This window comes from Podarcis muralis, chromosome 12 (genome assembly GCF_964188315.1).
Source record: "Podarcis muralis chromosome 12, rPodMur119.hap1.1, whole genome shotgun sequence".
Lineage (NCBI taxonomy): Eukaryota > Metazoa > Chordata > Lepidosauria > Squamata > Lacertidae > Podarcis > Podarcis muralis.
The window spans coordinates 4,287,630-4,357,446 of NC_135666.1; the positions used below are offsets into that span (position 1 = coordinate 4,287,630).

At 47.1% G+C, this 69,817-nt stretch overlaps 2 protein-coding genes and 2 non-coding genes across 7 annotated transcripts in view; all 4 read right to left on the minus strand.

Moving 5' to 3' along the window:
- SRI (sorcin) overlaps positions 1-8,632 on the minus strand; it is a 28,499-nt gene extending 19,867 nt beyond the window's left edge. The window contains exon 1 of one of the 2 annotated variants that reach the window (XM_028750050.2): positions 8,477-8,632. In XM_028750050.2, coding sequence (XP_028605883.1) covers positions 8,477-8,527 — 51 coding nt within the window. In that variant the 5' untranslated portion in view covers positions 8,528-8,632. The remainder of the gene's footprint in view (positions 1-8,476) is intronic. The other variant, XM_028750051.2, reaches the window with a different exon arrangement.
- A 19,655-nt stretch (positions 8,633-28,287) lies between these two features.
- LOC114607255 (twisted gastrulation protein homolog 1) lies at positions 28,288-45,362 on the minus strand. Of its 3 annotated transcripts, none has more exons than XM_077936646.1 (6): positions 45,213-45,362; positions 44,131-44,210; positions 40,767-40,927; positions 36,364-36,463; positions 32,832-33,098; positions 28,288-31,022 (listed from the first exon to the last, which is right to left on the minus strand). In XM_077936646.1, the coding sequence occupies exons 3-6, from the start codon at positions 40,884-40,886 to the stop codon at positions 30,841-30,843; spliced, it is 669 nt and encodes a 222-aa protein (XP_077792772.1). In that variant the 5' UTR covers positions 40,887-40,927; positions 44,131-44,210; positions 45,213-45,362; the 3' UTR covers positions 28,288-30,840. The 3 variants fall into 3 exon arrangements, with proteins under 3 accessions (XP_077792772.1, XP_028606113.2, XP_028606115.2); XM_028750280.2 differs by lacking the exon at positions 44,131-44,210 and adding an exon at positions 41,456-41,558 and having other exon boundaries at positions 45,213-45,301; XM_028750282.2 differs by lacking the exon at positions 44,131-44,210 and having other exon boundaries at positions 45,213-45,339.
- Positions 45,363-59,865: 14,503 nt separating this feature from the next.
- On the minus strand, positions 59,866-59,960 carry TRNAI-UAU (transfer RNA isoleucine (anticodon UAU)). Its single transcript has 2 exons — positions 59,923-59,960; positions 59,866-59,901 (listed from the first exon to the last, which is right to left on the minus strand). It is a non-coding gene; the product is annotated as a tRNA-Ile (tRNA).
- Positions 59,961-66,797: 6,837 nt separating this feature from the next.
- Positions 66,798-66,892, minus strand: TRNAI-UAU (transfer RNA isoleucine (anticodon UAU)). Its single transcript has 2 exons — positions 66,855-66,892; positions 66,798-66,833 (listed from the first exon to the last, which is right to left on the minus strand). It is a non-coding gene; the product is annotated as a tRNA-Ile (tRNA).
- Positions 66,893-69,817: the final 2,925 nt, after the last annotated feature.

The window sequence follows — 69,817 nt, forward strand, 5'->3', positions numbered from 1 at the left end:
AGCCAAAACGTACACGTACCAAGGCGTTTGTGAACCAAGGTACGACCGTACATAGAAAGGCAAGCTTTAGTTCAATGTGTTTTCAATGGAACGCAATCTGAACCCAGTCGGAGTCCAACAGCCCAAAGCCATTCACACTCCCTGCTTTCCAATATGAATTTTCTTCTATGGTCAAGTGCCCATAAAAAATATCAGGAGTAGTTAGAAATTAGCCAGGCACATTTTGAAACTGGCGTGGGTCCAACTGCAGCCAGTCCGGGTGCCAGGCTAATGACTGACATCTCCACCTGGCTGGTCCCTCCAGCTTTCTTAAGCAGGTCAGCAGAGGAGCTAATTTATTGCATTTATCTCCCACCTTTATATCCAAGGAGTCCATGGTTCACCTCATCTAATCCGTACAACGACCCTGTGAGGTAGGTGAGGAGGCTGCGACTGACTCCAAGGTCACCCAGGGAACTTCAGGACCAAGTGGGGATTTGAACCCTGATCGCCCAGGTCCTTGTCAGACACTCTAACCACTACACCACACTTCCCTCCTAGAGTCCTTCTGCAATGGGGCAGCTCTACCAATTAAGTCGGTAAATCAATATGGGGAAAGCAAAATGTCACTTAACAGCAGGATGTGACATATTTGTCTCAAAGCTCAAACTTTCATTTTGAATCATTTTATTCGATGCTTTATTGCGCTTTTAAAGTGCTGTGAGATTTTTTTCTATCCAATAAAATACATTGGCATAGAAATGAAATTAATAATAATAATAACAATACAGTGGTACCTCCGCTTATGAACGCTTCTGATTACGAACTCCGCTAACCCAGTATATTTCCGAGCACACTTCAAAGTGTCGGTGCTGACCTTTAAAGCCCTAAATGGCCTTGATCCAGTATTTCTAAGGAGCGTCTCCACCCCCATCGTTCTGCCTGGACGCTGAGGTCCAGCTCCAAGGGCCTTCTGGCTGTCCCCTCCCAGCGAGAAGTGAGGTTACAGGGGACCAGGCAGAGGGCCTTCTTGGTGGTGGCTCCTGCCCCGTGGAACGCCCTCCCAGCAGATGTCAAAGAGAAAAACAACTACAGTGGTACCTCTGGTTACGTACTTAATTTGTTCCAGAGGTCTGTTCTTAATCTGAAACTGTTCTTAACCTGAAGCACCACTTTAGCTAATGGGGCCTCCCACTGCTGCCGTGTTGCCGGAGCACGATTTCTGTTCTCATCCTGAAGCAAAATTCTTAACCCAAGGCACTATTTCTGGGTTAGCAGAGTCTGTAACCTGAGCTACCACTGTACCAGACTTTTAGAAGACATCTGAAGGCAGCCCTGTTTAGGGAAGCGTTTAATTTTTAATAGGTAATTTTATTTTAATATTCTTTTGGAAGCTGCCCAGAGTGGCTGGGGAAACCCAGCCAGATGGGTGGGGTATAAATAATAAATTATTATTATTATTATAACCTGGAAGCCGCTGCTCCTGGTTGTGAACTTTGCCCCAGGATGCGAACGGAAATCGTGCACCAGAGGCGCGTGCGAGATCCATTAGCGAAAGCGTGCCTCAGGATAAGAACAGTTTCAGCTTAAGAACGGACCTCCGGAACAAATTAAGTTCGTAACCAGAGGTACCACTGTAAAGAACATCGCAAGAAAAATAAAAGGTGCCTTGACATTCTGTTGTGGCGACCATAACCTAGGTTTAAAGTGCCATTTGACAATGAGTTTATACTTCTGAATTAATAACACTGCAGAAGCGATTCTCTTTCTCTGAACAATGTCGGACTCTCCCTTTTGAAATGTCACTGAGCTTCTGCCGCACTTTCCCGTCAGTCTCTCCCGCCTCGCCCCATGCCCACCCAGGAAACAAAATGTTTGCACATGGCCAGTCAGAGGCCCACAAATTTCTAGAAGTAAGAAACACTGGAGTCGCTGGGCAGAGCCGTGTGATGTGGAAATGCCCTTGTTTGCGGAGAGCAAACATCCATTGAGCGCTGGGTATAAGCACAAACACCTCCTTTAGTTTACAAAGGGCGTGGAAAAATCTCTGAAATGGGCGCAGCAGAAGATTTTTCTCCTATACAGGTTGGGATTGGTGGCTGGATCCCATGACCTGGGGATCAGGCGCAGAGTCCTGTGGCTTGGTACGTATTCTGACTCAACATCTCCAGGATATCTGAAAACGCTTGACCTTCGACAGATCTCCGCATGAGGATTACAGCCGTACCTTGGTTCTCAAACATAATCCGTGCCAGAAGTCCGTTCGACTCCCGAAAACGTTCGGAAACCAAAGCACGCCTTCCGATTGGCTGCAGGCACTTCCTGCAGTCAAGTCGGACATTCGGCTTCCAAAGAACGTTCACAAACCAGAACACTTAATTCCGGGTTTGTGGCGTTTGGGTGCCATAACGTACACCCACCAAGGTGTTCGAGAACCAAGGTAAGACTGTACAGTCATACCTAATGTTGCGTCTGCTTCAGGTTGCGTTTTTTCGGGTTGCGGACCGCCGAAACCCAGAAGTACCAGAATGGATTACTTCCGGGTTTCAGCAGTCACGCATGCGCAGAAGAGCTAAATTGTGCTTTGCGCATGCGCCGAAGCGCCGAATCACAACCCGCACGTGAGCAGATGCAGGTTGCGAACGCTGCGGGTTGCGAATGTGCATCCCGCACGGATCACATTCGCAACCCGAGTGTCCACTGTACAGTGGTGCCTTGCAAGACGAAATTAATCGTTCCGCAAGTTTTTTCGTCTTGCGAGTTTTTCGTCTTGCGAAGCACGGTTTCCCATAGGAATGCACTGAAAATCAATCAATGTGTTCCTATGGAAACCGCCTTCAGACCAGGTCCAGGGACAGTCTGTCCCCCGACCTCTTCTGAAAGCTGGGGGGGGGGGGGGACAAGTGCTTTTCTTCCCACCCCCAGCATTTTAAAAAACCCCGGGACAGTGGAGGACAGCGGAGGAAAACCCTTCTCCCCGCTGCGCTTCCCCGCTGTCCCGGAGATTTCCCTATGGGCTTTCGTCTTGCGAAGGAAGCCCATAGGGAAAATCGTCTTGCGAAGCGCCTCCAAAACGGAAAACCTTTTCGTCTAGCGGGTTTTCCGTCTTGCGAGGCGTTCGTCTTGCGGGGCACCACTGTACATAGAAAGGCAAGCTTTAGTTCAATATGTTTGACACAGGGTTGTCGATTAGTTTTAATATACCATATTTTTCCGTGTATAACATACCCCTTTGTATAAGACTATTTGGGGGGGGGGCTAAAACTTGAGAAAATGGGGAGGAGAGTGCCCTTGTATAAGACGACCCCAATTGTTTTACATTATTTTACCGTTAAAAAAAACCTAGTCTTACACACAGAAAAGTACGGTACTTTAAAAAAAATTCTGGATTTGTCACTGGGGGGGGGGAATCTTTCAATCAGCCGAAATCTATTTCAGACTCCTCTCTATCTCTCTCATCGAGTTATTTTTCTTGCTAATGGTTCCTGATCTAATTTCACTCTAATGTAACCCAAGGCCCATTATCACTCCACATTTATTTTTTAATATTGAAGATGCTGGGAAGTATTATACTCAACCACAGTTACGGTGTTTTCTTCTTGTTGTTGATCTGTGTGTCTTATCAAATGTTTAAAGCTGTATTTTAAAAAAATGAAACATGTATAATCTGGATTAAAATAAATACGAATACCTGAACGTGAAGCCTGAAGGGAACGATGACAAATGTACAATATTTACAGGTGTTTGTGTGAGGGGCTTCATTTTAAATATCCAGCCTTTTAGAGAGGCCAATGATTCTACCGACCAAGCTTGGTGGTTTTCTTCTAGAAGGCAGACGAGCTTTAGCAATGCAGAGTTCAAGCGTCACCCAAGGGAGACGAGAGGCAAATGGAAGCATCCATTTCTGCTCAAGAGCATCGTGGAAAACAAACACATCACGCCCAGTAATTATTCCGGCGGCAGAGTCTCAGATGAGCTTTTCCCGCTCTTAGCTTGGGGCTTTTTAGAGCCAAGCTGCAGAAGAGGCCATTTATCTTCCCTTTCCCCGCCCTCCCCCCAAAAAAGGAAGCGTGGCCTAGTGGTTTGAGTGTTTGACTTGAGCTCAGGGAGACGTGGATTAAGGTCCCCATGCGGCCACGAAAAGCTCGCTGGCGAACGTCACAGGTGAGCCACTGTCTCTCACTCGTCCAGCAGCGTGTTTTGAAACCTGATCAGCGAGAAGCGGGTTCGAGTTCCACTGTACGCGGAAGATGGGGGGAAACAACCTTGATGCTTTGTGACAATCGCAGCGCAACCAGCTGGCTGCAGGCAGGCAATGTTCCCTGCCCTTTGGAGCCTTTGCGGCCGCCGCAACATCAAAAGCCCATCCTCAGAGGTTGTGTGAACCGCCCTGCCCTGGGTCAAGGTCCAAAGCGCTAAGGGCGAGCCGTTATTTGGGCACCTGCAAAAGAACATCCCGCACCCGTTTCCCCCCGGGAGCAAAAATACGCACAATGAAGATAATACATTAACGAGCTGACACTGATTGCCTTTCAAAATCTTCTCCCTTAGACGGCTGCCTCATTTTATCAACAGTAGGACTAGACCGGGGTAGGCAACCTTAGGCCTGGGGGCTGGATGTGGCCCATTCGCCTTCTCATTCTGGCCCACGGACGCTCCAGGAATCAGTGTGTTTTTACATGAGTAGAATGTATGCTTTTATTTAAAATGCATCTCTGGGTTATTTGTGGGGCATAGGAATTCGTTCATATTTTTTTCCTCCAAAATATAGTCCGGCCCCCCACAAGGTCTGAGGGACGGTGGACCGGCCCACAGCTGAAAAAGATTGCTGACCCCTGGGCTAGACACAGAGCAATCCTACGGAGACTTGCTTTTGAGTAGATCACGGCGACACAGCGGGGCTTACTTGAGAGTTCACAGGACTTATCCTGATGACGATTTAATTAAAGAAGCGACTTTAGATGGAACCCTGAGTCCATAGGAGCTAAGTCCTAGGGGCCCAGGGGTCTTTGACCCCCCCAATAAAATATTTAAGGGGGTTAAAGGTAAAGGGACACCTGACCATTAGGTCCAGTCGTGGCCGACTCTGGGGTTGCGGCGCTCATCTCGCTTTACTGGCCGAGGGAGCCGGCGTACAGCTTCCGGGTCATGTGGCCAGCATGACTAAGCCGCTTCTGGCGAACCAGAGCAGCACACGGAAACGCCATTTACCTTCCCACCAGAGCGGTACCTATTTATCTCCTTGCACTTTGATGTGCTTTCGAACTGCTAGGTTGGTAGGAGCAGGGACTGAGCAATGGGAACTCACCCCGTCACGGGGATTCGAACCGCCGACCTTCTGATCGGCAAGTCCTAGGCTCTGTGGTTTAACCCACAAAAGTTGATGGGCATTGCCATTCAAATGATGGATGTGCACTGAATCACATGATTTATTATGCAGGGCAGGGCTTCCCCCCATCGCATATTTTATTCAAGGTTGGGTCCATTGACTGTGTCACTATTCACACTGATGGAGTAGTTTTCCTGCCAACATTTCAGCTTCATAGGACGGGCCCCAAATGCCTAACTTTATACAATTCCATTTGGTCTCCCTCACCCTACAGGATTTGACCTACATTGGCTCCCAGGACGTTTCCGAGCACAATTCAAAGTGTTGGTGCTGCCCTTTCAAGCTCTAAACGGCCTCAGTCCTGTATACCTGAAGGAGCATCTCCATCCCCATCGTTCTACCTGGACACTGAGGTCCAGCGCTGAGGGTCTTCTGGCAGTTCCCTTCCTGCGAGAAGCAAAGCTACAGGGAACCAGGCAGAGGGCCTTCTCGGTAGTGGCACCCACCCTGTGGAACGCCCTCCCACCAGATGTCAAAGAGAAAAACAGCTACAATCATACCTCGCGTTGAAGTAGCTTCAAGTTAAGTATTTTCGGGTTGCGCTCTACGGTGACCCAGAAGTAACGGAGTGCGTTACTTCTGGGTTTCGCCACTCACACATGTGCAGGCGCTCAAAATGACGTCATGCGCATGCGCAGAAGCAGCGAAACGCGACCCGTGCACGTGCAGATGCGTGTTGCGTTTACTTCAGGATGTGAATGGGGCTCTGGAACAGATCCCTTTGTATCTTCAGGATGTGAACAGGGCTTTGGAACAGATCCCCTTGTATCCAGAGGTACCACTGTACCAGACTTTTAGAAGACATCTGTCAGGGGTTCAGGGAGAGAGGCACAGATGAGGGAGGAGACTGAGAACGAGGGGGAAGAATCCAGGAACGAGGAGGAGGAGGATGACAATGACTTGAGGGCTTCCATGAGTCTTTCAAGTGAATCGGAGGATTCCCAAAAGGGGGCGCCCCTGGTCAGGCCAAGGGGAGCCACAGGGGGGACTCGTCAGGAGCAGGGGAGCAGCGGGGGAACCCCGAGTCGGAGTTGGAGATCGGGGCCGGCTTCCCCGCTGGAACGGAGTGAAGAGGGTGGAGTTCCCAGTGTGACAGGCGAAGCAGAGCAGGAAGCAGAGAGGGGAAGGAGATCAGGGCAAGACGTCCTGCCGGAAGGGGCGGAGAGTAGTACAGAGAGTAGTGTAACTGTCAAGAGGAAGGTCAGAGGTAGCGAACGTGCACCAAGTTCAAATGTGGAGGCGCGCGGAAATGCGGAGAGCCCGGAGGAGGAGCCTGGTCCCAAAGCACGGAGGAGGGGGGAGCAGGCGTCTGGGGACTCAGCGTCAGGGGAATCCAGGAGGGAAGGAACCCAGGGGGGCAGGAAGACCCTGCGGAAAAGGAAGGAGAGGAAGAGGTGGACTAGCACAAGCCTCTTAAACTGGTGTGGAGGCGGGACTGATTCAGAGGGGACTTCAGCGGTCTAAGCGTAACAGACGTGGGGCTGCGCGCCTCGGCTGTGGAGCAAGCAATGTACTTCAATAAAGACTTTTGTATATAAAGTGGACTTGGCGTTGGTCTCTTGTGAGCTGGGACCTGAGGCGGCCCTGACAACATCTGAAGGCAGCCCTGTTTAGGGAAGCTTTTAGAGTTTAACAGACCACTGTATTTAAATACTCTTGTTGGAAGCTGCCCAGAGTGGCTGGGGAAACCCAGCCAGATGGGTGGGGTATAAATAATAAATTCTGTTCTATTCTATTCTATTCAACTGCCCACCCCCTGAACGACAAGGCCCCAAACGTTGCAAACTTATCTCATAGGGGAGATGTAGGAACCCACTAAGAAGGGAATCCAAGATGGATGGGAGTTTCTTAAACTGAAGGCTCAAATTGCAGACGATTCCAGGAAGAAAGAAAAGTGGGAGGCATCTAAGGAAACCGGTGTGGCTGAGAGTTAAGAAATGGAAGAAGGGGAAAATCACAGAGATTATACACGAATAACTAACGGCTGCAGGGTGAAGGTCAGGCTGGCGAAAGCTCAGAATGAGCTCAGGCTTATTATTATGATAATAATAAAAGATTTCTTCAGCTATGTCTGAAGTAAGAGGAAGAACAAGCCAGCGGTTCTGCGTGGAGAACACGGAGAGATGATATTGGGCGACAGAGAAAAGGCGGAACTACTCAACACCGGCTTTGCCTCTCTTCAGCCAAAAGGAAAGTGACGCCCAACCTGGTGATAACGGAATAAATGGTGTAAGGAGGGAGCTGCAGCCCGAGATCGGAAAAGAGGTAGTAAGGGAACACCTAGCTATTTAAAATTAATTCAAATTTCAAGGGCCTGATGAACTGCACCCAAGGGTGCTAAAGGAGCTTGTGGACGGTCTAGGAATCAGCATGTTTTTATATGAGTAGAATGTGTGCTTTTATTTAAAATGCATCTCTGGGTTATTTGTGGGGCCTGCTGGTGTTTTTACATGAGTAGAAGGTGTGCTTTTATTTAAAATGCATCTCTGGGTTATTTGTGGGGCATAGGAATCCGTTCATCCCCCGCCCCAAAAAAATATATAGTCCGGGCTCCCACAAGGTCTGAGGGACTGTGGACCGGCCCCCTGCTGAAAAGCTTTGCTGACCCCTGCTTTAGCATTTAAAGAAGCCTTTTAAAAAAAAACAACCACCCACAAAATAAAGCGGTGTATCCATTTTTTTAGGAAATAAACAAGCAAAGGCGCCTGGAGGGAACGCAGCGCGATGGTGGCATGTATTAAAACATTACGCAACGTTGAAACATTTTAACCAGGAGGGGGGAGAGCCCTGCCAGGTCGACCACCCACCAGCCAACGATCCTTCCCCCCCCCCTTGGCGCCCCCATCCTCGCTTCCCACCCCCATTTACGGACCAGTCCCCCTCCCCCATTTAGCCCCCTCCCCTAACGCCTTGCGGGGGAGGGGAGGGGGAGAAGAGCGGGGGAGGGGAAAGGGGGAAAGCGAAAGTGTGAAGAGGGAGAATGTGGGGAGGGGAGGCGCCCCCCCCCCGATGCTCTTTGCAGGCCTGCGGGCCGCGTGCACCGCGCTCCGAGGGCCGCCCTTGCTCCCCACCCCACCCTGGTCCATCCATTCCTGCATCCTCGCTCACCTGGCCCTGGTAGTAGCCACCTCCGGCGCCGGGATGCCCAGGGTACGCCATGGCCGATGCGCTCCTCGCTGCTGCTGCAAGACCAACCCGACCTCGCCGGCTCCGCGCCTCCTCCTCCTCTCCGGGGAGGTCCGGATCAAACCATTGGCGAGGGGGGAGGCGGGGGGAGGGGTCTGGAAAAGGGGGTCTCTGGGCGCCCCTCTGCAAGCGCTAGAGGGGTGAAAGGGTCTCCAAAGGGTCTCCAAAGGACTCTGGTCCCCCTCGCCCAGGCTCCGCAAAGTGGGGGGGGGGGGGGAATGCTGGGAATGACTCTTGGAGGTGTCCCCCCCTCCAGAAGTGGTACGAGCCGGACTTCCTCTTTCCCGGGAAGGAGAAGGAAAATGGAAACTTTCTCTGCGCAAAGGGGAAAGTGTTTTGCAAAAGCGCGCAGGGCGCTTTTGGCTCGCAGGGCGTTTCGGGTGTTGGGGGGGGAATTGAGGGTTTTATTGGGGGGGTGGAAGAGGAGAAGGTTGCGTGCAAAATGCATGCATAAATATAAATATATAATAAACACACAAGAGGTAGCCGCTTTCATATATATAGCTGACTGTGCCCCCAAATACCCCAGTAATAAGATCATTAAGTTTGCAGATGATACAATAGTGGTTGGTTTAATCACGGCTGGAGAGGGGGAGGCGGCCTATAGGAAGGAAGTTGAGCAGTTGGGGGAGTGGTGCAGGGAAAACAACTTACTCCTTAACATAAAGAAAACAAAAGAGATCATTGTGGACTTTAGGAAATGTAAATTGAATATTCAGCCACTTATTGTTGAGGGGAAGTGCGTGGAACAGGTCTCGGTGTTTCGATTTCTGGGAATGGAGTTGAGAGATGACCTAACCTGGGGAGAAAACAGCAAAGACCTGATGAAGAGAGCACAGCAGAGGTTATATTTTCTGAGACTCCTCCGGAAAAACAATCTCTCAAAGGACCTGTTGATGGCATTTTACCATTGTACTGTGGAGAGCGTATTAACTTATGGTCTGTGTGTGTGGCTTGGGAGCTGCGCGGTCAGGGAAAAAACAATGCTGTCCAGGGTTGTAAAGACTGCGGAGAGAATAATTGGGTGCACTCTTCCCACCTTAAATCAAATCTACGTACGCTTCCAGGTGCCATAAGAAAGCTGCAGAGATAGTGCAGGATAGGGCGCACCCCGGAAATGATCTCTTTCAGTTTCTGCCTTCTGGAAGAAGGTACAGGGTTATAAAGACTAGGACTAGCCGCCTGAGAAACAGTTTCTAAGCAAATGCAATTCTGGTTCTAAACGCAGCATAAGGGGTCTCTATATAGTATAAAAGATAAAGGTACCCCTGCCCGTACGGGCCAGTCTTGACAGACTCTAGGGTTGTGCGCCCATCTCACTCAAGAGGCCGGGGGCCAGCGCTGTCCGGAGACACTTCCGGGTCACGTGGCCAGCGTGACAAGCTGCATCTGGCGAGCCAGCGCAGCACACGGAAACGCCGTTTACCTTCCCGCCAGTAAGCGGTCCCTATTTATCTACTTGCACCCGGGGGTGCTTTCGAACTGCTAGGTTGGCAGGCGCTGGGACCGAGCAGCGGGAGTGCACCCCGCCGTGGGGATTCGAACCGCCGACCTTTCGATCAGCAAGCCCTAGGCGCTGAGGCTTTTACCCACAGCGCCACCCGCATCCCCCCCTCTATATAGTATAGTGTATTTTAAAAATGCAGAAGACCCAGTGGATCAGTTCATTCGCTAGTCAGTTCATGCATAAGTTCATGCTTTACCAGTTGCACTGGCTCCCGGTGGAGTATCAGGTCAGGTTCAAGGTGCTGGTTTTGACCTTTAAAGCTCTTTGGGGCTTAAGGCCCTTGTATTTACAGGACCGCCTCTCCTGGTCTGCCCCGCAGAGGACATGAAGACCAATGAATAACCCTAGTTTAGAGGTCCCGGGCCCTAAGGAAGTCAGACTATCCTCCACCAGGGCCAGGGCCTTCTCAGTGATGGCCCCGACCTGGTGGAATGCTCTGCCCCATGAGACCAGGGCCCTGCAGGATTTAACGTCCTTCCGCTGGGCCTGTAAGACAGAGCTATTCCGCCTGGCTTTCAATTTGAACTTAGCCTGATCTTTTATTCCCCTTCCTTCCCTCCCCCTCCCCTTTTTATGAAGATTACCCGCTCTGGGATCCCACAGCTAATTCTCCCCTGGTCTCCTCGCTGGCCCAAATAGGACTGATTTAGCCAGCTAGCCCTGGTGATCATCTAATGTTTATTGGATGGTTTCCCCCCTAAATTTATTTTTGAATTCTGAATTTATTGTTATTCTCGTTTTATACTGTATTTTATGCTGTTTTTTGTTGTATCAATTAGTGTTTTAAATTTGTTGTTGGCTGTCCTGAGCCCAGTTTTCTGAACCGGGAAGGGAGGGGTATAAATAAAAAAATATTATTATATTATTATATTGTGTAGCATCTGGGGAAATTAGTAAATTTCTGGGTTGGGTCCTGATTTTGTTTCCTTAATTGGCTCACTAACCAACCTGCTTGCACTACAGCAGGAGTTGCTTAGTAACAGAGAAGCGTTGCTTGATTGCGTTACAGAGTTTATGATACAGTTAGCAACAAGGCGACAATAAAACAATCTTAAAAGCGGCTGCACGCCTTTTTCTCCTGGAGAGCTGTTGTGTACTGAACCCACAACCTTCAAAACGACAAATTATATTTGACAGGTTTAAGCTAAGCAAACCACACCTCTGCTTTGCAAACCGGTTGGACGTTCACAAACAGCAGGTACCAGTAATCCTGTATCTGTTTATTCAGAAGTAAGCCCCGCTATGCTCCAACGGTTTGGAGGAGGGTGTTGTGTAGGAATGGGCAGTTTGTGACCCTGCAGGTGTTAGAATCATAGAACTGTAGAGATGGAAGACACCCAGTTATGTACTGAGTTGAATAGGATCCAAATGCAGCAGTCTGATTGGTCCCAGAACAATAGGATTCAGAATGCAGCAGTCTGATTGGTCCCAGAACAATAGGATCCAAAATGCAGCAGTCTGATTGGTCCCAGAACAATAGGATCCAAATGCAGCAGTCTGATTGGTCCCAGAACAATAGGATCCAGAATGCAGCAGTCTGATTGGTCCCAGAACAATAGGATCCAGAATGCAGCAGTCTGATTGGTCCCAGAACAATAGGATTCAGAATGCAGCAGTCTGATTGGTCCCAGAACAATAGGATTCAGAACACAGCACTCTGATTGGTCCTAGAACAATAGGATTCAGAACGCAGCAGTCTGATTGGTCCTAGAACAATAGGATCCAGAATGCAGCAGTCTGATTGGTCAGCAGGAGCCACCCAATCCAACTCCAGGTGGAAGTGAATCCGCAACCTGATTGGCCTACAGGAGAATCCCGGAATTAGCCAATCCCGTGGGACCCATTGTGTAAATAATGTTTATAAAGCAGACATTTCTCGGGAACTTCCATTCCTCACTACTATGAGCTGAATAAAGAGCATGAAATCCACCGAGTATATTTCACACCCTGAAGGTCATTTAGTCCCAACCTCCTGCAATCTTCTTTTTCTTCAGCGATCCCTCATAGCCGACTAATATTGTCTTCCATAAACACGGTTTTAACAATGAGTCCGTAAGTGACTGTGGAGGCCAATTCTGGATCCACACATCCTTCCACAGTGGGGACAAAATGGTTTTTGGCCTTCTAGAGGGACGGTGGACATGATTTTCACCGCTCAACAGCTTCAAGAAAAATGCAGAGAGCAAAACCAACCCTTGTACAGTGGTACCTCGGGTTACATACGCTTCAGGTTACATACGCTTCAGGTTACAGACTCCGCTAACCCAGAAATAGTTATTTGCTTCAGAACTTTGCTTCAGGATGAAAACAGAAATCGTGCTCCGGCGGCGCGGCAGCAGCAGGAGGCCCCATTAGCTAAAGTGGTGCTTCAGGTTAAGAACAGTTTCAGGTTAAGTACGGACCTCCGGAACGAATTAAGTTCTTAACCCAAGGTACCAGTGTATATGGCATTTATTGACCTGACTAAGGCTTTTGACACTGTAAATCGGGTCAGCAAACTTACCACGCCTCGGGCCGGTGTCTCCAGTGCTAATCGCGCAGCGGGCTGGAGTGCAGGGGAGCGCGTGCCTATTATTATTATTATTATTATTATTATTATTATTATTATTATTATTATTTATTACAACCATCCAACAGTTTGACTTCACCTCCAAAGGCACACTCTTCCACTATCTCCCGAGAGAGATGGAAGCCAACCATATATGTCTTAGGGGTAGGCGATTGCATTCATATCCTCCAGCAGTTCCTGGGAACAGGGTGAGGCCTCACACCTTGCCCTTCATCCTGCCCGCCCCTCAGTGGCGTAGCGTGGGGGGTGCAGGGGGGGCCGGCCGCACCGGGCGCAACATCTGGGGTTAGGGCAAATCCATGGGCTAGGGGGCGCAAATCCACGGGTTAGGGGGCGCAAATTACTTGCCTTGCCCCAGGTGCTGACAACCCACGCTACGCCACTGCAGCCCCTTGTGGGTCTTGCCGTCCCTTTTTCTCAGATAAAGCTCCCATTACACGCTCCCTTCACTGCAGATGGTGACAACAGTCACGAAATTAAAAGACGCCTGCTTCTTGGGAGAAAAGCAATGACAAACCTAGACAGCATCTTAAAAAGCAGAGACATCACCTTGCCAACGAAGGTCCCTATAGTTAAACATAAAGAAGGCTGGTTGCCGAAGAATGGATGCTTTTGAATTCTGGTGCTGGAGGAGACTCTTGAGAGTCCCGTGGACTGCAAGAAGATCAAACCTCTCCATTCTGAAGGAAATCAGCCCTGAGTGCTCCCTGGAAGGACAGATCCTGAAGCTGAGGCTCCAATCCTTTGGCCACCTCATGAGAAGAGAAGACTCCCTGGAGAAGACCCTGATGCTGGGAAAGATGGAGGGTGCAAGGAGAAGGCAGAGGACGAGGTGGTTGGACAGTGTTCTCGAAGCTACCAGCATGAGTTTGACCAAACTGCGGGAGGCAGTGGAAGACAGGAGGGCCTGGCATGCTCTGGTCCAGGGGGTCACGAAGAGGCGGACACGACTAAACAAAAACACACACTCCCTGCCAAACCCATTTCCTGGGAACTACGATTTCCCAGGAACTTCAGCTGTTCCTTATTTGGATCATCATCTCCCAACCTGCCTCCACCCGCCAAGGCCCTGATCCTGCATCCATGCAGGAGGGAAACTCAGGAGAGCAGAGGAGTCCCAGCAAATCCTTCACACTGCCATTTAGGACATGAAAAGAAACATGCAGTCACTTACTGTGTTATCCTTTGGTGGGAACTGCATACCTGAGCCTCTGTATAGGGAAGGAGTTTCAACTGCTCACACCTATAGAAAGAATTTAGAGGGAGGAAAAATAAAATTTATAGTGCAATAGCTTGACTTTGAATATTTAAGAGAGTTCCTACGTCTCCCCTAAGTATCATTTATTTCTGTTTTAAAAATAGCATCTCACCTGTGCACTGTGTCAGCCTGCTTCCTAGTGACTGAATGGACAGGTGTATATACCATAAATAATCACCTTGGTGAAATAAAAACCAAGCTGTAGAGTCAATTGTAAACATTTGTTTTTCCCCAGGTAAGACCAGAAAGCTTCTAATGTTATATATTAGTCATACTTTCCCCCCCTTTGGAACTGGGTGCAAGCAATCACACTTGAGTTTTCATATTATAATCGCAGCTTGTCCATTTCACCAGTAAGTTGGCTCTGGCTGGCTTCAGGAGCTGCTTGCTGCTGTGGCGCCCGCCATTTTGCCTCGCCAGAAGTCCCCATATGACGTGTCTTGTGCCGTTGAACCAATCACGCAACATTCATTCCCTACTAATAAAGCTACAACACTTAAAATATAAACCTGGGGACATTATATGAAATCCGGGGACATTCCGGGGACGGATTTTGTCCGGGGACAGGTTTGTAAATCTGGGGACGGTCCCCGGGAAACAGGAAGTCTGGTAACCATAAACAAGACCCCCCCTCTCAACCTCACTGTTGGGGTCCAAAGGAAAGCAGAGCGAGATGTTTGGCACCAGCTTGGCTGCAGGAGTTTGGTAGGTTTGTGTAGGGTTTACTCCCTAACCTGTTCTTCTCCCAATTATGTCCCGCAAGGCTGTGTAGGTTCAGGATCAGAGTTTTCCTTCTCCTAGGTGGGCTCCTTTCCCAGGTGAACGGGCCCTACCTGCCTCTCACCTCTCTCTGCAAGATGTGCAGAAACTGCTTTCTGGACCATTGGTCTCGTCCGCTCGATCCTAAATGGTGGATATGAGCAGCATATCAACTTTAATAATATATAACTATGTATATGCATGATCAGGGACACGGGTGGCGCTGTGGGTGAAACTCAGAGCCTAGGGCTTGCCGATCAGAATGTCGGCGATTCAAATCCCTGTGACGGGGTGAGCTCCCATTGCTTGGTCCCTGCTCCTGCCAGCCTAGCAGTTCGAAAGCACGTCAAAGTGCAAGTAGATAAATAGGTACCTCTCCGGCGGGAAGGTAAACAGCATTTCCGTGCGCTGATCTGGTTCACCAGAAGTGGCTTAGTCATGCTGGCCACATGACCCGGAAGCTGTACGCCGGCTCCCTCAGCCAATAAAGCGAGATGAGTGCCACAACCCCAGTTGTCCACGACTGGACCTAATGGTCAGGGGTCCCTTTACTTTTATATGCATGATCAGAGTAGTAAAGTTTCTGAGCAATGGTGGCTAGAAACTGCAGGGGAGAGGGCTCTTGAGCTCAGATCTGTGCTTCACACGGGTACCAGCTTAGCCATGATGAGGGCAGGGTGCTGATCCACCATGTTCCTGTTAGTTTGCATTCCTTGGTGCAGAAAGTAAAGGTAAAGGACCCCTGGACGGTTAAGTCCAGTCAAAGCCGACAATGGGGTTGTAGTGCTCATCTCGCTTTCAGGCCGAGGGAGCCGGCATTTGTCCACAGACAGCTTTCCGGGTCATGTGGCCAGCAAGACTAAATCGCTTCTGTCTCAAAAGAACACTGTGACGGAAACCAGAGCGCATGGAAAAGCCATTTACCTCCGCGCCACAGTGGTACCAATTTATCTACTTGCACTGGTGTGATTTCGAACTGCTAGGTTGGCAGGAGCTGGGACCGAGCAACGGGAGCTCACTCCGTTGTGGGGATTCGAACCGCCAACCTTCTGATCAGCAAGCCCAAGAAGCTTGATCTGATGTGTAGAGATTTTTCCTATTCTACTTAACTCAAGAGGGTTATGGAAGCTTCTCTGTGTGAAAAAAACAAGCAGATGATTCATGATGTTTGTGTTATTCCTTCAGAGAGTACAGCTGGCGTAAACTGGTTCTGTTATCTCTTCTGTCAAGGTCATGCAGACTATAATAATAAGGCCAGAAGACGCCTGGGTTTCACTCTTTTCTCTCTCTCTTTCTTTCTGGCGTGATGTTCTGTACATAGTATGCTTAGTGTTAAGGTTTTAGACTTACAATAAGTTATTTTAAGTTTAAGTTAAGTCTGCTGCAACTGGATTTCTGACGGACAGGGCCAATCCTGAATGTATTGGATTTGTGATCACTCTGCTCATTTGTCTTCAGTAGCAGTAAAGCTCTGCTGGATGAAATATTCATTGCCTCTGGTCTATTTGTTGGGAATCCTGCAACACGTTTAAGTTTTTACTCTGCTAACGATACATTGGAATCTGCTCTGGATCAATACTGAGTGGAATTCCACGACAGGCACAGAAACTCACACCCACCCTCTCTATATCTGCCCGCCAGCCTGCAATTAAACAACACATTTTTGTGATTTATTTTCAAGCGAAAGCTTCTTGTTAGCAACCCTTTTGGGTGGGAGGACGGCATTACAGGATTTCCACCTTACTCTGCTCTACTCAAGAGTTCATCTGGAGTGTAGCCTTCGGTTCTGGGGAATGCACTTTGCGACGCCAAGGAGTTCGGAAAAGAGAAAGGGAGATAGCCAGCAATACTGAGCCCAAGATACTGAGCCCTGCTGCAACTGGATTTCTTATGGACAGGGCCAATCCTGAATATATTGGATTTGTGACCATTATGCTCATCTGCCTTCAGTAGCAGTAAAGCTCTGCTGGATGAAATAATATTGCCTCTGGTCTATTTTGGGGGGAATCCTGCAATGTGTTTAAGTTTTTACTCTGCTAACTATACATGACAGCAGTCACAAAATTAACATGACAGCATCTTAAAAAGCAGAGACATCACCTTGCCAACAAAGGTCCGTATATTTAAAGCTATGGTTTTCCCAGTAGTGATGTATGGAAGTGAGAGCTGGACCATCAAGAAGGCTGATCGCCGAAGAATGGATGCTTTGAATTCTGGGGCTGGAGGAGACGCATGAGAGTCCCATGGACTGCAAGAAGATCAAACCTCTCCATTCTGAAGGAAATCAGCCCTGAGTGCTCACTGGAGGGACAGATCCTGAAGCTGAGGCTCCAAGACTTTGGCCACCTCATGAGAAGAGAAGACTCCCTGGAAAAGACCCTGATGTTGGGAAAGATGGAGGGCACAAGGAGAAGGGGACGACAGAGGACGAGATGGTTGGACGGTATTCTCAAGACTACCAGCATGAGTTTGACCAAACTGCGGGAGGCAGTGGAAGACAGGAGGGCCTGGCGTGCTCTGGTCCAGGGGGTCACGAAGAGTCGGACATGACTAAACAACTAAACAACAGCAACAACAACAACTATACATTGTGTTCTGCTCTGAGGAATATTAAGTAGAATTCCATGGCAGTTCCATGTTCCTGGTGCCATTCCTGCTCATTCTATGTTATCTGGAAGAAGGCAAACCATCCACGCCACCTCCCTAGTTGAGAGCACTTTTACCAAAACAGTGAACTTTAATTTTAGGCATGTGGACAGTCTGTTTGTCCACTAGATGGCAATAGGGGGTTGTTTTCTGTAAGCCTCCCTCTTGCAGCGGTTCTCAACCTGCTGCTCCCCAGATGTTGTTGGACTACAACTCCCATCATCCCTGAGCTCTGGCCTTGCTAGCTGGGGGTGATGGGAGTTGTAGTTTATCAACATCTGGGGACCCACAGCTTGAGAAAGGCTGCTCTATAGCTAGGTATGAGGAATATACTTTACTAAGAAACAATACCGAGTTTACGTATAAGCTAAACAAGCTATAGCTTAGAGCCCCACTCTCTTGGGAGCCCCCCCAAAAAATAAAGGGGAAAAAACCCCTAGATGTACGTTTCCAAAATATAAGATAAAAAACAAATAAAATAAAACCTACATACAGCAACAGTGTTTTGTTATGTGTTTGTTATGCGCAAATGGTTTGAGATACCTCTGAGGTCCATAAATTAGCATATAGCATATATTCAACAGAAAAAACAGTGACAATTTGATGTTGACAAAAGACAGCTGGACATATAAAGGGCCCCATTACCTTCAGTAGCTTAGGGCCTCATCAAACCTAAATCCAGCCTTGCTAAGAAATATATTTGGTTATTTTCCTGTGAATAAACAGTGTAGCAATTCAATGAATAAGTGAAACAGCATTAGGGTGCACTGAATTCTGGTGCTGGAGGAGACTCTTGAGAGTTCCATGGACTGCAAGAAGATCAAACCTCTCCATTCTGAAGGAAATCAGCCCTGAGTGCTCACTGGAAGGACAGATCCTTTGGACACCTCAGGACACTTTGGACACCTCATGAGAAGAGAAGACTCCCTGGAAAAGAGCCTGATGTTGGGAAAGATGGAGGGCACAAGGAGAAGGGGACGACAGAGGACGAGATGGTGGGACAGTGTTCTCGAAGCTACCAGCATGAGTTTGACTAAACTGCGGGAGGCAGTGGAAGACAGGAGTGCCTGGCGTGCTCTGGTCCAGGGAGTCACGAAGAGGCGGACACGACTAAACGACTAAACAACAATCTATGGCTATCTCCCCTCTATCTATGGCTCTATCACCTTTCTGTTTCCAGCGAAACCGGACTTTGAGAAGTGTTGCATATAGCACTGGGGTGTGGTTCATACATTGAAAGGCTGTTCTCATTTGTTAAATCTGCATAGATTTGCACATAAAAAAAGACAGGGCCAAAGAAGAAAAACACAGGGTGGTAGTGAGATAAGATTTATTCAGAGCAGACCCGCTGAAATCAATGAGCGTGGCTAAGTTGGGAGCCATCAAACTCAATGGGTCTACTCCAGAGTAACGCTTAGCTGAATACCACCCAGGCATCCTTTCGACTTGGATCCAAAGATGCTATTGTGCAATTGGAAAGTATATTGACTACTGCAAAGTGTTGTTCCCCCAAAATTTCCACTAACCACTCTCCCCTGCTGAAAGCTTCACACAGAATCATTGATTTGTACAATTTGAAGGCACCTGTAAGCTTACATACCTCCAAGGAAGAAGGGTCCACAGCCTTTCTTTCTTACTTTCTTTCTTTTTTTCTTTTTATTTTATTAATTTCAATGTGAAATTACAGCAAAAATTACAAACATTGAATCCAAAATAATACTATACAAAAAATAAAGAAAAACAGAACACAAAAAACAAAAGACAAAAGAAAAGAAAAAGCACACATCTACAAATAAAACCATATCTTCATTCTAATCTAGTCATTACATACATATACACATATTGACTTCCTTCCTTTGTTCCACCAAGTTGGGGCCAGTACTGAAAAGGCCCTGGCCCTAGTTGAGACCAATCTAACCTTCTTGCAACTTGAGACCTCCAAAATGTATATGATGTATGATGAAGTACATGATGAGTACATTGTGCACTGGCAGAAGGAGTTTATATGTTTTGGGGTTTTTTAAGCCAGCACCATGGCAGAAAAATAATAATCAGGACAGCTCTCGATTCCCACACAAATTGCTCTCTCCGCAATTACTGCTAATGAGAGTCTTCCCCAGGCCCTCCGGATAAAATGCTGGGCCCAGAGCGTCTGCCAAACCGCAGGTGATGCAAGAGGTGGCAGGAGATTCTCTGCACCAGCACATAGCTAATAAAATGTCGGTGGCTTAGGTCAGGGAAACAGCGGGAAGGAAGGAGCAGGTACCTTCAGTGAGTTATGAACGTTAAGAAGAGCCAACTGATTAGGCCGATGGCCCATCTAGTCCAGCATCCTTTTCTACTGGCCATGGTGGGGGGCAAGACAACAAACAAACAAACAAACAAACAAACAAACTTATTACTTATACCCCGCCCATCTGGCCGGGCCTCCCCAGCCCCTCTGGACGGCTTCCAACAGGATATTAAAAACACAGTAAGAGACATCACCTTGCCAACAAATGTCTGTACTGTATAGTAAAAGCTATGGTTTTCCCAGTAGTGATGTATGGAAGTGAGAGCTGGACCATAAAGAAGGCTGATCGCCGAAGAATGGATGCTTTTGAATTATGGTGCTGGAGGAGACTCTTGAGAGTCCCATGGACTGCAAGAAGATCAAACCAATCCATTCTGAAGGAAATCAGCCCTGAGTGCTCACTGGAAGGACAGATCCTGAAGCTGAGGCTCCAAGACTTTGGCCACCTCATGAGAAGAGAAGACTCCCTGGAAAAGACCCTGATGTTGTGAAAGATGGAGGGCACAAGGAGAAGGGGACGCCAGAGGACGTGATGGTTGGACAGTGTCTTCGAAGCTACCAGCATGAGTTTGACCAAACTGCGGGAGGCAGTGGAAGACAGGAGTGCCTGGCGTGCTCTGGTCCAGGGGGTCATGAAGAGTCGGACACGACTAAACGACTAAACAACAACCACCACAACAACAACAAAGACATCAAACATTAAAAACATCCCTAAACATGGCTGCCATCAGATGTCTTCTAAAAACCAGATAGATGTTTATTTCCTTGACATCTGAGGAGAGGGCGTTCCACAGGGCGGGTGCCACCACCGAGAAGGCCCTCTGCCTGGTTCCCTGTAACCTCACTTCTCGCTGGGAGGGAACCGCCAGAAGGGCCTCAGAGCTGGACCTCAGTGTCCGGGAAGAACGATGGGGGTGGAGACGCTCCTTCAGGTCTACTGGGCCAAGGCTGTTTGAATTGTCCTGGGAGCTAATGTAGGTCTTTCAGGACCGGTGTCATGTGGTTTCGGTGGCCGCTCCCAGTCACCAGTCTAGCTGCCGCATTCTGGATTAATTGGGGCTCATCAACCTGGGAAGGTAGCCCACCTAGGTTAAGGAGTAAGGTAAAGGGACCCCTGACCATTAGGTACAGTCGTGGCCGACTCTGGGGTTGCGGCGCTCATCTTGCTTTATTGGCCGAGAAAGCCGGCGTACAGCTTCCAGGCATGTGGCCAGCATGACTAAGCCACTTCTGGCGAACCAGAGCGGCGCACAGAAACGCTGTTTACCTTCCCACCGGAACGGTACCTATTTATCTACTTGGACTTTAGTCATGCTGGCCACATGACCCGGAAGCTGTACGCCGGCTCCCTCGGTCAGTAAAGCGAGATGAGCGCCGCAACCCCAGAGTCGTCCGCGACTGGACCTAACGGTCAGGGGTCCCTTTACCTTTTACCTACAGTGGGCCTGTATTTACTTGGGTGTGCATATGCCCCCATTAGGGATACCACGTGGTATCTTTGAATGTTGTTTTGCTCTGAGATTATCTATTCAGATCCACTCTTCAACTGGAGGGGAAAAGCAAACAAAGAAAGCAGCTTCTTTTGCTGACAGTTCGGCAATAAGGCACCTCCCGTTTCTGATCTTCGCGAACAGGCAAGAGCATGTTAAGCTTCCACAGGTTTCTTGTGAAATCCAATATGCTGAGATCAGCCTGTCCTTTGCAACCTGGATCTGGTTACTTCAGACAATCCCTCCCTCCCGATTTCTCATTATTAGTCAGCTCAGACAACAGCCAGCCAGCCTCCTCTTGCGACACCTGGGCCGCCGGCCAGCGTTATAAATATGAAGGGGACAGGTGGGAAGAAAAAGTATGAGAGATTTGTGGTAAAGAGATTTGCGCTTATGGAGATGGGAGACACAGAGGCATACCAACAAACTAACGTGTTTGCATTAGGGGATGTCCTGAAGTAGAGGACATTACAGTGGTGCCCCGCAAGACGAAATTAATTCGTTCCGCAAGTTTTGTCGTCTAGCGAATTTTTCGTCTTGCGAATCAAGAAATCCCATAGGAATGCATTGAAAATCAATTAATGCGTTCCTATGGTCAAAAAAAGTCCAAACAAAGCCAAATTTGGTACAACAACAGTTTATTAACTGCTCTTTAAAGTCACACATATTGTAAAGAGCAGTTCAAAAATTGAAGGGAAAATAAATTAACTTTATAAACATGACAGAAAAACATTTAAAAATCAACAAAGTGCACAACCTTGCCCAATGGTCACAGAAAATCACAAAAATTCCCAAAAACCCCCCACAAGCTCCCAGATTCCTGCAGAAACCTCTCCAACTGTTCCCCCAGCCAGCCAGCACTCAGAAATTCAAACTCAGAAAAATTTTCAAAAAAAAACAACCTGGCCCAATGGTCACAGAAAATCACAAAAATTCCCCAAAAAACCCCACAAGCTCCCAGATTCCTGCAGAAACCTCTCCAACTGTTCCCCCAGCCAGCCAGCACTCAGAAATTCAAACTCAGAAAAATTTTCAAAAAAACAACAACCTTGCCCAATGGTCACAGAAAATCACAAAAATTCCCCAAAAAACCCCACAAGCTCCCAGATTCCTGCAGAAACCTCTCCAACTGTTCCCCCAGCCAGCCAGCACTCAGAAATTCAAACTCAGAAAAATTTTCAAAAAAACAACAACCTGGCCCAATGGTCACAGAAAATCACAAAAATTCCCCAAAAAACCCCACAAGCTCCCAGATTCCTGCAGAAACCTCTCCAACTGTTCCCCCAGCCAGCCAGCACTCAGAAATTCAAATCCAGAATTTTTTTTAAAAAACAGCAGAGTGGCCCAATGGTCACAGAAAATCATAAAAATGCAGAAAAAAACACACAAGCTTCCAGATTCTTGCAAACCCCTCCCCAACACCAAGTCCTTGAATTCCAAACACCCCAACCCAAAATCCAACCCCCCCAAAAAAAAGTTTTAAAAGCTTAACTTACCAAATGGCTGCAAAAGAAGTTTTGGAAAAGCTTCAAAAATCACCAAAGTCTTTAAAAACCTCAAAAAAGGCTACTATGTACACTGCGTTCTATGAGTTGCTCCTCGAAGTCAAGTCGCAACTGTATTAATGGTGTTAAGAAAAGGGAAACAAACTTGCAAGACGTTTTCGTCTTGCAAAGCAAGCCCATAGGGAAATTCGTCTTGCGGGGCAAATCGCAAACGGAAAAACCTTTCGTCTAGCGAGTTTTTTGTCTTGCGAGGCATTCGTCTTGCGAGGTACCACTGTATACATTATATCTTGCGCTGCCCCTTATATAATGAAGCAGGAGAACGATTTTTACCACCTATAAGGACAAGGTCCCCTGGCCAGAACCCCTCTGACATGGTTTTATATCTCCTCGCAGACATAGATACCATATTTTTCGCTCTATAAGACGCACCAGACCACAAGACGCACCTAGATTTTGGAGGAGGAAAGCAAGAAAAAAATATTCTGAATCTCAGAAGCCAGAACAGCAAGAGGGATCGCTGCGCAGTGAAAGCAGCAATCCCTCTTGCTGTTCTGGCTTCTGGGATAGCTGTGCAGCCTGCATTCGCTCCATAAGACACACACACATTTCCCCTTACTTTTTAGGAGGGGAAAAGTGAGTCTTATAGAGCAAAAAAAATACGGTAAGTATGTGACCTGGCGTGTGGCACTCTTTGCAACTGCCGCTAGGAAAATTAGAGCAAATTATATACCCCAAATTCATCATCAGATCATATAGCATGTCCATGGCTACAGCCTGCACCAAAAAAATCACGCACCCACTGTTGCGTGGGGCCGCAATGGTGCAAAAATGTGGCTACAAAGCATGGGTCCACATGGATCCTCAGGATTTTTGCATCAGGTTACCCCAAATTCACCTTCAGATCACATGTCTGTGGCCACAGCGTGAACCACAAAAATCATACATCCACTGTTTTGTTCAGAATATATTTTTTCTTGTTTTCCTCCTCTAAAAACTAGGTACATCTTATGGTCAGGTGCGTCTTATGGAGCAAAAAATACGGTAGCCAAGATAGCCACCAACTGTAAAGGAGATGAATTTATTTGACCCTATCTACATCAAGCTATATTCTGTCTTTATCACCAAACTCCAAATGTATTAATTGTATTAATTAACGTTATTTTTTAATATATGAGTGGCCATGTGGTGATTTTAGCCTATAAATTCTGTTGTTTAATGTCTTAACCTGTATATTAAGGTACTTTTATAGCTCTGTTTAGAGTAGCTAATGTCTCGATAATATAAATGTTTTAAGTTTTTTTGTATTAATCCAGCATATTTCCTTTTAATTGTTGAATGGTTCTGTGTACATTGTGGCAGCCTTTGGCTATGTGCAATAAAACTGACTGACTGACAGCCCAAGCACAAGAGCCCTCTGCCCTCCTGCAGTTAAACTGGGATTCAGGATACTGCCTCTGCCCTTTGGAGACAGAGCAAAGACATCCTGGTTAGCAGTCAGCAGTTGCCATCTCCATGAATTTATCTAACCCTCTTCTAAAGCCATTGAAGTGGATTTCCATCGCTGCCTCCTGGGTGCAGTGAGTTCCATAGCTTCCCTGTCCTGTGTGTTCATTTTATCTGCCCTGAGTGCTGAAGCATTCAGTTTCATTCAAAGGATAAGTCACCTGGTGTCAGGTGATTGATAGGTGGAGAGCCCTGCCCTGTCAAATCTGGAGAGAGGAAGATCTGGCCTATCGTCCAGAAAGAAATGCCTCGGCCTTGTTTGCAGCCCTAGACATCATCATCATTTATTACTTATACCCTGCCCATCAGGCCGGGCCTCCCCAGCCACTCTGGGCGGCTTCCAACAGCATATTAAAAACACAGTAAGACATCAAACATTAAAAGCTTCCCTAAACAGGGCTGCCTTCAGATGTCTTCTAAAAGTCAGATAGTTGTTTATTTCCTTGACATCTGATGGGAGGGCGTTCCATAGGGAGGGTGCCACCACCGAGAAGGCCCTCTGCCTGGTTCCCTGTAACCTCACTTCTCGCAGGGAGGGAACCTCTCAGCGCAGGACCTCGGTGTCCAGGCTGGATGATGGGGGTGGAGACGCTCCTTCAGGTCTACTGGGCCAAGGCCGTTTAGGGCTATAAGGTAAGCACCAACACTTGGAATTCTGCTTGGAAATGTACTAGGAGCCAATGTAGGTCTTTCAGGACCGGTGTTATGTGGTCTCGACGGCCGCTCTCAGTCTCCATTCTAGCTGCCGCAAGATATGCATAGAATCATAGAATTGTAGAGTTGGAAGGGGCTGCTGAGGGTCATCTAGTCCAACCCCCTGCAATGCAGGAATCTCAGCTAACGCGTCCACGACAGATGGCCATCCAACCTGATTTAAAACCTACAAGGAAGGAGAGTCCACAACCCCTTGAGGGGGTCCCTTCCACTGTCAAACACCTGTTTTTCCTGATGTTTAGTTGAAATTGCCTTTTCCCGTAATATGAAGCCATTGGTTCGAGTCCTTCCCTTCAGAAAAGGAGAAGTAGCAAGAGCCTAGTAAGTATTGGGTTTCCCAATGGCAACTTTTCCATCCTTTGTCATGTTTAGCCACAAACTTCCATATTTCAGAGGATCTCAATTAGTCTTAGGGACTCAAGGGCAAGAAGGTAGGGTTGTTCTGTTCCTTCGAAGACCATTCACGATAATCTTTATTGTCATTGTCCCATACAGAACAACAAAATTGAAAAAATCTACATCAGACATTCAAAAACCCACAAGCCTGCTATCCCAGCCTGGTTAGCCCCCTAAAAACTCTTGATACCCCATAATTAAATACAATATACTCCCATAGAGACTACCTTACACTGTGTTTAAAACCAAAATCGCATTTGGATAGAAACTGTTTCTCAGGCGGCTAGTCCGAGTCTTTATAACCCTGGACCTTCTTCCAGAAGGCAGAAGCTGAAAGAGATCATTTCCAGGGTGCACACTATCCTGCACTATCTCTGCAGCTTTCTTATGGCACCTGGCAGCATAGATTTGATCCAAGGTGGGAAGAGTGCACCCACATTATTCTCTCCGCAGTCTTTACAACCCTGGACGGCATTGTTTTTCCCCTGACCGTGCAGCTCCCAAACCACACACACAGACCATAAGTTAATACACTCTCCACAGTACAATGTTTACGTTTTTATATGCAGATTCAGACATGGGGAAGTGGTTCTCTTAAGAGTATATAGCAGCACGTCGTTTCCCATCCACAAATTTAATCCAAGCGAGTTATTAATGGGAATTATCCATCAGCAACACACCCAGTTTTCTTGGAACACCCTAAAAGCGCCATGCAATCAAAGGCAGGCGTGCTGCTTTTATAATCTCCCTTCTTGAGCTTGCCAAAGGTGATGAGTTATGACACAGAGGAGCCCTGGAGCATAACTTCCCAATGCAATAAAATAATTAAAAAATTGTCCAGTAGCACCTTAGAGACCAACTGAGTTTGTTCTGGGTATAAGCTTTTGTGTGCATGCACACTTCTTCAGATTCCCAATGCAATGCAAGTTAACATCATGATAGATTAGGGTTACCAGATTTTTTCCCAATGAATCCGGGGACATCATAAATAAATAAATAAGTACGTATGTAAGTAAGTAATAAATGCTACACATTTGGGATGTTGATGCTGCAGCAATGGCGGTGGCAGAGGGGCAGCCGCTGCCTTGACCTCAACCGCCACGTTTTCCCTTCCTCCAAAGTTCGAAACACAAATCAGATCTGGCAGCAACCTACCTAACCTGGACAAGGAAGGCGTGTTGAATTTCTCAACATTCAAGTTCCAAAAATGAAATTTAGTTTTGATTGGTAAATAAGATGTGTGTAAAATTGCATAGAAATAATTAAAATAATTGTCAAGTACTTGCTGTTATATTTTTATTAATTATTATTATTATTAGTAGTAGTAGTAATAATATTTAGCATTACCCGGCATTTTCAGAAGGTAATTAAATTAAAATTATTTGGCTTTCCGAAAGCAGTTTATGTGCTTCGTTATCAAACGTACATTTTACAAGCTGAATGTTGTCCAATCACAAAGATAATAGCAAATTTGAATTCCTTACATTCCCCCCCCCAAAAAAAAATAATTGTAAAACCCTCACTGAAGAAATTTGCAAAATTCAAGTTTTCCCACCAGGTTGGTTGTGAAACTGGGTCATCTACCGTATTTTTCGCTCTATTGGACGCACCGGACCACAGGACGCACCTAGTTTTTAGAGGGGGAAATCAAGGGAAAAAATATTATTCCGCCCCCAGCCCCAAAGAGCAACGGACAGGCTGCACGCAGCCTGTCCACTTCTCCCAGACCTTCTCGGGGCTGCGGGGGAAGCCCGGGTTCCCCCCCCCCAGCCCCAAAGAGCAAAGAAGCCAAGACAGCGCGCGGGGTCCATAGCTGCACAACCTCTCCAGCCAGGAGCTAAACCTCTCCAGTGCAGCTAAAGAAGAAGACAAGGCAGCAAGCGCGATCCATCCCACTCGCTGCCTTGGCTTCTTCTTTAGCCTTGCGCAGCATCTTTAGTCTTGCGCAACGGGATGGATTGCGCATGCTGTCCACCGGGGCTGGACTAGATGACTCCTGGGGTTCCCTTCCAACCCTGCAATTCTATGACCTCGGAAGGTGTTTGGGGTCTCCACCACTGGAGGCTTTTAAGCAGCGGTTGGGGGACCATCTGCCTGGCGTTCTTTAGCTGTGATTCCTACATTGTGAGGGGGCTGGGCTAGATGACCCTCGGGTGGCCCTCCCAACTCTATACAGTCCTACAGTTCTGCGGCAGGAGATCCACAGCCACTTCACACAATGCCCACTCCCAATTTTCATTGGAGAGACATGTGGCTTCACTGTCTAGGTAGGTACCCCCCTACCTGCCACACTTCCCCCACCCCACTTAAGCTGGGGGGGGGGGAAATCCGCTGAAGCCTCCAGCAGCGGAGGATCCATGGTCCCCTTCCTTCCCTCCTCCGTAGTTGCTTTGAAGGAGGAAAGTGGGAGAGGAGCTGCTTACACGAGTGTAAGCTGCCCCCCTCCCACTTTCCTGCTTCAAAGCAATCACGGAGGGGGGAATCTGCTGAAGCTTCCAGCAGCGGAGGATCCATGGTCCTCTTCCTTCCCTCCTCCGTAGTTGCTTTGAAGGAGGAAAGTGGGAGAGGAGCTGCTTACACGAGTGTAAGCTGCTCCCCTCCCACATTGCCGCCTCAAAGGGAACCCGGGAGGAGGGAATCTGCTGCAGCTTCCCCCACCTCCCGCAGAAGCCGCACGCTCTTTAAAGGGGCGGGGCGGCTTCTCCTGGGTTTTCTGGGAGGTGGGCGGATTCCCCCACCTCGTAGAAAAGCCTGCAGGAGCCGCACAGCCTTTAAAGAGGGCGCCGCTCTTGGGGGCTTTTCCCCCAGGAGGGAGAAGGGACTGCTGCGGCCAGTCAGTCCCTTCTCCCTCCTGGAGAAAAGCCCGCAAGAGCGCACGGAGCTTGTGTGCGGCTCTTGGGGGCTTTTCCCGCCTGCCTCCCCCCTGCATTCGCTCCATAGGACGCACACACATTTTCCCTTGCTTTTTAGGAGGGAAAAAGTGCGTCCTATGGTGCGAAAAATACGGTAATTCTTTCCCTGTGGCAAAACCACTAAAAGGTCTAAACTTACAGTTACTTATGAGAACACAATTAAAGAAAACCACACAGCTAAATAGTGTTGTTTATTAAAATACCAAGTGAAACAGGTAAATATAAGAAAATGCATTTAATACTGATATAAATCATTTCACTGTATGTACACAGAGCTCACAGCAGGGTGATTCCTAGGCAGTATTATAAATGACAATATTACAGATCAACTGGACCATCCATAATAGGAAATATTTCAAGGTTTTAAAATGTCTCTTTATCACCAAAACATAAAACTATCCTCAAATCTATTTTTTCCTCTTCAAAGTCTTTATACAATTAGGATGATCCCGTGAATCCACCCCAACAGATTCTTACGCAGAAAATCCTGGCTTCATTAAGGTAACAGTGTTTTACAGGTAGAATGTTCTTAAGTCAAACATTTTCCGTACCTTCAAAGCTATTGAATTAGCTTTCATTATCCAATTTGCATAAATTTCCTCATCAACGAATTGGACAGTACCAAGTTTTACAATGCATTTATGTTTTCCACCTTTCAAAGTGTGGCTTCACATTAAATACAGCAGCAACTGAAAGGCTTAACTGAGAGTTCCATTTTCCCCAAGGAAAGAAGGCTATTAGATGTAGGGTTATTGTTCTATAATGTCTATAGTCACTTTCAGCCGCCAGAAAAGAGAATTCTAAGCTTTAGTAGGTCAACTGAGCACATGGTACGCATAGTTTTGCCAAAGATATCTATCCAACAGAAGAAAAATGAATAGGCTAAATCCAACTCGTTATTGATCTGCAAGATCATTTATTGCAGAATATGAAACATTCCAAGACAGAAGAGATTCTTCTTTCAAGGAAGCGGTGGCGTAATTTCTGTTGATTTATGAATTGCCTTTCACCTAAGTCTCAGGATTTACAGACGTGTAACAGAAAGAATTACGATTGGTTTAAAAACAGTAAGGGCAGGACTGAGACTGTGTTCACACCATACATGGAAAGCACACACGTCCACCACAAAAAATAATATTTCTGGGAGCTATAGTTTGTTAAGGGTGCTGGGAATGGTAGTTCTGTAGGGAGAAAACTAGAGTTCCCAGGATTCTTTGGGGGGAGTGTTTTAAATGCATTGTGTGTATACATCCCTCAAAAACTACAGTTCCCAGAATTCTTTGGGTAACAGTGGCTGGAGACAGTCAGGTTGTGTGACCAGAGGAGGAATGACCGCTGGGAGAGCAGAGAAGAAACGGCCTGGTGCATCTGCAGCAGCACAACCGGACGTCTCCATCTTCCCCAGCTGCAACAAAACATGTCTCTCCTGTATCGGTCTCTACGGCCACAGCAGGTGCTGTAACTCTCCAATGGTCTGACTTCACCCCTGGAGGCGTACTCCTTCATTGTCTCCTGAGACAGAAGCCAACCAATTCTAGTCGATGGGTCAGTCCCAAATTCTTAAGGCAACAAGTCGCAGGGTGGGTTGGATTGGTACCAAAGCAATTTAAAAATCAAGAAGTCTTCTACTGTCTCGACAGATGCCAACTCTGCATATTGGCCGATTGTTGGCTCAAAATTAAGAGAATGAACCATTTTCTTGGTAAAACACTTCTGGATAACAGAAGCATTCTCCCCCTGTGCAACCTATTTGTGTTTCCTAGGATCATGTACAAAATGCCTGTGTGGGAAAGAGCATTGCAGGGGGTTAGACTAGATGATTCTTGGGGTCCCTCTTCCAACTCTACAATTCTGTGAGTCTAAGAACCTACGGTTTCAGTGTAAGGATTGCCAATGGTGACTCGGCGAACTCGTTAACTCTAAACAGTATATTATTAAAAGCTACAGTAGAAAAGAGGGCGCAACACAAAGTGTCAAGTATATAAATTTTATAAAAATAGAATTAGCTGGCTTTTAAAAAATATACTTTATTGAGCCTCAGTAAGATTTGTACATAATAAAGAAAAATAGCAAAAGATCCTGACGCAACTGCATTTCGTCCAAATCTCTTCCTTGCTGCTTACATATCAGTTATTTCTGAGTTCACTATGATTTATATTTTAATTATCAATTGATGGATGTTCTCTTTTTTTGAACTAGAGCAAGAAACAAAGAAGAGGACACATATTTTGATCTAAAAAATATTGATTCTTTCCTTCTTTTAAGCAAATGGTGATGGATGGAGACTTTCATGTAACTGCCATCCTACTTTCAAAAATACCTATCATGATAGAAATCTGTGTGTCGCGCTGCATCAAGCTACACGCCAGTCCAAATCTGAAATTTTGGGGAAATTCCAGAGTTTATAGATTTCTGGATCCAATTGCAATTTCTGTGAAGTTTCATGCTCCTCTCCTTAATGAGACGACCCTGTACATAAGTTGGCATATTCAAATCAAATAAAACTCTAATAAGCCTGGTTAATATTTTAAGAAAACACACATTTGCTAGTTAACACTGTATTACCTTATTTAGAGGGAATGGGGTTGGAATTACAGGTTTTAAGATTTTGTACATCTCTGCGTTTCAACTATTCCACTCTCAAGCAATCCTCCCAAGCTCAATCTTTATCAATAAAAAAATAACTTTGGTGTCTATGAAAAAAAAGAAGAAGAAGATTCAGCTTCTGGCTTCAGAACATACAATTTGTGCATCTTACAGTTTTACTGCCATAGTCTATACACTCTGGTCCAATACATTCGCAGCAGGCGTTGTGAAACCATCGGTATTTTGATGCTCCCATAGATTCGCAGGAACTCTTGCACTGATGTACCGACATACAGTCATCGAAGTAAACCACCGTGCACGTGGCTTCTAAACGAAGAGAGCGAGAAAGGCACTTTAGTCTGCTGAGAAAAGCTCAAGCTGCCAATCATTCAGACAATGGAACCAATAACTTAATTTCCAGCTTAATTCAGGGTGAATGGAACAGCTTTTCCCTTGATCCAAACACACCTCTGTCAGTTTTGAAATAACGTTTAAAATAAAGTCCCGTATTTTCGCTCTATAAGACGCACCAGACCATAAGACGCACCTAGTTTTTGGAAGAGGAAAACAAGAAAAAAATATATTTTGAATCCCAGAAGCCAGGACAGCAAGCGGGATCGCTGCGCAGCGATCCCGCTTGCTGTCCTGGCTTATGGGATAGCGGCGCGCAGCCTCTCCCAGGCAAGGGGAGCCTTCATCGCCTGCCCGAGAGAGGCTGCGCATGGCTAGGGCTCCCCCAAGAGCCGCACTCCCTTTAAAGAGTGTGCGGAGCGTGTGTGTGGCTCTTGGGGGCTTTTCCCCGAGGAGGGAGAAGGGCAGCCCTCCTCGGGGAAAAGCCTCCAAGAGCCGCACACATGCTCCACGCAGCTCTTTGAAGGGAGCGCTGAGCAGAGCCTCCCGCCTGCATTCGCTCCAGAAGACGCACACACATTTCCCCTTACTTTTTAGGAGGGGGAAAGTGTGTCTTATAAAGCGAAAAATACGGTATGTCCCGTGTGGAATTACTGCAGTAGCAAAATCAGTATAATCTTTGTCTCCTGCTCTGCACACTCTTATCCAGGCACCCCCAAACTCGGCCCTCCAGATGTTTTTGGACTACAATTCCCACCATCCCTGACCACTGGTCCTGTTAGCTAGGGATGATGGGAGTTGTAGTCCCAAAACATCTGGAAGGCCGAGTTTGGGGATGCCTGCTCTTATCAATTTATCTCCCCCCCCCCCTTCTCTGGAGACCTTGGGCTGCGATACAGCAGAGAAAGTAAACACAACACTAAATATTAAAAATCAGTTCGAAAGACCCATTGGTTGCAGACACAACGTATCGTATTTTTCGCTCTATAAGGCGCACCAGACCATAAGACGCCCCTAGTTTTTGGAAGATGAAAAGAAGAAGAAGAAAAAATTCTGAATCCCAAAAGCCAGGACGGTTCAGTAATCAGCATGTTTTTACATGAGTAGAATGTGTGCTTTTATTTAAAATGCATCTCTGGGTTATTTGTGGGGCATAGGAATTTGTTCATTCCCCCCCCCCAAAAAAAAATAGTCCGGCCCCCCACAATATCTGAGGTACAGTGGACCGGCCCCCTGCTGAAAAAGTTTGCTGACCCCTGATTTTAAAGCTTTTCTCCCAAAAAATCCTGGGAGCAACAGTTTACCCTCTCACAGAACTACAGTTCCCAGCACCCTGACCAAACTACAGTTCCCAGGTCTCTCTGAGGGAAGCCATGGGATTCAAATGTAGGTAGCGATTCACCATAATCCGTGGACCAGGCATAACCCCAAACTTTGGAACTGTGACAACACTTGCCTGTACAGTGGTACCTCGGGTTACATACGTTTCAGGTTACAGACTCCGCTAACCCAGAAATAGTACCTCCGGTTAAGAACTTTGCTTCAGGGTGAGAACAGAAATTGCGCAGCAGCGGCGGGAGGCCCCATTAGCTAAAGAGGTGCTTCAGGTTAAGATCAGTTTCAGGTTAAGAACGGACCTCTGGAACAAATTAAGTACGTAACCAGAGGTACCACTGTACTTTAAAACAGCAGCTAACGCATCATTCTTCCTTCCTCTCTTTTCCAAATGAACACAATCTCAACCCCAATTCTAGGAGCTCAGTTTTCACACAGCAGCCTGCTTACCTTTGTCGCTGGAGAACGGCGTGTGGACGTTGTTGCTTGAAACGGAGACGTTCTGGTGCTGGGGGTGGTTCACCGACTCTAAAATGGAGACCAGGTTCTCGTGGTGGGACAGCTCTTCCGCGACGGGGAACGAGACAATATTCCAGTGCAGCTGGGTGTCCCCTTCTGTAAGCGCTCGGAAAAGCGAGGGGATCGGCCCGTGCAGTTCCTCGACGGTGCTCTTGGACGTGGGAGGCGTGTCGCTATAATTGCGAGGGTTGCACATACCTGGAGGTGAGCAAAATGAAAAGAAAAGGCACCTATAAGAAGCAACATTTTTTGGAAAGGCGAAATGTTCAACTTCAAATCATGAGTGGGGAGCGCTGGTAAGACCTGAAGGTTATTTATTTATTTCATACCATACACCGCTTTACAATGTAGAAAAGCCCTCAAGACAGTTTACATAAAAAGTTCATCTTGCCCCTTTCACCTTCCAGGTACAGTGGTACCTCGGGTTAAGTACTTAATTTGTTCCAGAGGTCTGTTCTTAACCTGAAACTGCTCTTAACCTGAAGCACCACTTTAGTTAGTGGGGCCTCCAGCTGCCGCCGCGCCGCCAGAGCACGATTTCTGTTCTCATCCTGAAGCAAAGTTCTTAACCCGAGGTACTATTTCTGGGTTAGTGGAGTCTGTAACCTGAAGCGTATGTAACCTGAAGCGTATGTAACCCGAGGTACCACTGTACTTATTTTGGGTGATGCTTGAGTCTGTAGCATGGCTAATCCCTTTAAAGGAGCAAGCACATAGCTTGGAGATATTCCAGGATAAAGCTTTTCCGTTAGACAAGGTGTCTTTTACCAGCTTCCATCCATCAGCACATCTGGATCAGGATAACTTCAACACTGTAGTAGTACATGCACTAGTAACCTTAAGGCTGGATTACAGCAATGTGCTTTAAGTAGCAAAAAATACCAAGACATCACCTTCCATTTAAGCCTGGTGGAAAAGGGTAAGCAGCTTTTATTGGGGTGGGGGAGGACACACTATGAACCTCACGTTTCTTATTCTGTCTCACAGACACCAAAGCCCTTTTTGTCTCCTTGGGACACAGGATGAAATTACAAATCACCTTTTCTTGGGAAAGTATCCAATTTGTGCAGCTTCTTTGATCACAATTCAAGAATGCAATTTTGTTCACCTAGGAGTTTAATCTCTTGCCAGAATTACAGAAGCAACTTCACTAGCCAAAGGTGTGACATAAGCACATAGTCAATGACACATGAGACACTGCTTCCATTTCACGGCATAGCTAAATATACTCCATGCCACATGCATGAAAGCTCTATTGAAAGTATCACTTTCCTCATTTAATGCACTTTGAAAAACACATCTGTACAAACTCACCAGCATCTTACTTTAGGGTAATAATAGCACACGGATTACTTTCCCAAACACAACGTGTGTGCGCGCGCGCTCTCTCTCTCTCTCATACACACACTTTAAAAGTACAGTGGACACTCGGGTTGCGAGTGTGAGCCATGCGCAGCATTCGCAACCTGCAGCGGAACATCTGTGCACGCGCGGGTTGCAATTCAGCCCTTCTGCGCATGCGCAAAGTGCAATTTAGCGCTTCTATGCAACTGCCGAAACCCGGAAGTAACCTGTTCCAGTACTTCCAGGTTTCGGCGGTCTGTAACCCGAAAAAACACAACCTGAAGCATCTGTAACCCAAGGTATGACTATATTATTAATACAGCGGTACCTCGGGTTAAGTACTTAATTCATTCCGGATTGTACGAATTAACAGGATGTAACAGGATGTAGAAACTAAATTCTGAAGAATTGTTTTGTTGTATTTGACTGCTAAACTACAAAAATAGCATCACAATCCATTTATTCTGCAGGCCCCCCACTATTTTACACCAGTCGTTTTCAACCAGTGTGCCGTTGCCCCCTGGGGTGCGCTGAATGATGGCCAGCCCAAGGTGGAGGAGATGCAGGGAATCATTAACTTCTGCACATGACACCCTCTCCCCACTTCACATGCATCCCAGGAGACAGCATGAAAAAACAGACTATTTAGCCAAAATAACCCTCGGCTGTGTAAATTCGGGATTTGGGTCAGCGGTCAGGAGAACAGGCTGACAGATACAAATATGGTAAAAATCAACATCATCTCCGTTTGGCCTACAGCAGCTTGAAATACTGCATAAATAAGCCACAAGGCTCTGAAACATCGGCCATAAGGAAACTTAATCAGCGGGGCAGGGAAGGGTCTAGTAGGGGGCTCAATTCATGAATTACCAAAACAGTGTGGTTCAGCGAAATTAATCTCCCCTGTATGCTTGTGAAGTGGAACACAGGTTGGATGAACAACCAAGTTCTTTGACACACCACTGCTGCCCCCTCCCTTCTATGGAACAAGTCACCCTTGATGTGGGGAAGAGCGACGTCATGCACCTCAGTCCTGTGGTTCCTGTTTGGGGAAGTTACTGGAATAGCGCATGATTCAGCTCATAGGGCAGCAGCAACTATATCGCTCTTCCAACATACGAACTGGACCATAGACACAGACGTGCAGAGCTGTTTCTCCTTCCCTAATACAGTGGATGCTCGGGTTGAGAACGTGCGGGTTGCGATTTGGTGCTTCTGCGCATGCGCGACTTAGCACTTTTGCACATGCGCGATTGCCAAAACCTGGAAGTAACCCATTCTGATACTTCTGGGTTTCAGAGCGTCCGTAACCTGAAAAAACGCAACCTGAAGCGTCTGTAACTCGAGGTATGACTGTAAATCTAGCTCATGGGTATACCCTAGGGACGCGGGTGGCGCTGTGGGTTAAACCACGGAGTCTAGGGCTTGCCAATCAGAAGGTCGGCGGTTCGAATCCCTGCAACGGGGTGAGCACCCGTTGCTCAGCCCCTGCTCCTGCCAACCTAGCAGTTCGAAAGCACAGTGCAAGTAGATAAATAGGTACCGCTCCGGTGGGAAGGTAAACAGCGTTTCCATACGCTGCTCTGGTTCGCCAGAAGCGGCTTAGTCATGCTGGCCACATGACCCGGAAGCTGTATGCAGGCTCCCTCGGCCAATAAAGCAAGATGAGCACCGCAACCCCAGAGTCGGTCACGACTGGACGTAATGGTCAGGGGTCCCTTTACCTTTATACCCTACTTTTTTTCTGGTGAGTGCCATGGCTAGCCCTGACATGGCGCCAGACATGATGAACCAGACACCCCAAACGGCGAGGACCCTGAGTAGCAGGCAGGGTTCCCTGAATCCAATGCTGGGGATCTCCTTGAGGGGGCCCCTCCAGGCAGAGGCTTGATGGAGAACGCCCAGATCTACCAGAGGAGGCGTTGGAGCCACTCCTCAGTCCTCTAGAGGGTCCCGTAGACCACCAATTGGGAACCCACTGCCCTAAAGCCCTGGATTCTGTGTATGCTCTGCTCCATTGTATTGACATGGCTCTTAAGAGCCACAGATCCAAAGCAGTTGACATGAGTATCTGAAGCAGCCAAGGCCGTATTAGGTGATAAAGAACGAATGAACTTACCAACGCAGTCACAGCACTCGTCCCACAGTGTACCCAGACACAACATGCACTCCTTGCAACAGGAGCAGTTCCCTTCAACAGGCCGGCATTGACACAGCTCCTGGAAACACAACACACCATTTAGGTATTTCTGTGCATAAAATACCACGGGAGACAAATGCCTTCCCCCACAACTACCACAGATAGGAACACACATAGGAAGCTTTGTTAGGAACGTACATAGGAAACAAATATTCTGCTTTGTTGTGTGTCCCCCCCACACTTTTGTTGCACTATAGACTCTCCAGACAGCAATAATGTGGTAACATTGGCGGTGGGGGGCGGTGGGGAATCATAGAACAGAATAAATCCACCACCAAGGCATTATTGTGTCAAAAATATGTTGCAAAATACATCTGCAATTAAGCACCAGCCTGGAGAGGAGGAGGAGGAGGAGGAGGAGGAGGAGGAGGAGGAGGAAGAGAAGAAGAAGAGTTTGGATTTGATATCCTGCCTTTCACTCCCCTTCAGGAGTCTCAAAGCGGCTAACATTCTCCTTTCCCTTCCTCCCCCACAACAAAGACTCTGTGAGGTGAGTGGAGCTGAGAGACTTCAAAGAAGTGTGACTAGACCAAGGTCACCCAGCAGCTGCATGTGGAGGAGCAGGGAAGCGAACCTGGTTCACCAGATTACGAGTCCACCGCTCTTAACCACTACACCACACTGGCTCTCCTTATCCATATACAATTGCAAAAACAGCCACACAAACCATTATTTAAGAGGGGCTGTATTTAATCGCACATTTGCTATGTACTGTGCAGATAACAGAAATCATCTTTTTGACTCCACTGCCATTTGGAAGCACAGCAACTTCTGCTATGCAAAATTACCATGTATTATTTAATGAAATTCTCACCAGTGGAAGTATATATATTGTTTAAAATAAAGTAGGATGTACGCAAGCTATATTGCATAGCTCTAGTTTCTCCCCCTGCTAGCTCACTGTGATACACATAAACCAGGCTTCCTCAACCTCGGCCCTCCAGATGTTTTGAGACTACAGTTCCCATCATCCCTGACCACTGGTCCTGCTAGCTAGGGATCATGGGAGTTGTAGGCCAAAAACATCTGGAGGGCCGAGGTTGAGGAAGCCTGACATAAACTATATATGGGTTAACGTGCAGACTGCCAAGAACTTTATTAAAGCCAAAGTTCTCAGCGAAGAAGAAATGACTAACAGGATATTTAAAAGACTCATCCAGGGCCACAACACAAATGCAACATGTCTCAAGACAAGAAACTGTTGATCTCATTCACATCTGTTACAGAGCTGATAAAATAAATATTTATGCAGATCATCCTTCCCACATTCTGGAAAAGGCAGTATAATGAACGCAGCCTCTTCTACTTCACAGAGTGAAAGAATTTAGAGCAATGGATCTTGCTTAATCATCTTCCCGCATATTGAGTTCAGGGACCTGCTTTCATTATACATGGAATCTTCAACCTACAAAAAGTTGGTCATATCCGTTCCTCTTAAATCAGATTTGAATGTTCCATGAGTTTCAAAGGGACCCAAGCATGACCCATCAAACATAGCCAGCAATACTGAAGGATGCTTTCCCCCCCATAAGCCCCCCATGTTGAAGTGTGTCAAGTTTCAAAATTAAAAGTACAGTGGTACCTCAGGTTAAGTACTTAATTCGTTCCGGAGGTCCGTACTTAACCTGAAACTGTTCTTAACCTGAAGCACCACTTTAGCTAATGGGACCTCCTGCTGCCGCTGCGCCACCAGAGCACGATTTCTGTTGTCATCCTGAAGCAAAGTTCTTAACCTGAAGCACTATTTCTGGGTTAGCAGAGTCTGTAACCTGAAGCGTATGTAACCTGAAGCGTATGTAACCCGAGGTACCACTGTACTATGGTACTCCATTGCCTCTCAAGACAGATGGTTGCCAACAACAATTACCATGGCTATTTTACACATTGTGTTTTACATAATAGGAGCGGCATTTCCCACCGGCAGAAATATACAAAGAATCAGAGACATGGATTCAGCATAACTAAAATTGGCTTAACTAAGGTTTTTGCACTCTAAGCGCTGAATATGACCTCGCCTTCACTTTACACAATGTCTCGGTATCTTCTGAATTAGCTGATTATCATATCAAAAACCTTAGCACTTGCCTCATCTCATTTTTAAAAAAAATAAAATTATATAAAGACAACCTAGCATATAAGCGTTTCCTGCATCGCAAGGACTAGATTACCCCTGGGTTCAATTCTATGTAATCGGAGTTTTTGCATGGTATGTTTAATATTGCTCAAGTTAAATACACATTTTTAAAAATAGGGTGGTGGGTGTAGCCAACCCTTTAATTAGCAAGTCTTGGGCTTCTCCTTCTTGTGAGTCACTCTTCTCTAAGCTTGCGCATACAAACAAGATTCAGAGCAGAGTGCCCTCAAGGTAACTCACACGGTAACTTGAAGGGTTATTCTGAGATTACCCTTTGCGAAAGAAACAGAATCATGTTTTAAGGAGACGCTCCTGTTTAACTGTGTTGGGTCATCATTGATTTCTAGGAACTATGATTCCCACACATCAGCAGTTGCTGAATTTTATTTTTATAAGCAATTGTTTAGCCTGCCCTTCATAACAATAAAAACGACACTGCAATGAAACCAATTCAGTTCAATGATTAAAACGGGGGGGGGGGGGGAATCAGCCTGTGCTCAGGGGGCCACGACCTCAGTTCTCCCACTTGCAGCAGAGAATAAATTCCTATTAATTTCCCAAAGGCTGGGGAAGTTGAATTTTTACTTGGCACCCAAATGACAAAAGCAAGGGAGAAGGCACCCCATAGCCACTGCCACGAAAAAGGCCCCGTCCTGTTTTCGCCACATAATGCACTACTCCTGGCTAGGTGATGATGAAAAGGGCCTTCCCTCCAGGTCTAAGAGCAGCAAGGTTGTTGCAGGGCGAGGCACTAATTCAGGTATTTGGGCCCCAAGTCATTTAGGGATTCGCATGTCAACACCAACACTTTGCATTCTGTCCAGAGGGAGCCACTGCCAACATTTCAGAAGGGGTGTTACTTGATTCTGGCTGCACAGGTTAACATTTCGGCCACTGTGGTCTCGAGTTAATTGTATATTCCAAACAGTCCTCAAGGGCAGCTCCACAAAGAGTGCATTACGATAGTCCAGCCAGGAAGTTGGGAGAGCACCAGTCACTGTGGCTAGCCCATCCTATAATTTTTCACTGGGCTGTATTCAACTTAGTAGACCCACTGAAAATAATAAACCTAAATTAGTGATCTCCATTAACTCGGATGGGTTAATGGCACGTCCAACAGGTAGATCGTGATCTACCAGTAGATCACTGGCTCCCCCAAAGAAGCTCAACAAGTTTGTCTCCCCTAAGAAAAGCTCAACGTATTTGCCCTGAACCCCTAAAAAACTGGACTTTCTTCCTCCCAAAAAATACCTCAACAAATTTGACCTGAACCCCCCAAAACAGGGGGTAGATCACTGCCAGTTTTAACTCTGAGAGTAGATCACAGTTTAATGGGAGTTGGCCACCCCTGGTCTACTCTGACTAGGATTAGCACTGAATACCACCCAGCATATTCCATTAGTGCATTACTATTCTGAAATTGCAACTTCTGACGACCTGTCTGTTATGGTAAACAGTAATTTCATTACTGCAGTTTCAATTCATCATTATTTCATTATTCTCACCGCAGCACATTCAGTCTCCTACAGATATTTAACTTTTATCTCAGAAAGCTAAATCTGCCAACGCCTACATTGTATATTGTTCAAGGGCTATAGCTAATGCTTGCCCTACAATGGACATGGTTAACTTAGATTCAGGTAGGAAGCTGTGTTGGTCTGACGCAGTCAAAAAATAGTTCAGTAGCACCTCAGAGGCCAACTAAGCTTGTTCTAGGTATAAGCTTTATACCCAGAACAAATTTAGTTGGTCTCTAAGGTGCTACTGGACTATGGTTACCTTAGGTTCATCGATTTCAATATGCCTACACTGAGTAGGCTGGGGATTCGCTATACCCTACTATGAGAAAAGAAGGTAAGGTTTTGCATTCATTCCCCAAATAAGCTCATACTACGGGGAAGAGAAAATAGATTAAAGGCACGAAATGCATGTTAGAGTGGCAATTCATCTAATTAATCAGTTTGACTCCACAATATTATCCACTGTAAGGCTGATTTTTTATTTGTTGTAAGACAAATGAACATTTGGAAGAAAGGTAGAGACAAAAACTCCCGTTCGTGCCGACACAAACTTCATTTTTATTTTGCTTCTTATTTCAGGATTGCTTATTCATCACATCAATTCATGCTGTTAACAGCCAACCTGTACTTTCCTACCCATTCGCGACAAAAACTGTATTCCCTCCTACCTGTATTAAACACTTGCTGACATCGCTTGCACAGAGAGCCTTGTTGCAGCACATTGAGGATGGGACCCAGAAGAACAGCAGACTAATAAGTGCCGCCGCTGTGTAGTACCACAACCTCATCTTTCTTGAAAGAGGGAGATTTCTGGAACTTTCAGACAGCACTGAAATATAAAAAAGGCAGCAATTGAAGCATCTACATTTACAGAAGCAGAAATTAGGTCTCTTTCATCCTTACCACATGCTCCTAAAACAGTTTTTTGTTTTCTCTGTGGGTTTTCCACACTCAGTCCAGCATGTGTCAAAAGCCGTTCTTGAATAATCAGACTACTTTTCTATAGACTTCAAACTTTTTGAAAAAGAAAGCTTCACACTTTGAATTCTAATCAAGGTTTAGTGAGAAAGGACAGGACCTGAAATAAATGAATTGTGGCTAAAAAGTAGGAGGGGGAAGTTCTAGCTGGGAAGCTGATGCAAAGATTACTGCCTCCAATTTAAAAATAATGAGAACGTGTTTTAACACAACCCCAAACTGTTTCTCAACACTGGGTGTCTAGAGGTATACATTTACAAAACAAGGCTTTTGAATAAAGAACAAGATGAGTGCCACATGTTTATGAACGGCAAGCAGCATTGTAATTGGTATAAAAAGTTACAGGAGTTCAGCAGGAAATCAGAGGATAGGCACTGACTGAAAATGAGGTGACCACTGCAAAATGTTTGCATGCGCGAACAGTATTGAAAGTGGGATATTGTAAGTGTCCACTCAAAGATTTGTTAACAGCAGAAGGCCAACTAAAATTGAAAACATTTGAAGACATAGTTATTAACAGATTGGTTACAGTATCATCAATTAAACAATGTCTTTAAAGTACATAAGAAAAAAGGTTTTGATACACAGAGGTCGAGGTCTGAAATAGATCTGTTGGGAAATAATGTGAATGTACAAATTACTTTTAGAATGGTATCCAAAAGATGAAGAAGTTAAGGCAGTGATGATTCACTGGGCAAGAGATTTTGGATATAATATCCAATTTTCATCATGGGAAAAGTTATGGAAAGAGGATCTAAAATTTACTGCGTGCTGTTTGTTGAAGGAAAACTATATGAAAATGATGTACTGTTGGTATCTAACACTGAGTAGAATTCTGAAAATGTACAGAACTAGTTCAAATCTGTGTTGGAAATGTAAAGGGAAAGAGGGTACCTTCTACCATATGTGGTGGTCTTGCAGAGTGGTAAAAGCTTCCTGGGAAACGATATATAGTGAGTTAAAGAAAATGTTTAAGAAACCTTTTGTTAAAAAACCAGAAGCTTTTCTGTTAGGTATAATAGGTGAAGAAACACCAAGAGAAGACAAAATACTTTTCATGTCTGCAACCACGGCAGCAAGAATGCTTCTAGCCCAGAGATAGAAGGAGGAAGAACTATCCACCAGAAAAGAACGGCAGACCAAGATGACGGAGTACACAGAGATGGCGAGACTGATGGGAAAGATCAGAAATCAGGAAGATCAAGTATTTTCAAAAGACTGGAATAAATTTTTAATATATTTAAAATACCACTGTAAACAGTTAAAATCATTGGCAGGCATACAGTGACACTTGTAATGTGAAATGAACTTTGGTAATTATGGGTATACAACAGATAGAAATTATATTCTTTTTCTGCATCTAATTTCTTTGAATATGGAACCCATGGAGGAAGGGAAGGGAAGGAGGTCCGAAGGTTTGAAAGAACCTTTTATTTTAATGTTTAGAAAGGGTTAAAGTGAAAATGTTTAAAATTTTGAAAAACCAATTAAAAAAATTTAAAGGGGGGGAAATAAAGTGAGATATTGTATGACTGCCCCAATAGCATCATGAGCACGAATCATCATGCATGTGCAATAAAAAAGGACATCTGGAGGGGTCCTTACATCATTTCCAGAAACTGGCTCCCTAGCTAGGGAGCTTCTTCCACATGCCTGAAGCTGGCAAAGGTTGATTAATCAAAACCAGGATGGGTTTGGAGCAAGCTAAGGAAACGTGGAATGTCCTTTATGTCACCCTCTTGGTTATAAGCACTTAAGAGCAGCTTTCTGGACCTCAGCAATGGCTACGGGATGCTTACTGGAGGAATATCACTCGCACAGACTGCTAACAGTGTACTTCCACCCCCCATCACAAATTTTCTGTTGCTAGCATTCTAGGTTTTAGAAAAACACACCTGAGAATGCCCTGATAATGTTAGCTAACAACAACCTGGCAAGACTGCGCTGAATTTTGAGAAACCTGTTTATAGCGTTGGCTTCAGGCACGCTGCTGCAGATGGCCATGGACCTTTCTCTCCTGAAAGGCACTCTGGCCCTAAAAACTTCGAGGCATAAAAACCAGTAAAAAATTGCTATTTGGGGAGGGGCGGGGATGCTGAAAATTAATCCGTAACACCTGCTTGAACCTATGTTTCTTAGTTCCATAAAACAGAGAAGTATGTTACTCAAAAGTAGGTGCTTTTTTTACCCACCCAGACACATTTCAGAGGGCATCTTTAAGCTGCTCAGAAATTACCTTCACACTCATTCACCCATAATAAAAGGATCCTCTTTGCCACTCACATGCTAGGAACTCGGAGCCAGCTAAAGTGGTTAAAAGGAGCTTACAATGTTCTTAAAAGTTCCATTTTTCTGCAGGGCGAAGGCAGTAGAATAGTGCAATGCAATTGTATCAGCATACTTTATTCAAAATATAACTTACGCTGCTTACCTATTTTATTCTTGAAAACCCAATAAAAATTATTTTTAAGAAGCCAGGCCAAATTTTAACACCCCCCCCCTTAAGCCCCTTGAGATGGCAAAAGGAAACTTTTCGAGGATCCTAAAACTTTTTCCTTAAAAACAAAAACAAAACACTGGACTTCCAAGGGAGGGAAGAAGAGCTAAGGAAAAAAAGCAAATGTGTTGGGCCAAGAGACACAAACCCGAGCCAAAAAAAGACGAAAACAGCTCCTCACCTCTGGCGTGGTTTGCTGGAGCGGCTTTGGGAGGAGGAAATAAAAATAAAAATAAAACCAGCACCGGTGTGTGCGGGGGGGGGGGGGGGGGGCGAGAGAGAGAAGTTTGTTGAAGGAGCCAAGGAGGCTGAGCAAACCAGCTGGTACCCTCGCAGCAGGGACAGACCAGGAGGGAGAAGGAGAAAAGGAAAAAGAGACCCATACACAGAAAAGAAACTGTGTTGGGACAATGTTGTTTTGCAAAAAGCAACCAATATAAATATTGCATTTTACAAAATTATGTTATCTTGATTTGCACCCTTTCTGCTTCTGATTATATATAGAGATGCACGCTCACATCAAGAAAAACAGCGTCAAGGTTGCATTTTGCAAATACCTATCGTGCTTTCATCATCATCATCATTTTTAATTTGAATACCGTCTTTCTGTCTTACAATACTCAAGGCGGTTGACAAGCTGAAGAAACAAAAGATGTACATCTTACAACAATCTAATGCAATGCAAAATAACCGCAGCTCGCTGCATTTTGCAAAATAATTTCAGCTTGTTGCCTTTTGCAAAGTAACTTTAGCTCGCTGCATTTTGCAAAGTGTAACATCGGCGTTTTAAGACAGCCGTTCGGCGAAAGGCAAGGAGGGAATGCTGTAAGGATAAAGCAACAAGTCGCTTTGTGTTTTTTATATATATACATATATACATACACGCACGCACACACACACACACACACACACACATATATATATATATATATATATATACACACACACACACACATATGTATATATATTATATTAATATACACATACATATATATATATATTGAAAAGAAAGAAATGATAAAGCAACAAGTTGCTTTGTTATATATACATATATATATATATACACATATACACACACGCGCACACACACACATATATATATATACACACACACACATATGTATATATATTATATTAATATACACATACATATATATATTGAAAAGAAAGAAATGATAAAGCAACAAGTTGCTTTGTGTTATATATACATATACATATATATATATATATATATATATATATATACATATACATACACACATACACACACATATAGAAAAGAAAGTCACTTTGCAAAAATGCAACAGGGCGCATATATATGCGCCCTGTTGCATTTTTGCAAAGTGACTTTCTTTTCACAACCTAACTTCGGCTTGTGTTGCATCCCGCCTTCTCCCGACGCCCTTATTATTATTCTTATTATTTCCCCCTGTGAGTGGGGAGAGAGAGGGACCCCCAGAGTTTCCCTAACACCCCCTTCCCCCCAAAAAAACCCCAAGAGCCCCCCCAATTCCCCAGAGCTTCCTAAAACAACAACGCCCCCCCTTTCCTCCCCCCAAAAACCCATGAACTTTCCCCATGAACTCTATTATTTGGTTTCGGCCCCCCCAATGGCCGCCCCCTTCCCGCCCTCCCTTACCCCGTCGTCCTCGCCTCCTCTGGGTCGCGCAGGGCCAGGCGGCTGGCAGCGTGAGGCGCCTTCAAGGGCCCCTTGCCTGCCTGCCTGGCACTCCAGACCCGGCTGTGAGAGGGAGGAGGAGGAGAAGGAAGGAGGCGGGAAGAAGGAATGGCCGCCTCTTCTTCCTCCTCCTCCTCCCCGCCATTCCCAGGCCCACGCCCCGCCGCGAGGCGCCTGAGGAGAATTCTCCTCAGGATCGGGCCCCGAGGGGCAGGCCTCGCCCTTTCTCACGGGCGGCAGCGGCGGGGCGAAGGAGACGCCGGGGAGGCGAGCGCCTGAGGGAGCGGAAGGGCCGGAGCAGTTCCCGCCCATTTTATTATTATTATTATTACCTTTGGGTATTAAGATTCGTCTACCGCCTTTCAGCCCAAAGGTCTCAGGGCGGAGGGCGAAGTTGAGAAAATGAATTACTAGGCAGCATAATGAGAGGGGCGGGAAATGAAAAATATAAGGCGCGCGGCCAGTGTGGGATTTACCTATAAACTAAACAAGCTATAGCTTAGGGCCACACTCTCTTGCCCCCCCCCCCCAATAAATTTAAGTGGGGGGGGGCTGGATGTAAATTTCCAAAATATAAGATTAAAATAAAATAAAACCTACATACAGCAACAGTGTTTGTGTGTTGTGTAGGCTCCTATGATGTAAGCCTGCTCCCTAAAATATCACTGGTTTGCTCCTTTCTGTATACAGTGGTACCTCGCAAGACAAAAAAACTCGCAAGACGAAAGGGTTTTTGGTTTTTTGAGCTGCTTCGCAAGACGATTTTCCCTATGGGCTTGCTTCGCAAGACGGAAACGTCTTGCAAGTTTGTTTCCTTTTTCTTAACACCGTTAATACAGTTGCGACTTGACTTCGAGGAGCAACTCATAGCACGCGGTGTGGTAGCCTTTTTTGAGGTTTTTAAAGACTTTGGTGATTTTTGAAGCTTTTCCAAAACTTTTCCGAAACCGTGCTTCGCAAGACGAAAAAAATCGCAAGATGAAAAAACTCGTGGAACGAATTAATTTCGTCTTGCGAGACACTACTGTACAGTGGTGCCCCGCAAGACGAATGCCTCGCAAGACGAATGCCTCGCAAGACGAAAGGGTTTTCCGTTTTTTGAGTCGTTCCGTAAGACGAATTTCCCTATGCGCTTCCTTCGCAAGACGAAACGTCTTGCGAGTTCTTGCGAGTTTGTTTCCTTTTTCTTAAAGCTGCTAAGCCGTTAATAGCCGCTTAGCCGCTAATAGCCACTAAGCCACTAATAGCCGTGCTTCGCAAGACGAAAAAACCGCAAGACGAAGAGACTCGCGGAACGGATTAATTTCATCTTGCGAGGCACCACTGTATAGGGTGCCTACATTCTGCATAAAGAAGACCATAAAGAAGGCTGATCGCCAAAGAATGGATGCTTTTGAATTCTGGTGCTGGAGGAGACTCTTGAGAGTCCCATGGACTGCAAGAAGATCAAACCTCTCCATTCTGAAGGAAATCAGCCCTGAGTGCTCACTGGAAGGACAGATCCTGAAGCTGAGGCTCCAAGACTTTGGCCACCTCATGAGAAAAGAAGACTCCCTGGAAAAGACCTTGATGTTGGGGAAGATGGAGGGCACAAGGAGAAGAGGACGACGGAGGACGAGATGGTTGGATAGTTCTGGAAGCTACCAGCATGAGTCTGACCAAGCTGCGGGAGGCAGTGGAAGACAGGAGTGCCTGGCGTGCTCTGGTCCAGGGGGTCACAAAGAGGCGGACACGACTAAACAACAACAACAACACATTTATAGGGTGCGGGTGCCTACATTCTGCATGTGCAAATGGCTTGAGATACCTATGAGGTCCATAAATTACCATAGAGCATATATTCAACATGGGACGCGGGTGGCGCTGTGGGTAAAACCTCCGTGCCTAGGGCATGCTGATCGCATGGTCGGCGGTTCGAATCCCCGCGGCGGGGTGAGCTCCCGTCGTTCGGTCCCAGCTCCTGCCCACCTAGCAGTTCGAAAGCACCCTTAAGTGCAAGTAGATAAATAGGTACCGCTTTACAGCGGGAAGGTAAACGGCGTTCCGTGTGCTGCGCTGGTGCAGGCTCACCAGCTGCAGCTTCGTCACGCTGGCCATGTGAGCCGGAAGTGTCTTTGGACAGCACCAGCTCACGGCCTCTAGAGCGAGATGAGCACACAACCCTAGAGTCGGACACGACTGGCCCGTACGGGCAGGGGTACCTTTACGTTTTTATATATTCAACACAAAAAAACAGTGACAATTTGTTGTTGACAAAGGACAGCTGGACATAGAAAGGGTCCCATTATTTTCAGGAGCTTAAGGCCTCATCAAACCCAATCCGGCCCTGGGCATGGCATAGTGATAAAGTAAGCACAATAACAGTAAACCCCCCTAATATATATACACACACACACACACACACACACCGCCCATCTGGCTGGGTCTCCCCAGCCAATCTGGGCGGCTTCCAACAAAACACCCAAAACAAGATAACATCCGACATTAAAAGCTTCCCTAAACAGTAAAGCCCCCTAATAATCATAGTAATAATAATAACCCCTCACACTTTTAACAGGCCATAAAGGTAAAGGTAAAGGTACCCCTGCCCGTACGGGCCAGTCTTGACAGACTCTGGGGTTGTGCGCCCATCTCACTCAAGAGGCCGGGGGCCAGCGCTGTCCGGAGACACTTCCGGGTCACGTGGCCAGCGTGACATCGCTGCTCTGGCGAGCCAGAGCCGCACACGGAAACGCCGTTTACCTTCCCACCAGTAAGCGGTCCCTATTTATCTACTTGCACCCGGGGGTGCTTTCGAACTGCTAGGTTGGCAGGCGCTGGGACCGAACAACGGGAGCGCACCCCACCGCGGGGATTCGAACCGCCGACCTTTCGATCGGCAAGCCCTAGGCGCTGAGGCTTTTACCCACAGCGCCATCCACGTCCCTTTTTTAACAGGCCATAGACAATGATAATTTTAGTTTACATACCGCCCTTTAGCCAAAGATCTCAGGGCAACAATTAGGGACATAAATCTTCAACCAGGCCTTTGAATAATATCCTGCAGCTGTTTACGTGTTATCACTGGGAAAGGGTGTGTTGTGTTATTGTTTCTTTGTTTGTTTACTTGTGCTTTATCTTGTCATTTATCCTGCATACTGCCCTGAGGTATTTTCTTGAAGGCTGGCATTTACCGGCACTTTTTTCCTCTCCATCTTCCCGTATCATTTTTTATGAAGCCTTCCAACAGTGTTTCAAAGCGTTTATCATCATAAGATGCTTTATGAACATGCGCAAAGTTTCTTCTGAACTTCCCACCCCCTCCTTTCCTGATGTTTTCTCTCTCTCCCTTTTATTTGCTTTTTTAGGAACTCGTTTTTATTATCTAAACCCCACTACCGATAAATCCGCTTGAATTTCAAAAAAAGGTGGTATATAAATTAAATAAATAAATAAATAAAGTACGCAGCATAATAAAAATGTAACGTGCAGCATAATAATAAAATAATCATTCTAACAGCACACGCATACACAGACATATTGAACAGGCCGTAGATTATTTAATGGCTGAAGGGCTAAGCAGACACACGGGCAGCTGAAGGTGATGGCGCCAGGCGAGCCTCTCTGGGGAAAGCATTGCACAGAAGGGGAACCACCACAAAAAAGGCCCGTTCTTGTGTTGTCCCCCATATATCACCACCATGAAATGGTAGCGTTGGAAGGGACCCCTTGGGTCATCTATCCCAACCCCACTCAGTCATCAAGCTCACAGGGCGACTTTGAGCCAGTCTCAGCCTAACTTACCTCACAAGGTTGTTGTGAGGATGAAATTGGGCAGAGGAGAACCACGTGCCCACTTTGAGCTCTGTGGGGGAAAAAAGGTGTCATACAAAGGAGATATAGATATATACCGTATTTTTTGCTCTATAAGACTCACTTTTTCCCTCCTAAAAAGTAAGGGGAAATGTGTGTGCGTCTTACGGAGCGAATGCAGGCTGCGCAGCTATCCCAGAAGCCAGAACAGCAAGAGGGATCACTGCACAGCGAAAGCATTCAGAATATATTTTTCTTGTTTTCCTCCGCCAAAAACTAGGTGCGTCTTATAGAGTGAAAAATACAGCATATACAGTGGTACCTCGGGTTACATACGCTTCAGGTTACAGACTCTGCTAAGCCAGAAATAGTGCTTCAGGTTAAGATCTTTGCTTCAGGATAAGAACAGAAATTGTGCTCCGGCGGTGTGGCGGCAGCGGGAGGCTCCATTAGCTAAAGTGGTGGTTCAGGTTAAGAACAGTTTCAGGTCAAGAACAGACCTCCGGAACGAATTAAGTACTTAACCTGAGGTACCACTGTGTGTGTGTGTATATATATATATGTATATATATGCTACTGAAGGTAATGGGGCCTTAATGATGATGATGATATTTATATCCTGCCCATCTGGCTGAGTCTCCCCAACCACTTTGTCAACACAAATTGTCACTGTTTTTTGTGTTGAATATATCCTCTATGGTAATTTATGGACCTCATAGGTATCTCAAGCCATTTGCACATGCTGCCATGCAACCAGTCCGTGCAGAATGTAGGCACCCTATATATAGAAATAAGCAAACCAGGGATATTTTAGGGAGCAGGCTAGCAGGTGGGGCCCTTTACTTACATCATAGGAGCCTACACAACACAAAACACTGTTGCTGTATGTAAGTTTTATTTTGTTTTTTATCTTATATTTTGGAAATGTACATCTAGGGGGCTTTTTTCTTTAATTTTTGGGGGGTCTGCAAGAGAGTGCGGCCCAAAGCTATAGCTTGTTTAGCTTATACGTAAATCCGGCACTGCCTGGAATGTGTGTTCCTCACTCAGAGAAATACACCCTTGCGAGTACCTGGCAAAAGGCCTCTTAACTCCCTTTTGAAAGTTTGGACTGGCTTTCTCCCTTTGTTTTGCTGGTTTGATCACACCTGTATGATCACAGCGCCACCTGTTGTCCATGCAAGTACTTTCTAAGGGCTTAATCCAGGAACAAAGATCATGGCCACTGGTCCCATCAGCTCCTGGCAAATAGAAGGGGAAGAAATTGAGGCAGTGAGAAATTTTACTTTCTTGGGCTCCATGATCACTGCAGATGGTGACAGCAGCCACGAAATTAAAAGACGCCTGCTTCTTGGGAGAAAAGCAATGACAAACCTAGACAGCATCTTGAAAAGCAGAGACATCACCTTTCCAACAAAGGACTGTATAGTTCAAGCTCTGGTTTTCCCCGTAGTGATGTATGGAAGTGAGAGCTGGACCATAAAGATGGCTGATCGCCGAAGAACTGATGCTTTTGAATTATGGTGCTGGAGGAGACACTTGAGAGTCCCATGGACTGCAAGAAGATCAAACCTCTCCATTCTGACGGAAATCAGCCCTGAGTGCTCACTGGAAGGACAGATCCTGAAGCTGAGGCTCCAAGACTTTGGCCACCTCAGGAGAAGAGAAGACTCCCTGGAAAAGACCCTGATGTTGGGAAAGATGGAGGGCACAAGGAGAAGGGGACGACAGAGGATGAGATGGTTGGACAGTGTTCTCGAAGCTGCCAGCATGAGTTTGACCAAACTGCAGGAGGCAGTGGAAGACAGGAGTGCCTGGCCTGCTCTGGTCCAGAGGGTCACGAAGAGTCGGACACGACTAACTAAACAACAACAACAACAACAATCCTTGAATGGCGAGACAGTGGCCTTCCAGATATTGTTGGACTGCAATTGGCAGCAGCCAGCACAGTCGCCAACCAGGGATGTGGGTTAATAATAGAGGAACAACCTCTAACAGCCTCTGGTTCCCCATCCCTTGCTTGGTCCCAGTGATTGCACATAGCAATGCCTTACTCTGGAGGAGATGTGCCTGCTTTGGGGGTGTATTATTTTGCAGGTGCACTGTTGGTGATTGTGAAAATTGGGATTTACAGTTCTATGCTAAAAATTGGGCTTGGTTTGGCGTGCCAGCATCTGCAGGAAAGCTGCCTGTGCGTGAACGTAAGAGTCATAAGAAGATTCCGGCTACTGGGTCTGGCTACTCCCCTGAGCAAAATATTGCATCCCAAGAATATATTGTTGCATGCATCCCAATCTCTGAGCAGCGAGAGACTTCAGGGGTTCCAGCCGATACCCCAGGTTGTGTCCTTGGAATAAAGGCCAGTGGAGACTGGCATCTTTTGGATACATGGTTTTATTTGCATATACAGTGGTACCTTGGTTCTCAAACGCCTTGGTACCCAAACACTACAAACACGGAAGTGTTCTGGTTTGCAAAGTTTTCTTGGAAGCTGAATTTGCTCCATTTTGAGTGTTACGCTTCCAATTTGAGTGCCACACTTTCGTTTTGAGTGTTACGCTGAGGTCCGTCTGTTTTTGCTATGTATTTTGCCTTTTTGTTTTTGCAGCTTTTGTTTTTGTGACTGAGTGGAACCCAGTTCAGCTATTGATTGATTGATTGATTGATTGATCGATCGTTGTGGCTGCAGTACATTGTTTATTGCTTCCATTTTATGGATCAGTGGTCTCGTTAGATAGTAAAATTCATGTCAAATTGCTGTTTTAGGAGTTGTTTTTAAAAGTCTGGAACGGATTAATCCACTTTACATTACTTTCTATGGGAAAGTGTGCCTTGGTTTTGGAACGCTTTGGTTTTGGAACGGACTTCCGGAACGGATTAAGTTTGAGAACCAACGTACCACAGTATTTAGAACATAATGCAGAAGGGCTCACAGTGTTGACACTCCAAACAGGCATTGCTTTCCCATTAGGCTTTCATGGGAGTGGTGGTCCCTGAAGCCATGGCACACAGAGCAAGAGTCTGCATGTCTTTTGAAGCTTCCTGATTCGACCCAGATCAAAAGCAAAAGACTAGCCCCAGGCCTATTCTATCAACAGGTGAGGAGGGTAGGGAATGCCTAGCCCTCGCCTCCCAGTTGTCTTAATGCCATGTCAATGAAGGGTGCTTCAAACCAGCTAAGGCCATTAACTTAACATACAGACTGGTCTGACCAGTTCAGAGATGGGCAACTACAAAGCTCCCATCTCACAGATAGCAAATCGCAAGTTTGGTTGGGACCCCATGACCAACATCCAAATCGACCACTCAATCCAGAAACAGTAGGATCATGCAGAAGGACTCAAGTCTAAATTGTGAGACGATGGCCTATCACAGAAATACAGTTCTGAACTTGGTTTGTTCTTTCTGTATTAAAGAAGATTCACGTATTTCTCATTTTAAAAAATCTAAGCAGATTACATAAAGTGGTATAAAGCCCTCATTAAACACAGTAATAAAACAGACTTTAACAACAGTATACATAATAAAATTACCAAAATACAGTGGTACCTCGGGTTAAGTACTTAATTCATTCTGGAGGTCCGTACTTAACCTGAAACTGTTCTTAATCAGAAGCACCACTTTAGCTAATGGGGCCTCCTGCTGCTGCCACACCGCCAGAGCACGATTTCTGTTCTCATCCTGAAGCAAAGTGCTTAACCTGAAGCACTTTTTCTGGGTTCGCGGAGTGTGTAACCTGAAGCGTATGTAACCTGAGGCGTATGTAACCTGAGGTACCACTGTATAGATAGGAAAAACTTGTTGCTGTTTTTTAAATTAAATCTTTATTGGTTTAAAATACAAAGATACAAACATACAACGAAGGTAAGTATTTCAGAGTTAAATACAAAAAGAAAAGAAAAGAAAAGAAAGGGGGGGAAAGGAAAATTTTGAAACAAAGATGATAAAATGATGAAAAGGGGGGGAAAGACCAAAGATTTACACAACCTTATATCTATAGGAAAAACTAGTTTTTAAAAAACAACAACACATGTACAAAATAAAATTATATGTTTTTCTGACCTAATTTAACAAAGACGGGCGTCTCCTCCCAGGTCTGTGCTTTCCTGACATAACTACTACTTACCATTAAATTGTATTTTAACTTGGCAGAACGTTCTCTAATATTTATTGCAAGCAACATTCCTGAGAGTTAAGTCACTACTATTCACCAGCCTGTGGGCATTCCAAACTAAAGAATAATTTATTCCCCAAGCAACTCAGCATTTTTTCAAGCGGAAGAGCTGAATGTGCAGCCCCTATTAATTATGCAAAAATGCACACCTTTTTTTCCTTACCTTTCCTCTTTCTCTTACAGTGATGGGTATTTTGAAAAAATTGTTCCTGAATAGCAGTTGCTGGAGTGGAAGAGGGCTGAAGCGCTCACACACCTGCCTGACCAGTGTAGGAAAGAATGCCTAACTAGACAGGACTTCAGTCTGATCCGAGGCGGCTCTTGTTACATTGCAAGACTGGCATCATGGAACCAGCAGACAGTGAGGCTGGCAAGCTCTGGTTAGCCCATGGCATGGCTTCATGGCACATCTTCATGGCAAACAGTACGTTTCTGAGCACAGTTCAAAGTGTTGGTGTTGACCTTTAAAGCCCTTAACGGCCTCCGCCCAGGATACCTGAAGGAGCATCTCTACCCCCACCGTTCTGCCCGGACAATGAGGTCCAGTGCCGAGGGCCTTCTGGCGGTTCCCTCATTGCGAGAAGCAAAGCTACGGGGAACCAGGCAGAGGGCCTTCTCGGTGGTGGCGCCCGCCCTGTGGAACGCCCTCCCATCAGATGTCAAAGAGATAAACAACTACAGTCATACCTCGGGTTGAATGTGCTTCGGGATGAGCGCGTTCGAGTTGCGCTCCACGGCAACCCAGAAGTGGATCAGGGGAACACTGTGGACATAGTTTACCTTGATTTCAATAAGTTCCTCATAATATTTTTACAGAGACGCTGGTTAAAATGTGGGCTGGACAAGGTAAATGGCAAAGGTAAAAGCCCTAAATGGCCTCAGTCCAGTATATCTGGAGCGTCTCCACCCCCATTGTTGAGCCCGGACACTGAGATCCAGCTCCAAGGGCCTTCTGGCGGTTCCCTCCCTGCGAGAAGTGAGGTTATAGGGAACCAGGCAGAGGGCCTTCTTGGTAGTGGCACCCGCCCCGTGGAACACCCTCCCACCAGATGTCAAAGAGAACAACAATTACCAGACTTTTAGAAGACATATGAAAGCAGCCCTGTTCAGGGAAGCTTTTAATATTTGATGTATTACTGTATTTTAATATTTGGTTGGAAGTCGCCCAGAGTGGCTGGGGAAACCCAGCCAGATGGGCGGGGTACAAATAAATTATTATTATTATTATCTTGCTCATTCTTCGTGAACACCAGAAAAGCCTGCTAGATTAGGCCAGTGATCCATCTAGACCAGCATCCTGAACTCACCAGTGGCCAACCAGCTGCCCCTGGGAAACCTGCAAGTATAATCCAAGCACAAGAGCCTTGTGGTTTCCAGCAACTGGGATTTAGCAGCTAATAAAAGTTTGGGGGCTCTTTTGTTTGGGGCTTCCATCTTGTTCCACCTTGTGGCAGGTGGGAGTCCTGTCGCGACAGTCTCCAATAAAGACCAAGCCTACTGGCTGCTGTTTTGCTCTGGTATTCCTGGCTGGTGTCCTTGTTTTTTTGTCCAAGGGAGCCCTCAGATTTCTCCGTTAACAGTTGCTTCTCCCGAAATGGACTCTGCGAATCTCTTCTTTGGGAGGTGGGTGTCGTGCAGGTGGCCGGAGGGAGCTGGATGCGAAGGAGGCAGGTCCCAGCCTGTAGCCTTAGGAGGCTTTGCCCTCGGGTGGGAAAAATATTGCGCCCGGGAAAGGGAAGTGGGAGTCAACAGACACTCAAGGAATAGTTTCAGAGAAAAAGCTTTGTTCCTTCTTTGTTCCTTCTTTGTTCCTTTAATATTGGTCTTGGCCCCCTCAAGAAACTGTCAAAAGACAGTGTAGAAGCCTACCGTCAGGGTTTCTCCTTGCTTTCTCTTTGAGTCTGCAGTCCAGATCTTTTTGTAAGTCCAGTATAGCTGAGACCCTCTTCACTTAAAATGGAGGAGTGCGGTGAATTATTTAGTGATTTGCCTCCATCCGACAGAGACCCGTCCCAAGCCGATCAAAAGACACCTACAGTACTTTTTCCCCAGTAGTCATTTCAAAAGTAGCTTTGCCTCAACACTTTGTAATTTGTGTTTGAGGGCTTAAAAAGTAACACTCACTCAGCGGAAACTTCTTTTCACTCCTCCTTCCTCCAACCTTCCGCCGTGCGCCATTTTCTCCCAGTTGTCCGGGACGGACTCCCTTTCTGCATCTCGTAACTCACCGAATTCTAATAGATTTCAAGTTTTAAAGCAGTGCTCGGATTAGCTCCTTCAGCTGTAGGTCCGAATTCGTTGTTGGTTTTGGAAGCTAACTGCTTTCATAAGAAGTCTGAGACTTCACGGTGTGGGTTTAAAGTTGCTCCCCCTTCGTGCCCGCAGCTCAATCCCGTCCCTGAGTCTATTATTGAGACCCAGGGAGCAAGAGAGCACCGCTGGGTACCAGCGCCCCTCAGGATCTCTTCCCGAGGTTCCGAGGTCCGCGTAGCCTTCGCGAAACCTCTCAAATAGCCCCCACACCGCTCGAGACCCCCCGGAGGGTTTATCTCGCACTTCTTATCATGGCTGCAGTTTCCGCCGGAAGTCCACCTGTAGCCTTATGAGGCTTTGCCCTCGGGTGAGAAAAATATTGCGCCCGGGAAAGGGAAGTGGGAGTCAACAGACACTCAAGGAATAGTTTCAGAGAAAAAGCTTTATTTCTACCATCCATGAACTGGTAGAAGGAGCAAGTGTGATAGTTCACAAAAAGCATGCACGAGTTCATAGTCATTTGCACAGAGCATATATACCCCTTCCAGTTCCCTCCCCCTTTCTCCTCCTTCTTCCAGAGGCCTGCCCATGAGTTCCTCTGAGCATGAACAGAAAGCTGTCTTGGGACTAATGTGGACTCTTGGCACCCTTCCCAGGAAAGGGGAATGAAAGACAAGGGGTCGAGGAGCATGTCCAAAGATGCTGCAACTAGAACGAGATAAGATTCAGTTCTCAGGCCTGAGTATTCTTGGCAATGACAGAGCCTATTCATTAGCCTTTAAAAGTAACATTTTGCCTATGCACAGCATCTTGTGAGGAACAGTTTTGAGGCCTGGGGTGATTTCACAGACAGGATTTGGGTATCCTGTCCCTTCAAGCCCTTTGGGTCGCAACAAGGGCAACCTGGGAGCATCGCCCGCCTGCTCTGCTGGCACCTCCTCACTCTACCAATCGCTACCTCCACACCCTGCCGAGAGCAAAGACCATCTCTGGTCGAGTTAAAGTTACACATGGTGTACCCATTACATAGGAAGTGGTGATCTGCTTCATCTTCAGGGTCCAGACGGAGGTTCCCAGGTTGGCAGGTGGACTCCATGGCACCCTCAGACACCTTCCTTGGCACCCACCAAGGCCCCCTGACCTTCCCACTTTTTAAAGCTTTCCCCTAAACTTGTTAGTTTTTGCAGTGCTCCAAAACCATTAGTTTTTGGAGCTGAGGTGTTATTTTTAATTATCCCCCCCCCCCTTTTATTTTACTCCACACCCTGATTTTCCATATAATAAACTTCATGGCACAAAAAAATTGGTTTCCAAAAAGACCTTTATTTTTAAAAACAAGTTAGAAAGGCATTTATTCAGTTAGAAAACTGCATCTGGCTGGCTTAAGTCCTGTGGCTGGGCAACTGTCCCTGGGAAATAGGAGCACTTGGGAGGATTTGATTTCACTGTGGGGTCCTTTTACATTACATTCCCTCTGAATTCATGCCCCTTATCTCCAGCCACCAATAAGTGGTGGGGTGACAAAAGCAGTTTGATTTCTTTTTATTTTGTTGGCAGCTGCGAAGGCAAGATGAGCCCAAGAGCCCAGAGGGCGCAAATGTTGGCAACTAGTTTCTGTGTTCCCGGAGGGCCCTGTCTGGCCCCAAACTACCAGGGCTGCTCCCCCCCCCCCCGGAAACTGCCTCTTTCCCCTCATTCACCATGTCCGCTTGTGACATCACAGGAAGTTGGGGCACCTCAGCAGTTATTAAAAATGAGGTGACCCCCGCCATTGTGAGGCCAGGGAGGGCTGTGCAGATGTTTCCCCAGCTGTGGCCATTGGCTACCAACTCCCTGTGATGTCACAAGGGGGTGCAGCCCCCTCTTCCTGTGACATCACTACTTAGAGATTTCCCATACAATAAAAACATGGCACGAAACACAGGTTTCTTTTCAGAAAATATTTATTTTGTAAAAAATTAGAAAGCCGTTTATTTAGAAAACAGGAGCTGTCTGGCTTAAGTCCTGCGGTTCTCTTCATGACTTTCACGGCTGGTCTTGGGGGAAACCTTGCCGGCTCCAGCCGTCCCTGAAAGGCAAAGGCAAACAGATGAGTGGGGTGGCCACCATCCGACAGCGTCCACCCAGACCCCTTGCCTCCTCCTTGCTCCACAGCATCCCAACGCCAGGCGATCGCCTCCTTCCGCTTGCCAGCTTGCCGCCACCATCTGGTCTTGGGGAAAACCTCGCCGGCATTGGATGTCCCTGAAAGGCAAAGGCAAACACGTTGATGGGATGGCGACTATCACAGCGTCCACCCAGACTCTTCCACAGGCTTTGGTCTGACAACTTCATCCCTGACTGGCCTGCCCCGTCCAGGCAGGTTGCAGAAGTGGAGGTTCACCAGTTTGAAGCGGTAGATCCACATGGGACTACACCGGTTCCCCTGCTATCCACCTCTAGGGCTGTGCCGGGTAGTTGCCCTCCTCGCTTTGGCCGTCGACGTAGGGTCAAGAGCTCTACGAATGTCAGCAAGCTGACATTCTCAAAAGGTAGCTCTGTTGACCTTAGGTTGAGGGCCAAAGACACAGGTGAATGTCACCAGATAGCGTTCACAAATGGATCGGCCAGCTGACATCCCCAAATGTGAACCTGGCTTCACCTAGGCGCCACCACTAGAAGCCGATGGGCAACTTTCCCTCACCACAGAATCCGCCTAGGGACACTCACCCGCCGCCAAAGGGGCAGCTTCCCTCCTCGGCTTGTCCGCCTGTTAATAAACAAACTAGGCTTCCAAACCCGCTTGCATCCCCTCGGCCAGTCTTGTAGCCTTGCAGCATCAACCAGGCACTGAATGCAAACCTTCCGGCAATCCGTCCACCACCAACAGCCGCGCCAGGTCCATTGCCAGACCTCCCCCTGCTTCAGAGCTGAATTTCATCCACCTTCAAGTGCGATCCCACCAGCAAGTAAACCTCAACTTGCCTTCTCCTTGCTCCACAGCCTCCCAGCGCCGGGCGATCGCCTCCTTCCTCCGGCCAGCTTGCCCCACGGGGCAGGAGACCACCCGAGCTGAGTGCCTCCACTGAGGCAACTGCCTCGGCCTTTGACTTGGCCAGCATTTATACCCTCTCAGCTGCCCAATGTTTTTGTGACCTCACAATGGCAGCATCTGGGGAGGCATCCGCATCACCCCTCAGACCTCACAATGAAATAATAAAAAACCCCTGCCTTGCCCTGTCTCCTGTTTCGAGATTAAAACACCCAACTATAATAATAACAACAACAATAATAATAATAATAATAATAATAATAATAATAATAATAATAATAATTTATTATTTATACCCCACCCATCTGGCTGGGTTTCCCCAACCACTCTGGGCGGCTACCAATCAAGTGTTAAAAACAATACAGCATCAAATATTAAAAACTTCCCTAAACAGGGCTGCCTTCAGATATCTTTTAAAGAGAAGATAGCTGCTTATTTCCTTGACATCTGGTGGGAGGGCGTTCCACAGGGCGGGCGCCACCACCGAGAAGGCCCTTTGCCTGGTTCCCTGTAACTTGGCTTCTCGCAGGGAGGGAACCTCCAGAAGGCCCTCGGAGCTGGACCTCAGTGTCCGGGCAGAATGATGGGGGTGGAGACGCTCCTTCAGGTATACTGGACCGAGGCCATTTAGGGCTTTAAAGGTCAACACCAACACTTTGAATTGTGCTCAGAAACGTACTGGGAGCCAATGTAGGTCTTTCAAGACCGGTGTTATGTGGTCTCGGTGGCTGCTCCCAGTCACCAGTCTAGCTGCCGCATTCTGGATTAATTGTAGTTTCTGGGTCACCTTCAAAGGTAGCCCCACATAGAGCGCATTGCAGTAGTCCAGATAACCAGAGCATGCACCACTCTGGTGAGACAGTCTGCGGGCAGGGAGGGTCTCATCCTGCGTACCAGATGGAGCTGGTAGACAGCTGCCCTGGATACAGAACTGACCTGCGCCTCCATGGACAGCTGTGAGTCCAAAATGACACAGGGCACAGTGACCCCATTCAGGACCAGGGAGTCCTCCACACCTGCCCGCCTCCTGTCCCCCAAAAACAGTACTTCTGTCTTGTCAGGATTCAACCTCAATCCATCCTCCAGCCGCCTCCAGGCACTCACACATAAGCAATTTCCAAGCCTATTTGTGTCCTTTGTCCCTGCATGGCAAATGCAAAGGCGGAAAGGCGTACAGATCGCCTCCCGTTTGCAAGGCAAGGGGGTTGTGCAATTCTCCCCTTTTATTCTCCTTCATTTCCTCCCCTTGCATGGAAAATCGTCCTTCCCCGCGCGGCTGTGGCGGCTCCGCCGACGGGCTATAATACCCCCCCATCCCCCTTTTCCCGCCAGAGCCCAAAAGCTGAGCAGCCCCAAAAGACATGTGCTCCAGGTGAGGCTCGAACTCACAACCTCGGCATCGCTCTGCTCTAGTACTGCTGTATAAGTACCGCGCGCTAACCGATTGCACCACTGGAGCTAATAAAAGTCTGGGGGCTCTTTTGTTTGGGGCTTCCATCTTGTTCCACCTTGTGGCAGGTGGGAGTCCTGTCGCGACAGTCTCCAATAAAGACCAAGCCTACTGGCTGCTGTTTTGCTCCGGTATTCCTGGCTGGTGTCCTTGTTTTTTTGTCCAAGGGAGCCCTCAGATTTCTCCGTTAACAGTTGCTTCTTCTGAAAGGGACTCTCCAAATCCCTTCTTTGGGAGGTGGGTGTTGTGCAGGTGGCCAGAGGGAGCTGGATGCGAAGGAGGCAGGTCCCAGCCCTTTGGGTCGCAACAAGGGCAACCTGGGAGCATCGCCCGCCTGCTGTGCTGGCACCTCCTCACACTCCCAATCGCTACCTCCACACCCAGCCGAGAGCAAAGACCATCTCTGGTCGAGTTAAAGTTACACATGGTGTACCCATTACATAGGAAGTGGTGATCTGCTTCATCTTCAGGGTCCAGACGGAGGTTCCCAGGGTGGCAGGTGGACTCCATGGCACCCTCAGATACCTTCCTTGACACCCACCAAGGCCCCCTGACCTTCCCACTTTTTAAAGCTTTCCCCTAAACTTGTTAGTTTTTGCAATAGTTTTTGGAGGTGAGGTGTTACACACCTTGATTTTCCATATAATAAACTTTATGGCACAAAAAATTGGTTTCCAAAAAGACCTTTATTTTTAAAAACAATTGGAAAGGCATTTATTCAGTTAGAAAACTGAAGCTGGCTGGCTTAAGTCCTGGGAAATAGGAGCACTTGGGAGGGTTTGATTTCACTGTGGGGTCCTTTTACATTACATTCCCTCTGAATTCACGCCCCTTATCTCCAGCCACCAATAAGTGGTGGGGTGACAAAAGCAGTTGTGATTTTTTATTTTCTTGGCAGCTGCAAAGGCAAGATGAGCCCAAGAGCCCAGAGGGCGCAAATGTTGGCAACTCGTTTGTGTTGTGTTGAGATTTCCCATACAATAAAAACATGGCGCAAAACAGGGATTTCTTTTCAGAAAACGTTTATTTTGAAAAAAATTAGAAAGCCGCTTATTTAGAAAACAGGAGCTGTCTGGCTTAAGTCCTGCAGTTCTCTTCATGACTTTCATGGCTGGTCTTGGGGAAAACCTTGTCGGCTCTGGCCGTCCCTGAAAGGCAAAGGCAAACAGATGAGTGGGGTGGCCACCATCTGACAGCGTCAACCCAGACTTCCCTGGCTTCCGCCTGGCAACTTCACCCCTGGCAGGCCTGCGCAATGGGCAGGCTCCAGGAGATGAAGGAAAACCAGTTTTCGTTCACAGATAGCAGCCAGCTTCATCAGCCTTGCGGCCTCCGCTGGCGTCTATTTGTGAAGTCCGCTGGCTCCAGTTGAGCACCTCCATGGCTGTGCCAGGCATCTTCCCTCCTCGATTTGGCCATCCGTTTAATGTAAAGAGGCCTAGGCCTTTTGTCATTAAATGGATGGACCAAAGACACGGGTGAATGCCAGCCATGTCCACAAATAGCAGCCAGCTTCATCAGCCTTGCGGCCTCGGTTGGCGTCTATTTGTGAACACTGGCTTCACCTAGAGGCCTCCACGAGCTGCCGAACGGGCAACTTTCCCTCCTCACTACCAGCTGGTCCACACCTGCAAATATCAGCCAGCTTCAGCTTAGGGCGTCCACTGACATCATTTGAATGCAAATGCAAATCACAACTGGCTTCCGCCTAGCCCTCGCGGCAGCTTCCCTCCTCGGTTTGGCTGCCTGTTAATAAACAAAACTAGGCTTCCAAACTACAGTTTGCACCCATTTCGACAGGCGTAGCTCTCCACTTTCAAAGGATGCCCACATCAGTCTTAGATGGAAGAGACAGGAAAGTTCCAAGGCAGTTGAGATTATTTGTGGGGTCAGTTAAGGAGAAGATCTTCTCCATTGCATACTCCATGGTCAGCTCTAGCAAAACCTCAGAGATTTTTGGAAAAGGTGTTGGCAGTGTTACAGGGACAGAACCCAGAAGGGAAAATAGGTTGGCTATTACCTGACTGAGATGCTTGTCACATATAAAACAGTCTTATTGGGATTCATTTATTTGATTTATTGTAAATGGTTGCTTGTTTCTGGGTCTTTCTTAATAGGTTTTATTGGATTGGATGCTTCTGGAACTGGACCTTTAATGGCTTTTAGTCAAATACAATAAATGATTGATGAAAAGGAGCTTTTTTCCTGAGATGATAACTTTCTCCCTGCATGTCACTCCTTGAAAAGATTTCTGTGCATAGATGAGACTCACTTTCATTGTTCTGTTTATTTGTGTGTTTGACCAGTGTTGTGTGGAGGGAAATGCAACCACTGGGCTGAAAAATGCCCCCCTCCTGCCCCACTGGGTTTCCGGTGTGGCCTTGACAGATACTGGCACAAATTGGGGAGGGGGGTGTTATATATCTCCTTGGTCAAAAGCCAAGGAGCCAATGGCTGCTGAGCTGCGCCCTCATTGTGAGGTCTGAGGGGTGATGGAGATGCTGCCATTGTGAGGCCACAAAAACATTGGGCAGCTGAGAGGGTATAAATGTTGGCCAAGTCAAAGGCCGAGGCAGTTGCCTCAGTGGAGGCACTCAGCTCGGGTGGTCTCCTGCCCCGTGGGGCAAGCTGGCCGGAGGAAGGAGGCGATCGCCCGGCGCTGGGAGGCTGTGGAGCAAGGAGAAGGCAAGTTGAGGTTTACTTGCTGGTGGGATCGCACTTGAAGGTGGATGAAATTCAGCTCTGAAGCAGGGGGAGGTCTGGCAATGGACCTGGCGCGGCTGTTGGTGGTGGACGGATTGCCGGAAGGTTTGCATTCAGTGCCTGGTTGATGCCGCAAGGCTACAAGACTGGCCGAGGGGATGCAAGCGGGTTTGGAAGCCTAGTTTGTTTATTAACAGGCGGACAAGCCGAGGAGGGAAGCTGCCCCTTTGGCGGCGGGTGAGTGTCCCTAGGCGGATTCTGTGGTGAGGGAAAGTTGCCCATCGGCTTCTAGTGGTGGCGCCTAGGTGAAGCCAGGTTCACATTTGGGGATGTCAGCTGGCCGATCCATTTGTGAACGCTATCTGGTGACATTCACCTGTGTCTTTGGCCCTCAACCTAAGGTCAACAGACCTACATTTTGAGAATGTCAGCTTGCTGACATTCGTAGAGCTCTTGACCCTACGTCGACGGCCAAAGCGAGGAGGGCAACTACCCGGCACAGCCCTAGAGGTGGAAAGCAGGGGAACCGGTGTAGTTCCATGTGGATCTACCGCTTCAAACTGGTGAACCTCCACTTCTGCAACCTGCCTGGACGGGGCAGGCCAGTCAGGGATGAAGTTGTCAGACCAAAGCCTGTGGAAGGGTCTGGGTGGACGCTGCGATAGTCGCCATCCCATCAACGTGTTTGCCTTTGCCTTTCAGGGACATCCAATGCCGGCGAGGTTTTCCCCAAGACCAGATGGTGGCGGCAAGCTGGCAAGCGGAAGGAGGCGATCGCCTGGCGTTGGGATGCTGTGGAGCAAGAAGGCAAGGGGTCTGGGTGGACGCTGTCAGATGGTGGCCACCCCACTCATCTGTTTGCCTTTGCCTTTCAGGGATGGCTGGAGCCGGCAAGGTTTCCCCCGAGACCAGCCGTGAAAGTCATGAAGAGAACCGCAGGACTTAAGCCAGACAGCTCCTGTTTTCTAAATAAGCGGCTTTCTCATTTTTTTCAAAATAAACGTTTTCTGAAAAGAAATCCCTGTTTTGCGCCATGTTTTTATTGTATGGGAAATCTCTAAGTAGAGATGTCACAGGAAGGGGGGGTTGCACCCCCTTGTGACATCACAGGGAGTTGGTAGCCAATGGCCACAGCTGGGGAAACATCTGCACAGCCCTCCCTGGCCTCACAATGGCGGGGTCACCTCATTTTTAATAACTGCTGAGGTGCCCCCCCCATTGTGAGGCCAGCGAGGGCTGTGCAGATGTTTCCCCAGCTGTGACCGTTGGCTATGGGCTCCCTGTGATGTCATAGACATCTACCAACTTCCTGTGATGTCATAAATGGAAATGGCGAATGAGGGGAAAGAGGCAGTTTCCGGAGGGGTGTGTGGGAGAGCAGCCCTGGTAGTTTGGGGGCAGGCAGGGCCATCCGGGGACACAGAAACAAGTTGCCAACATTTGCACCCTCTGGGCTCTTGGGCTCATCTTGCCTTCGCAGCTGCCAAGAAAATAAAAAATCACAACTGCTTTTGTCACCCCACCACTTATTGGTGGCTGGAGATAAGGGGCGTGAATTCAGAGGGAATGTTATGTAAAAGGACCCCACAGTGAAAGCAAACCCTCCAAGTGCTCCTATTTCCCAGGGACAGTTGCCCAACAACAGGACTTAAGCTTCAGTTTTCTAAATGAATAAATGCCTTTCTAACTTGTTTTTTTAAATAAAGGTCTTTTTGAAAACCCATGTTTTGTGCCATGAAGTTCATTATATGGGAAATCAAGGTGTGGAGTAAAATAAAGGGGGAAAATAATAACACCTCAGCTCCAAAAACTACTGGAAGAAGCAAAAGATCACCAGTGTTGAAGCAATGATTCTTCAACATCAACTTCGTTGGACTGGTCACGTTGTGTGGATGCCTGATGAGCGTCTTCCAAAGCAACTACTCTATTCCCAACTTAAAAATGGAAAGCGTAATGCTGGTGGTCAACAAAAGAGGTTTAAAGACTCTCTCAAGGCAAGTCTTAAAAAATGTAGTATAAACACTGACAACTGGGAAACACCAGCCTGCGAGCGCTCCAGTTGGAGAACAGCCTTTTCCAAAGCTTTGTAGACACTTGAACTCAGGATGCAAGGGAGAAACGTGCTAAGAGGAAGGCACGCTTGGCAAATCCACACCATGATCAACTCCTGCCCGGAAACCTATGTCCCGACTGTGGAAGGAGGTGTGGATCCAGAACTGGCCTCCACAGTCACTTATGGACTCGTTAAAACCGTGTTTATCGAAGACAATCTTACTTGGCTACGAGGGATTGCCAAAGAAGAAAATGAAGGGTGCTATAGAAATTTAATTAATAATAATAAATAAAGGACATAAATCGGAAGCAAAATTCACCTGTCTCTTTCTACACAATGCACCAGCAACATAGCTGTCAACCTTCCCTTTTTTCGCGGGAAATTCCCTTATTCCAGCGCCTTTTCCCGCTGCTATCCCGGATTGTTAAATATCCCATAGACTGTCCCCGGACAGGTGAGGCTGCTGATCCCTTATTTTCAAATCTGAAAGTAGACAGCTATGACCAGCAACCTTATTCGCTTATTCATTTTACTACCCCTTTCCTGACCAGCCTGCAAGCTGATAAATGAGGAAAACGAGGGGGGGTTCTTACCAGCTCAGCAGAAAGCACTTAGAAATAAAGAATAAAAAAACCTGCCTTGCCCTGTCTCTTGTTTCGAGATTAAAACACCCAACTATAATAATAATAATAATAATAATAATAATAATAATAATAATAATAATAATAATTTATTTATACCTCACCCATCTGGCTGAGTCTCCCCAGCCACTCTGGGCGGCTTCCAATCGAGTGTTAAAAACATTACAGCATTAAATATTAAAAGCTTCTCTAAACAGGGCTGCCTTCAGATATCTTTTAAAGAGAGATACAGTGGTGCCCCGCAAGACGAATGCCTCGCAAGACGAAAAACTCGCAAGACGAAAGGGTTTTCCGTTTTTTGAGTCGTTCCGCAAGACGCATTTCCCTATGGGCTTGCTTCGCAAGACGAAACGTCTTGCGAGTTCTTGTGAGTTTGTTTCCTTTTTCTTAAAGCCGCTAAGCCGTTAATAGCCGCTAAGCCGCTAATAGCCGTGCTTTGCAAGACGAAGAGACTTGCAGAACGGATTAGTTTCGTCTTGCGAGGCACCACTGTAGCTGCTTATTTCCTTCACATCTGGTGGGAGGGCGTTCCACAGGGCAGGGGCCACTACCAAGAAGGCCCTCTGCCTGGTTCCCTGTAGCCTCAGTTCTTGCAGGGAGTGAACCACCAGAAGGCACCTGGATCTGGACCTCAGTGTCCGGGCTGAACGATGGGGGTGGAGACGCTCCTTCAGATATACTGGACCGAGGCTGTTTAGGGCTTTAAAGGTCAGCACCAACACGTTGAATTGTGCTCGGAAACGTACTGGGAGCCAATGCAGATCTCTCAGAACCGGTGTTATGTGGTCTCGGCGGACGCTCCCAGTCCCCAGTCTAGCTGCCGCATCCTGGATTAATTTCGGTTTCTGGGTCACCTTCAAAGGTAGCCCCACGTAGAGCGCATTGCAGTAGTCCAAGCGGGAGATAACCAGAGCATGCACCACTCTGGTGAGACAGTCTGCAGGCAGGTAGGGTCCCATCCTGCATACCAGATGGAGCTGGGAGACAGTTGCCCTGGACACAGAATTGACCTGTGCCTCCATGGACAGTTGTGAGTCCAGAATGACTCCCAGGCTGCACTCCTGGTCCTTCAGGGGCACAGTCACCCCATTCAGGACCAGGGAGTCCCCCACACCTGCCCGCCCCGTCTCCCCAAAAACAGTACTTCTGTCTTGTCAGGATTCAACCTCAATCTATTAGCCACCATCCATCCTCCGCCTCCAGGCACTCACACATAAGCGATTTCCAAGCCTGTGTCCTTTGTCCCTGCATGGCAAATGCAAAGGCGTGCAGATCGCCTCCTCTTTGCAAGGCTCGTGCAATTCTCCCCTTTTATTCTCCTTCATTTCCTCCCCTTGCATGGAAAATCTTCCTTCCCCGCGACGTTTCCTAAGCGGGCGGCTGTGGCGGCTCCGCCGATCCCCCTTTTTCCCGCCAGGGCCCAAAAGCTGAGCGGCCCCAAAAGACATGTGCTCCAGGTGAGGCTCGAACTCACAACCTCGGCATCGCTCTGCTCTAGTACTGCTGTATAAGTACCGCGCGCTAACCGATTGCGCCACTGGAGCCCTGACATCAACTCCTCCCGAAACGCTTTATCAAGGGCTCAGCCTCGGCTACGCGCCACCGGGGCGCCGCCAACGCCGCTTTTATTTTCCTCATTTTAAAAAGACATTCCCGACTCTTTTCCCTTTTCCCCCCTTCGCCCCCGAACTCCAGCCCAACGGAGGAGGAGGGAAAAAGGAATATCGCTCCGTCCCGCTTTATCGTTCCGCCTCCCTTCAGCCTCTCGCCGGCTGCTCTGAGGGGCGTCATTGGTAGGCCCGTTTCCCTCAGGCGCCCGCTGAGGAGAAGAAGAAGCGCAGGCGGGAAACAGGGCCGAGAGAAAAGGGAATATTGCTCTGTCCCGCTTTATCGTTCCCCCTTCCTTCGGAGGGGCGCCATTCGTGGGCCCGTTTCCCTCAGGCGCCCGCTGAGGAGAAGAAGCGCGGGCGGGAAACATGGCCGAGGGAGAAGGAACGAGGGAAAAGGGACTATCGCTCCGTCCCATTTTAACATTTCCCCTTCCTTCGGCCTCTCGCCGGCTGCTCTGAGGGGCGCCATTCGCGGGCCCGTTTCCCTCAGGCGCCCGCCGAGGAGAGGAAGAAAACACGGCCGAGGGAAAAGGGAATATCGCTCCGTCCCGCTTTATCGTTCCCTCTTGCTTCGGGGGGGCGCCATTGGTGGGCCCGTTTCCCTCAGCCGCCCAACGAGGGGGAGAAGAAGCGGGGATGGGAAACACGGCCGAGGGAGAAGGAGCGAGGGAAAAGAGAATATCGCTCCGTCCCGCTTTATCGTTCCCCCTTCCTCGCCGGCTGCTCTGAGGGGCGCCATTCGTGGGCCCGTTCCCCTCAGGCGCCCACCGAGGAGAAAACAAGGTCGAGGGAGAAGGGAATATCGCTCCGTCCCGCTTTATCGTTCCCCCTTCAGCCTCTCGCCGGCTGCTCTGAGGGGCGCCATTGGCGGGCCCGTTTCCCTCAGGCGCCCGCTGAGGAAAAAGCGCGGGCGGGAAACCCGGCCGACGAGGGAGAAGGAACGCGGCGGCGGGGAGGCCGGAGGGAGCGGCGACGCGTCGCCGGGAGTCTGAGGGGGGCCCTCGGGGGCCGCCGACCGGGCGCTTCCCGTTGGAAGGCCCGAAGCGGCGGAGGAAGAAGGCCGGCCGGCGAAAAGGCTCGAGGGGCGTGGAGAAAGTGTGTGTCCCGTCCCCCCGACGTCGCACAATATGCACAAAATACACAATAAACACAACACACGGCGGGGCGGGCGGGTGTGTGGAGAGGCCCTCACGGTCGCCTCGGTGTGAGGGGACGGAGGAGGCCGCGGCGCCGCACGGTCGCTTGGCCGTTTATCGGCTCCCTCGCTCGGAGCGGCTTCCCGCCACCAGGGCCGGATTTACGTATAAGCTAAACAAGCTATAGCTTCGGGCCCCACTCTCTTGGGGCCCCCCCCAAATATTAAAGGAACAAAAAACTGGATGTACATTTCCAAAATAGAAGATAATAAAATAAAACCTAACAAAAAGCGTTGTGTGTTGTGTAGGCCCCTATGATATAAGTCATAGGCCCTGCTTGCTAGCCTGCTCCCTAAAAAAAAATCACTGCATTGCTCCTTTCTATATATAGGGTGCCTACATTCTGTTTTTTGTTTTTTTTTTAAATGATATTTATTAAGAATTTAAAATTTACAGAAAAACAGAAAAAGAAGAGAGAGGAAAAAAATTAATACAAGTCAACAAAAAGTAAAAAACAACAACACACAATACATCAAAACCAAAAACATAAAAAAGAATTAAAAACAAATCCAATATTCCCATATCTTTATCCTTCATTAACTTGTTTCATCGACCTCCTCACACCTTCCTTTTTTGTATTCTAATTATTAATTATCTCAGCAAATCCTTTCCATCTTTCACCATATTCTATCATTTAATTATCTTAATTTATTTTAACTTTTCCTTACCATAAAAAGCCCTAAGACTTAATACTTATTTGTACATCACTCCTTATAGCGTTTCTACTAAAGCCAAATAGTTTCATTCCAACATTTTTCTAACAGTCATTAATTTTACATTATTTCTCTAAATGAGTTTTTAAGCTTTCATCCAATCTTCTTCCACCGTCTCTTCTCCCTGGTCTCGGATTCTGTCAGTCCTTTCTATCAATTCCATATGGTCCATCAATCTGGTGATCTTCTGTCCGAGGCTCTTAACTCTTTTCCATGTCCCTTCTGCAGATCTTCTTCATATTTATACCTGCACTTTACTTTGTCTTTTGCTGATCTTGTTCTTAATTTCCTTCCTTTGCCACAAAGGAGTCTCAGGGAGACTCCAACCTAACAATGTCTTCTGCATGTGCAAATGGCTTGAGATACCTATGAGGTCCATAAATTAGCATATAGCATATATTCAACACAAAAAACAGCGACAAATAGTTGTTGACGAAGGACAGCTGGACATAGAAAGGGCCCCATTACCTTGGAAAGGGAGGCGGGGCTTCCTTTTACCTGTCCTTTGCCTACTTCCTATGGACACAAATACCTGAACTGTCCAAAGGTGTGTCTCCAGCATGTGGCAAAAGCCGGACAAGGACGATGCTAGGCAGACTTCCCTGGGGAGTTCCACAATTTAGGGGCTGTCATAGAGAAAGCCCTCTGCCACCCAAGCTATTGTTCCTCAATCTTCTGTGGGTGGAAAACTACAAAGGGAGCCCCACCACCCTTTGGCCAATCTCAGCAGAGTCTCCAGATATTTCCATGGAAATACGGAACTTGGTGATCACAGAAAATATAACCTACAATATAAAGATTTCCAAAGGTTTAGGAGAACCGGAACATTTGTACTGTACAGTTGGACTTTTTCAGTCCAGCTAACCTCCAGAACTCTTTGGCACTGCCAATAAGGGAAACGTGGACCTCTTATTAGTAGGTGTCTCACATCTTCCAATTCTGTTGACTAA

Coding starts and splice junctions, on each gene's coding strand:
- LOC114607255 (XM_028750280.2), bottom strand. CDS start 41,489: ATGCAAACATTTTGCAGTGGTCACCTCATTTTCA. Junction 40,928..41,455: donor CAGTGGTCACCTCATTTTCA/GTCAGTGCCTAT, acceptor TTTATATTTCAG/TGCTGTCTGAAAGTTCCAGA. Junction 31,023..32,831: donor GCCGTTCTCCAGCGACAAAG/GTAAGCAGGCTG, acceptor CTCTTCGTTTAG/AAGCCACGTGCACGGTGGTT.